At 33.8% G+C, this 72089-nt stretch overlaps 1 protein-coding gene across 1 annotated transcript; it reads left to right on the top strand.

Annotated features, from left to right (window-relative positions):
• Positions 1–43234: 43234 nt before the first annotated feature.
• On the top strand, positions 43235–60299 carry LOC129233142 (receptor-interacting serine/threonine-protein kinase 4-like). Its single transcript, XM_054867205.1, has 3 exons — positions 43235–43255; positions 49960–50039; positions 58670–60299. Exons 1-3 carry the CDS (start codon positions 43235–43237, stop codon positions 60297–60299), a joined length of 1731 nt encoding a protein of 576 aa, XP_054723180.1.
• Positions 60300–72089: the final 11790 nt, after the last annotated feature.

Raw genomic sequence — 72089 nt, 5'->3', positions numbered from 1 at the left:
ATAAAATGTGATAAATTAAATGAAACTCTTGAAAAGCATATAAAGTGATGAAATGTAACTTGAGTGCGAAATTTGCTTACTGGAAAAAAATTAAATAAGTTGATTTTTAAAATCCATGAAAATTTCTTAATGATAAGTGTTTATTAATGCTAAGAGTAAATTGATTCCAAGTTTTGAAATGAATTTCAGTAAAAGTTATTTTTCGGTAAGTCTATTTTTAAAATTTGCTGACATGAAGTTTTGATACTCGACTTATAATTTTAACATTTCTTGGGTACTTCATTGATGTTTAACATTTTTGTGTTATGTGTTTTATTTTACCGTAGGTAAAAATAATTAAATAAAAGTGAAATTTATAAATTGTAATGAAAATTCTGTTAATGAAATTGGTTGGTTGTAAAGTAATATTTTGGAAAAGCTGTAATGAATGATAAATAGTAAAACGCAGTAAGTAAAATAGTAAAGTATGGTAAAGTAAAAATAAAATATTCAGAGGGGATTTAATTCATGAAAGTTGAAAATTTTGTTTTATTCCATCAAGAGTGTTTGCATGAAAAAAAAAATAAAGAAAGGAAAATATGATTAACTTAAATATCGATGATAAAAAATAATTATTAGAGTTAATTAAATGAAATGCGATAAATTAAGTGAAACTCATGAAAAGCATATGTAGTGATAAAATATAACTTGAGTGGGAAATTTGGTTACAGTAAAAAATTATTTAAGAAGATAATTTTTTAAAATTCATGAAAATATTTGATAGTGATAAGTGTTAATTAATACGAAAAGTAAATTGATTGTAGATTTTCGAAAATTAAATGGATAAATGTATAAAAATAATAACGTATGTGATAATTTAAAATATTAACAATGAAAAAAGAATCAAAGACGATTAAATGAATCTAAATCGTAAATGAGTTGCTATTTTAGTAAACTCAAACTAGAGTGAAAAGCATTTTAGTAGGAACATGTTGAAATCTCTTGTGCTAAGAAAAATAAATAACTTTTAAGCATAATTTTGTAACTGGAATAAATGTATGATAAAATGATTAAGTTAAGTATTAATGAAAAAGTAATTATTAGAGTTAATTAAATGGAATGTGATAAATTCAATGAAACTCTTGAAACAAATATGCAGTGTTGGAATGTAACTTGAGTGCGCAATTTGCTTACTGGAAAAAATTAATTAAGTTGATTTTTTTAAAATCTGAGAAAATTTCTTAATGATAAGTGTTAATTACTACTACGAGTAAATTGATTGCAAGTTTGACATGATTGCAAAAATTGAAGACATGATAACGTTTTGAAAAATTTGAAGGTTCGATTCCTGTCACTACTTGTGAAAAATTTCTAAGTTTAAAAATATCGGGAAAAAAAAAAAAAAACGATAAAGTAAAAACAAGCGAGAAAATGATCAAACTCTAAAATATACTAAAAAAAAAAAAAAATCGAAATCACGAAAAAATAATCTAAGTCTGAAATGCTTGAAATTAGTTAAAGACTAAAAAGTTAAGAAAATAGTTAAAGACTGAAAATAATTGAAAAACGCTAAAATAGTGAAAAAAAAAAAAAAAATCAAAGTGCTAAATGACAGGAAAAAACGTTAAAGTTCAAAATGTGTGAAAGAATATTTAAGTTAATTATTTCTTTGAAAATTTAACAAGTAAGAAAAAATATTTTGTTGTATGAAAGTCAAAAAAATTAGTTAAGAAAATTATTTCTTCGAAATTTTTACAAGTTAGAAAAAATATTTGTAAATTTGACAAAGAAAAATGAAATTAGTTAAGAAAATTTAACAAGTTAGAAAAAATAAAAAATGATAAAGTTTGAAATGCATGAAAAAGAAAATCAAAGTTTAAAATATATTTCAAGTCCACAAAGCATTGAACCAAATCTAAAATCTCGAATGGGTTGTATTTAAATAAATCTTTACTTAAGTGAAAACTTTGTTATTATGAAAAATAATAATAATGATGATAGTTTCAATTATGAGCTGAAATTCAGTTAATGATATGCCATGATTAGTACTAAAGAGTAAATTAACTGATGGTTTTAAAATTAATTTAATTGTAATATTCGTTGTCATGGTACAGATTCACATTAAGACTGAAAGAGTAATGAAAAATATAGCATAGTGGTTAGCATACGTTTTTGCTAACTCAAAGTTTGGGTGTTCGATTCCCAACTTCAACACTCTGTAAAAATAAAAATAATTAAATTCGTAGAAATAAAAAAATAAAAATAAACCTCTCAATAGATGGCGCCATGAACGTTAAACATAGCATAAGTTAAAACATAGCAACAAGTGTTGCCAACCGAAAACTAAAAACTCTGGTTGTCATGACAACAAGTGTTGCCAACCGAAAACCGAAACTAAAAACGCGCGAAAACTATTCGTAACCTTTCACGAGCGAAAACGAGGAAGGGCGAAAACGCGGTGGTCATCTTCTTCAAGATTCAGGCGCAACCCAAGGTCGGAGGAAGTGGGAGGGGGATGAGGCGGTGTTGGGAGGGGGTGGAGGGGAGGTCAGAGGGGCAATGGACGGCGGCTATGAGCCGGAGAGCCGCCGGCTGGCGTTGAACTGTCCTTATTCCCCTACTAATAACCTTTATCATTATTACAATAAAACTACTTTCATATAGAATTTTAACATAGAAAATGTTTCACATATGAGCGTCTTGCAGACTAAAATGTTTGAGGGCTTTTTTTTTTTTTTTTTTTGAGCAATCACGATTGCTTATTGTCCTCACTTGACCGTTCTTGGCGTCTGGTTCCTTTTTCAGCTTGGACCAGGAGCCTCTGCAGCACCACCGCTCACCGTCCTCTGCAGGCGCGGCTGCTCCGGTCCTGAGCTATCTGCTTCTCTTGGTCAGAGGCGTCCATGTCCTACACACACTCACACAAACACACACGACTTCACACACATACACTCACACTCCCTACGTGCATACACACAAGTCTACACACACACACACACAATCTTACACACACACACACACACACACAACGATGCACACGTAACCGCCCTGGAGGAGGGGCAGGCTTGGGGGGGACAGGAGCCATTTCCAGAAACAATAACCCCAATGAGTAAGGTCCTGTCGCAGTTCGTGATTGCGAAAAACATAATTTGAATTAAAAATTTCAGAATTCAAATTAGTTTTTTTTATTTTTTTGTATTTGATATAAAACTGAAACTCATATTTTAAACTGATATGTTCATCATTAAATTTGTTGTAAACGATTGCTCACTTTTAATTAACTGACATTTTTTCAGCACCCTTTTCACTTTTTAAAGATATGATTATCAAAAAATTAGTTTAATAACTTTTATTCTATTGTACATATTTTCACCTGGCATTAATTAATAATGAATATTAAGTGCAAAAAGTAAATGAATAGGAAGAAAATAATTCAATCAATACTTTTTTTATTCATTTCTAAAATATTTTTTTACCGAAGTTTATTGAGTATACTTTCATCAGTTGAAATTACATATTTTTTTTTTTTTTTCAGAGACTTAATTTTACATCCTCCAAATGTAACAAATACCAATTCCCAAGAACGTCCAATGTTTGTCGTCCAATTTTAAATTACTCTTTTTATGAATCGTAGCTCTTCCATATCCTAAGGCTATTTCATGCAAATGCACAATGTATTTATTCAGAATAACCCAAATGAAAAACCGTTTGATAATACTACTTTATTCCTGTCCCTTTGAATAATTTTATTATTACTAACAATTATAGGCAATTTGAATTTTATCGTGCTTATATATTAATAAATTTGAAAATTTATTTATTCACCCATTTACACCAAGTGTAACCAAAAATAATACATTCTTCTTCTCTTTTCTTAATAAGATTGCACTAAAGTAAATAATTATGTATGTAAATGAAAAAGTCAATTTTTCATTTTTTTCCATCATAAATGCTAAATGTAATCTTTTTAATTCTCCAAATATTTATATTTTGGCTAATTATAAAGAATAAATGAATACGGGAAAAAAAGAAGAAGACAACCTTCATTAAGAGGGCTTTGCAACCTTATTTTATAATTAATATTGATTAATAGTCATACATCTGTTCGCTAGATGGCAGCATGAACGATAAGAAAATCAAGTAGAAAAGCGAAATATTGCACTATTTCACCCTGACGCTTTCAGAATCTTTCGGTCCCTAACCGAACGCCTTTTTAGCTGCCAAAGGTGAATCTACTGCGATTTTTAAAGGTACAATTTTATAATTATTCCCCCCCCCCCAAGTTGGAAATTTATTTCATGTTCTACATCTATTGTTTCTACGAAGGTAGACTTATAAGAACTCTTTACAAAAATGACCTGTTTCTGGTCACTTCGAACAAAAGAAGCGGCGCCATTTTAAACAAAAGACTGGCTCCGTCGGTATCTTATTCTGTCTCTGAATATTTCTCATTTCATTTTCATAAAACAATGGAATCACTCAGCTTTTTAGTTCGAAACTATAAGTTAAACAGCATTGATTGATATTCGTATTAGAGATGCACCAAACGCCATATTTTGCCAAAGATCGGATATTTAGTAATATACTACAGTTTATCATCGCTTAACTTTCATTACAATGATTAGTTTTTTGGATTGTTTTTAAACAATAATTGATGTTTCATACGGTGTAAAACTTTAAGCGAGTTTAATGTGTCATAATATTTGAGAAAAGGTGAAAAGCAACAGAATTTAAATTTAATGTTTGAGTGAATTGAATTTAATCTACATTGATCATAATTTTTGTACTTTGGTACTTTTCTATAACTTTCTTCTGTTGCACGGGAAAATATGTGTTTGTTTATTGTCGAATAGTTGTAACTGTTTGGTTTCGGAATTTGGTTTGTATTAAACCAAACCAAATATTCGGCGACACTGTTTTCGGTCATACTCATAATTTTTCATTATTTTATACCAGGATATAAAATGGACCAGTAAAAGTGTTTAGAGCTGTAAAATTTTGTAGTGGACCAGTGACCAGATGATGTTTGTACCGTGCTGCAAAATTCAGTCTTGTAATTTTAGTTGCAATATTGTGTTCCTCCCTCAGTTTGGGCTCCTGTAGTAGCCACAAAGGTGATTAGCTGTTCAAAATTTCTTCTTTTTTTTGTTTTGCAGCATTGTAAGCTCTGCTCAGGGTTTGTACGCGTCATGTAAATCCTGGATAGTCATAGGGGAAAAACAAATTTCAGATACGGAAAATCGATATTTTCGTTCAAAGTCCTGAAAACTTATTTAAAGTACCGATGCCCCGATAAGTAAATATGCCGATTAATCGGCGAGTCACAATTATTATTTTTGATTCTGCCGATTTCTCGATCATATGTTTTCTCTTATTTTGACTTTAGAAATAGTCGTAAGTTCATTGCTGAGAGTCTATTAATTTTTCTCCCAAGAGAAGTTATTTTCTCGAGTAATTTTAAAATTTCATTCCAGTTTTTGATCCGACTATCACACTATTGTTCATAAAATTACATTATGCAAACTAAACATGAAAATATTAAGGGTAGTTTATCTAAAAGCACTAATGGTTAAGGAGAAAAGTATCATTGCATAAAAGAAGTTGTTGTTGCAATGTTATATACATAGTTAATATATTCAAAATTATAGAAAATTAAAGAAAAACATAAAATAAAAAAAAGTAAATAACATTACTTCAGCCATCAGTCTTCTTTTTTATGTATGTTAATATTTTTTTATAATGAATTCAAAAATAATTAATTTTCTGTTGAATCAAAAATAAAAGTAGATTGTGAAATGTATAATGTAATCATATATATGCAGTTCTGTGCAGATTAATTGGGACCAGCTCAAAAGTTTTCACAAATCTCGTTCAATTGGTATCGGTCAATTTAACAGGGGTTGGTTTTTGGACTGTCCGAAACTGGTTTAGGACAGGATAGGTGGTTTTTAATATAATCAATTCGTATTTACTGCAATATTCACAATGCATAAATATAGATATTAATGAGGTTTAATTAATGAGAATTTTTCTCCAAAAAGCTTAATTTAAAAAATATTTTACTTAAAAAAATTGCCAATAACTATTACATAAAAACTTCCTTATGTAACAGTTGGTTACGTATGATAAAGGGAAATTCACAATGCTACTAAGACAACTAATTTTAGTTTCATTTGTAACAAAGGAATGTTGTTAAAATGTGCAATATTTAGGTGCAAAAAAAAAAAGCTTAATTTTTAAAAAAGTTTTTGCAAATAATATTTGCATGATGTTTTAACGAATTTTTTTTTTTCAAATCATGGATCAAAGAACAAGAAGTTGATGACTAAACACTTACATAATAAAACTTGTGCTATTCTGTTTTTAGTTCATATTGTTAATATAATACATTCTGTAACTAGAAAAAATTGTAATTTATTGCATTTAAGTCAATTTTGAAATATTTATTTTGAACACTTTATTTTGCACACATGCATAAATGTCGAAAAACTTGATTTATTGGGGGAAAACCCTCCTGCGTATAAATTGAAATTTTTAATGAAAAATTTAATTTTTACGCAACTAGATTAAAATTAGCTGCATAAATAAGTTACATTTTTATTTATACTTGAATTGGTCAGATTCTATAAATATGTTAAATAGTCAAAAAATAAAAATAAAAAATAATTTTGACACATTTTGTTCTGTTTTTGATATTTTCTCACAAAATATAGTTTCTCAAAAAATAGTTCTGTACACAAGTGTTTTGAATGGGTGTTAAAAACCTTGCCAACCCTGCTTTCATTTGCACATGTATAAATATAGGGAAATTTGGTTACTATTATCAAAAAATAAATAAATAGAAATAATCTAATTCATACAAATTGAAAGTTTGATCAAGAATTTAACTTCTATGTAACTAGATTAAAGTCAGCTGCACAAATAAGTTGAATGTTCACATTGAATAAATGTTCAATATAAAACATTACTTTGATAGATTTTATTTTGTCTTTGATGTTTTGTCACAAAATACAATTTCCCTATGAATCTAGTTTTGGACAGGACGGTAAAAACCAGGGTTTTTACTGTAGTGTCCCAAACTTTTGCCAACACTGCTTAAGACCCATTGTTATTCCAGTGAACTTTGCCATTCCATGTTAACTGTTTACATTGATAAGCACTTTTATTCTAGGGTAATTCCATATCAAATCAACCAATGGTCAAAACGTCATGTCTTTAGATTTTGCTCATTTTTTGTTCCAATGGAGAATTACCACAACAGAGAAAATATACAAAGTTTTGGATTTTTTCACTCATTTGTTTTCGAGTTATAATATTTTGAAGTTTTGACGAAGTTGAAAATTTTTCCTGACATGTTTTCTTTAAACGGCCGTAATTAAAAAACTATTTGACTCAAAGAGTTAAAATTGGTAGTGTTTTGTTCTGTATTTAATAAGGTTTTATAAAATATATGACATGACCTAGTTCTACCTTTTTCTTTTTTTTAACATTTTTTTGAAAAAAAAATTTTTAATTAAAAAAAACTCAAAATCGAAATTGAAAATTTTTTTGAAAAAAATTTATGTTATTAAGTTTTACTTTAGCAACATTTATGCAAAATTTCATGATGGCATTATTGTGGTATCATAAGAAAAAAAAAATTTCCTCTTTCAACATCTTTACTCATGTAACAATTCATACTGCTTGACCAGCTGGATCATCCAAAGGGGGTGGAGGGATGGCAAAGACTGTGCCATTAAGATTTTTAAGGGGATGTTTAAGGGGCATTTTTCTCTGTAAAGAGGTTTCATCCCTGTGGGGGGGAGGGGGCTGTACAGTATTTGAGGAGGTGTTATTGGCACCCTTGGCTTGATTCCTTTATATATATATATATATATATATATATATATATATATATATATATAGATGTTTATTTATACAGAAATATATATATATATATATATATATATATATATATATATATATATATATATATATATATATATATATATATGCAGGTTTTTTTAAATAGACAAGAATTAAAATTTACTAACTGAAAATATATTAGTCTACTTATTGATGGCAAATGGTCCGTAATCGAAAATGTTGAAATAATTCAGTAAAGCAAAGGTCTCCAATCAACATTTTTTCAATCCTATATTCATGGGTTGATACAGTAGAAGAGCTTGACCATCATGAGTCATGCTTCAGCACCTACATCCCTGCTACCCATCCCCTAAGTAGCCACTCCCACTCATCAGCTGCCTGCTGTAACGAACCCTTAGGCTTTCTCCCCCACTACAGAGGCAATGAAATCTTCAGTACTTTGTTTTTGGACAGTGGCATTCTAAATTTTACTGCTTGCTTTCTTTGAGAAATTTTTTTCCAAGTTTTATTGTTATTTTAATGTTAAATGTATGCATATTTTTGTTGTAAAGAGCCAACTTTCAGTTGAAAATGGATAAACAATGGAGCATATTTTGCTGCAATTCATTTAAAAAGGAAGGACATTGGATGAAAAAAGATCTAAGAACTGCAAGCTTGTGGATGACAATACTAACATATGGCATTGAAGAAGGAACGAAAATTTGTACTGCTTGTCGTATACAATTAAGCAAGCAAAAACATTCTTCAGTTCCTGAAACCGATGATGCTATGAGTGAGTTCAGCAAAGATCCAAAACCAGGCTCTAGTACAGAGGATCCCGAGTTCATGAGCCCTCATAATGGGGATGTAAAGTTTGAAGAAATTGTGGGCTATATTGCTTGTGCCTATGACAGCAAATGGTGGATAGGATATGTAATTTCAAAAGATTAGGCAGAAGAAGAAATCCAGGTTTCTTTCCTTCATCCTTGCGAACCATCATCATCATTCATTTATCCAAGAAAAGCAGACATTTTGACCTTTTCTAAAAATTTTGTTCTGTGCAAATTACATCCTGTCACTGCTACAAGCCAGGGTTGGCAAGGTTTTGGACACTATGGTAAAAACCACGGTAAAAAACCTGGTTTTTACCGTCCTGTCCAAAACCCTTGTGTCCAAAACTGTCCGAAAGTGTCCAAAACCATATTTTTAGAAAAATTGTATTCTGTGAGAAAACATCAAAAACAGAGTAAAATGTATCAAAGGAAATGTTTCATATTGAACATTTATTCAATGAGAACATTCAACTTATTTATGCACCTCCTGATTTTAATCTAGTTACATAGAAGTTGAATTCTTGATTAAAATTTCAATTTGTGTGCATGAGTTGATTTAGTTCTTCTTTTTTTTTTTTTTGATATTAGCAACCAATTTCCTTATGTTTATGAATGTGTACCAATGAAACCAGGGTTGGCAAGGTTTTTACCATCCTGTCCAAAACCCTTCTGTCCAAAACTACGTTTTGAGAAACTATATTTTGTGAGAAAATATCGAAAACAACAAAATGTGGCAACATTACTTTTTTGACTATTTAATATATTTATTCAATGTGAACATTCAAGTATAAATATATATGTAACTGATTTCTAGTTACGTAGAAATTAAATTCTTCATTAAAAATTTCAATTTGTATGCAGAAGTCTTTTCCCCTCCATAAACCAAATTTTTCGACATTTATGCAAAACTTATTTGTAAAAACCATTAAAAAAAATTAAGCTTTTTTTTTTCTTTTTTTTTCACTCAAATATTGCACATTTAATAACATTCCTTTTAGTTATAAATGGAACTGGAATTAGTTGTGTTGGTAGTGTTGTGAACTTCTTTTCATAACTCTACCAACTGTTACATAAGGAAGTTTTTATGTAATAGTTATTGGCAATTTTTTTAAAGTAAAATATTTTTTAAATGAACATTTTGGAGAAAAATATTATCAACTACTCATTAATTAAATCTCATTAATATCTACATTTATGCATTACAAATATTGGAGTAAATAACAAATTTATTAGATTACACCGCTTTTGCTTTGGCATAGTTTTGGACAGTTTCGGACAGTTTTGGACGGTAAAAACCACCTGTCCTGTCCTAAACCAGTTTTGAACAGTCCAAAACCCAACCCTGCTACAAGCAGAACATACCAAGTCTCGAAAGAGGAGATGGGAAAAGCAACTGAAATCTTACATAAGAAGAAAGTATATCTATACTAGGACTTACAAATTGAGTTCTATAGTAGCAAAGTGAGTTACACACATCTCAAACTGCTTCTTAATGGGCTTAAAAAAATATTAAATTTTATATTGTAGCAATTAAATTATATATATAAATAAAACTTAAATTTGCTTTTAAAATATGGCTAAAAAAGCTTCAGTAACTTTTAAATTGAAGTTTTCAAATTTAAATAAAATTTAGATTTTTTATTCAATAATAAATATTTTTTCACCGAAAAAATTGTTTGAACTTGTTAATATGCTTGCAATACTGCCAAGTACTTGTTTTTCTGCGCAATAGTCCCGATTTAAACTTTAACTACTTTCCATTAGAACAAATGTTTTTTACAAATAAAATTGAAGCAACTGTTTGAAAGAGAAATTTTTTTTTCTCCGTGATACCAAAAAATTCCATCATGAAATTTTGAATTTATGTTGCTTAAAGAAGCCTAAGTATCTTGTTTTTTTTTTTTTTTTTTTTTACAAAATTTTTTTTTTTTAATAATTTTTTTTTTTTTTTTTTTTTTTGTAGCTAGGCTTTGTTATATATTTTTTAAAACCTCTTAAAATACTGAACAAAACAGCACAAGTTTTAATCTTTTAAGTCAATTAGTTCTTTGATAATCGCCTTTTAAAGATTACTAAACGATGTAAAATGTATGATGCTTTCAGATTTAAAAAAATTTATAACTTTTTAGAGAATTGTTGAAAAAATTTGAAACTTCAGATTTGTCATCATGGAGGTGTGTATCATAGACAGATTAAAAATCATTACATTCTAAAACATTGACCTTAAAAATTTATTTTTTATTGGTTGATTTGACATGGAATGACCCATTAAAGCACTGTTGAAAGAGGAAAAAAAAAAATATTCTGCATGATACCAAAAGAATGCCATCTTGAAATTTTGAACAAATGTTGCTAACAAAAAGCTAAGTAACATATATTTTTTTCAAGAAAATTAAAAATTTCGATTTTGAATTTTTACAAATTAAAAAAAACTTTTTTATTAAAAAAATTATAAAAAACATTTTTTTTAGCAACTGGGCTTTGTTATATATTTTTGAAAACCTTATAAAAGACTGAACAAAACAGCACCAATGGTAGACTTCTAAGTCAAATAGTACTCTAATAATAGCCATCTTAAGATTTTAATCAATGCAAAATTTCAAATTCCTCCAAAATTAAAAAAAAATGCATAACTTTGCAAAGAATTGTTGAAAAAATTTGAAACTTCAGTTTTTTCATCCTGGAGGTAAGTATAATAAACAGACAAAAAATCATAACAATCCAAAACATCGACCTTCAAAATGTATTTTTTATTGGTTGATTTGATATGGAATGACCCTCAACTGTAATACAGGGAGATCTGGGAGTATCTGTTTGACTAAAACCTTTTACAACTGCTGTTTTCTTTTGTGAAGGTATGAGAAGTGGTGCTTTGAATGACTAACCAACACGGTTTTATTTTTAAGGGGGATAATGCAGCTGTTATTTGAAACGTGGCACTTCTCAATGCTCTATATTTTGTCTACTCTTATTCTGTTTTTCTCCTTTTAGCTTTATTCTGAACTAACTTTGGCAGGGTTGTAGTTCTGGCCGGACAAAACTGATTTTATCCTTCAAGCCACTGGCTAAAACTGGATTTAACCACCATAGAACTGGCCAGAACTAAATTACGTGAAAATACACTTCTAATTTGTGAGAGATGTGTGTTTTGTGCAACTAATAAATCTGTTAGTTGGAAGTTTTTTAATTGAGCACAGCACTTTTAGTTAATTAAATGTAATATTAGAGAAGTAATTTACATTAAGCAGTAGTAGTGAACAAATTTCAACTTTCTTCAAAATTTATAACTGAAATTAATCACAACTAAAGCAAAAGACATGAAGAATACAAAATAGCCTGTAACATAAATATAGTAACTTTTCTGTAGTGTTGCTTTTTAATTTTTAAAAGTGTTTCCCCCCCCCTGTACCTTTAGTTTTGTTTTTTAAAAAATGCCTATATATGTTTTTAAAATAAGCTTTTTTTTTTCTCTCATTTATTCTTCAAAATTACTTGAAATACTTCCAAATACTTTGTACATTTGTGTGGGAGAATTAAATTCTATCTATTCAACTTACAATGTTTCACTCTATTACTTTTTTAATGTTATTGCATATTTTTCATGTAAACCTTATCTTCTAAACATGCTGTAATTTCTACAAACTGTTAAACACACTATTTAGATAAATAATGAAAGGTGATTGATTATGTTGCATTTCTTTTTAATAAATTATTATTTGGTTTTCATTTAAAATTTGATAATTATCTAAATGGTCAAAACTGGATAAAACTGATTTTATCCCTGCTGGTTTAAACCTTTTTTATCCATGGTTAAAACCACTACTGGCCAAAACTCTTACAACCCTGAACTTTGGTCATTTGATTAGGTTTTTATGAATGAATTAATTTGTTTTTCAGCCTCTGCTGTTTTTAGCTTTTACTTTGTTTTAATTTCAGTAATCTTCATTCCTTTGTTTTTTATTTTATCTCGCCTCCTTTTTTGCCTTTCTGCAGCGGTCGGTGCCATTTGCGCAATTTGTTTCCGATTTAAATCTCGGACTCCCCGATATGAAACTTTTGTGTGCTGTTGAGTAAAAATGTTCGTTTTGCGAGGAATTTATTTTTGAAAAATTTGCGAATATGAAAATGTATATTGTTTAAAATCTGTTTGAATACATAACCTATGCTCTATCTTTTGATTCTAATTACAGGAACTGCAATTGCAGGCACTGGGAAGTAAAAACAAAAGAAGATATTTAATTAATTCTTGGAAAGAGTGAAGAAGTAAAATCCAGGAAAGATGAACTCCGTAAGTGAAACTACTTTTGTTTGAATTTTTTCGTTTAAAAACAGAACTGACGCCAAGGTAAACCAATGTTTTGGAATGTCTGCACCTCAGAAGGACATGAGTCACGTCATGGGCATTTTACGGGAGAGAGGAAAAACTTTTTCTGGCTCATACAAAGGATGGGGCGTGCCCTCTTTTAACCCTGGTAAAAAATTGAAAAGGATTTTTTTGAAAAGAATGACATTCACATGGCTCGATATCAAATAGGCTTCCACATACAATGCACTAATGAGCGGAAAGTCACAATTTTTCGACTCAGGTCAGCCTGGCTCTGGGGTGCAGATATTATCTTGAATGGAACGTGGGCTTCTTCAGAGCAGGAAAGAAAATGGCGTTAGAAAGTATTTTGAAATGAACCCTAAGTTTTATGTGTGGAGACTCGCTGAAGTGACACTTGCTGAAAATTAAATTCCAGTTAATCAACCTTTTTTTTCCTCCCTTACATTTTCAATTTGAACACAAACTCTTTGATTTCTTTTCTACGTCACATTCCACAGTTTTGTATTCGAACCAGGGATCACCAATATGTATCGGTTGATGACCATGATACAGTTGGTTCTCTGTTTAACGGCGCTCTATTTAACGACTTTCTCTATTTAACGACGGCTTTTCACGGTCCCGAATGGCCCACTGTAGTGTTAAAAGCATTCTATTTGAGGACGCTTTCTACTTAAGGACAATTTTTTGTGGTCCCTTGAAAGTCGTTAAACAGAGAGCCAACTGTATTTAATAGGATGATATGTATCCAATATTTATTTTGAAAGTATCACGACATCTAATGTTTACGATAGTTGTTTTAGAAATATTTCTAAAAATTATGCAAGTGAAAATTCGATTTTACGATTCTCGAGGGACTGGGTTAAAAAAACCTAAAATACGGGAAATAAATGGCAGCAAATCTGTCGATGGGATTCGTGATCCTGATAACATTAAGCGAATGATAACATAAACCGTGATCACATTAAATGGCGCCTACTGTATATGAACAAAATTAAATTTTATTGATCAGTAGCTGACCTAGCAAACGTTGTTCGGCCATATAAATATTTTACAGTGAAGAATTTGTTTATTAAAAAATAACGAATGCGCTGTAAGTTTGCGGGGATGAGATCTTTGACGCAAAGAGGAATAGAGCGCTGTAGACGATGATCACCGATTAAAAAAAAAACACCAACCACTCATTTTCTCAATACAGTAATACACACGCACACACAAATAGACAAAATTTTTGTATCGTGCAACATATGGAAAGCACTGCTTTGTGATACAAAACAAATGCAGGATAAAATGTCAAAGTGACGCGATGCTCCGGCAAAACATCGAAAACTATGAATGAATTTTAAAAAATTTGTTGCCATCTTCTGTTTGCGTACAAATAAAATGTTTGTAAGAAATTTAAACGAGGCCTTTACAATGAATTTTAACCATGGTTTTCAAAAAACAGTTCTGGAAAGGGACATTTCAAACCAAATTTTCCCATTAAGAAAAATATGCAACACTCAAATTTATGATTGAAAGCTAGTTAGTTATAAGAGAGAAATTCTCGATTTGACTTGAGCGCACTTTTCTTCGTTTGTGAAATCTTTTTCTTCGAATAATTGAAAACTGCAGGTATACTTAAATTGTTCTTTCCGACCCAGAAAAGTTATTTTGTCCTTTTGAGTGCATCATGAAAAGTGCTTTTATTTTTATAAAAATTCCGTTATTCTGACATGATACTTGAAAGCAAACTTTTTCCTGTAATATTATTCACAGTATGTCTGCCTGACTGTTTAATAGTCTTATCAGGCTGGAAATATTTAAACGGAGAAAGCGAAGAGAAATGAATTCACCGAAAGTTTTTCACGATAATTATGATCATACGAGCTACTTTACTTTACAAAAAGTGAAATGTGAGGTGTTGCTTAGGGGAGGCAAATAGTTAAAAACAACCCAAAACTTGAGACTTTAATTCAATCGTTTTTTTTTCTTGCCGTGTCGAGACATTTGTATAGAGTATTAGATAAAGTTTGTATATTGTGTCTTGCAGATGTGTGATTTAAAAAGTAAGAAAATTTATTTAAAATATAAAAAAGAAAATGAATAAATAGAATAAAGTGCAACAATCAAATAATGGTTTCGCTTTAAAAAAAAGCCGAATATCTGCTATTGAATTTTTCACCCTCAGTTGAGTGTGGTCGAAATTAGCCGAAAAAAGCCTGATAACAACCAAGCCTGGCAACCCTGAGCAAGTTTAAAATTTTATAGGGACACTCATTTTCATCTCAAGGGTTGCAAATTGTCTGTGCTATGCTAGTTTCTTTCAGGGCTTAACCTAAGCAAAGTCTGCATTATGAAATGATTTTTTTAATTTGCATTTTTACAGAAAAAACACGGATGTAGATGAATGAGAATAACTACAATTAAATCCGAAATTGCTGTATATATATATATATTAAGAGTTCGTGCAGCTTCAAACTTTCTTGAAATGACGACACAGTTCTTGAGAAAACGCAGCAGATTTATTTACAACTATATACAAGAAATATCGTTAACAACTGCTAAATTAACCATAGCAATTAGGCAAATATCAATTGCCACCACTCAATGGTCGAACACGTATTTACATCAAAATACGCAAAAATACAGCTGAAGGGCTTCACAAGCAAAAACTAAAACGAGACTGACTTCGAACTTGCCGCTTGAGTATTTATAAAACCCCAAAGAGAGCTCTCGAATGTTCCGGAAAATCACAGACCGATCTACGACCATCTCATATTTTCTTTTTATTCCATTCACAAATTTTATCATTCCGAAGTGAGGGGGCCGTATACTTCGGCCGAATGTTATGGGGTGGTATGTACATCACAAAAAGCTATTTACGGGTTACGTTACTAAGATAATTTTAGATAAAAATAATGAAATAAAAGCCAAATTTAGCTAGATTACAACACATTAATCACAAAAATAATTACTATTTACAGAATTGGTTACAATATGTATATACAGAACCACCCACAAGAACTGCTTGTTTAAATAAAAGCTATTATGAGATTTAAAATAAAAATGAATCGCTAAATTATTTAAAGGTATTTTAAAAAAAAATTCTGTAATCAATTTATCCTTTAATGTTCGTTATTAATACTTTATTCTTGTTATTCAATGCACCATAACTTATTACAGATCCTCTTGCCCTATTAGAAGCCCCTGGTCCTCTAACATAATCCATTCCATTCTAAAAAAAAGTTTTACTGTCAAAGATAATGACTAAAAACCCGTACATTTTTAAATGCCGAAGCATTTCAGTTTCTTTGGAGTGAAAACCTACTAAAAATATTTGATTCTGAGTAAATGCTGTAGCAACGATATCAATAATGTATAAAATCAGTTCATTGTATTGGCAATTTGTTTTGGAAGAAAAGAAAGTTTTGATATTTTTCCGAGTTTTGATATTTTTTTTTGTTTTTATCCGAGTGCAATGTACAACATTTTCTTCTTATTTTCTGACAATTTTTAAATGTTCCACTGGATTTTTTTTTTTTTTTTTTTGCTTTTTTTGTTTTTTTCGTTTGACAGAAGGATTATGAGAGCGTGGTTGCTGGGCGAGTTTGGCGATAAACAATAGAGTTGCGGAACTATTTTTACATTTGAAAGATATTATTTGATGTCTTTTTTGTTTGTTTGGCGAAATATTTTAAATTGAAATAAAAACCACTTCACTGGCTAAATAGAGTTTTAAAACAACTGTAAATCTAATTTAATGATTTGACGAAAAGTTTTAAATTCCAAACAAACTTTAATAGGTTTTTTTTTTCTTTGAAAAGGTGTGTACGCATTTTATACAAAGAAAAATGATCGTTTTACATCAGAGGGGGAGGGAGCGTCAATTTTTTTTTTATTCAACGGACTTCCATTACATTTTCAGCACGGGCATCGCTGTGCAGGTACTGCTAGTAATGTATAAAGTCAGTAATTTCCCATTCTAAGACTGACAGTGAAGTATTTTGTGAACCAGCACATGATTCGCTACCCACCATCAAGATACACATTTGGTTTAATTCTTTTTTAGCGACAATTTTCCTCGTTTATTACTCACAGCTTCATTTTTACGGTACAAGGATCGACAGATACCCAGGGGCGCAACCAGAAAATATTTTTAGGGGAGGGGGGGGGCACAATTTTTTTTTCACAGCACTCTATCAGCACTCTCTCTCTCTTTACATCAATACATATTTATTATTATTATGTATGTGTACAAGTTATTATTCTTTGCAAGGTTCAGTCATTAGTCAGGCAGACAAAGTTACTGATCTGGGGGTCTTAATAAGTCAGGATTTAAAGTTTAGCCAACAGTGCAGCTTTGCTAGTAACAAAGCCAATAATAAGATGCTTGGGTTTATCAATAGATCTATTTCGAATGAATCTAAAGAAGTTCTTCTGCCGTTATATAGAAGTTTGGTGAGACCCCATTTGGAGTAGGCTGTTCAGTTTTGGTCTCCTTATCTTAACAAAGATATGAATGTATTGGAAAGGGCTCAAAGGGGGGCTACAAGGCTAATAAATGGACTTTCTCATTTGGACTACGATTCCAGGCTGAGAAGGCTTAAAATGTACAGTCTGGAGCAAAGAAGAGATCGCGGGGACGTGATTCAGTTGTTTAAATTTACTAAAATGAAAGATGTTACGGGGCCGAAGTTCAGCACTGAAAACAGGACGAGGGGTCACTGTTTTAAGCTATTTAAATCTCAGGTTAACATCTACGTTAGGAAAAATTATCATTTTAGCAGGGTAGTGGAACCTCGGAACAGCTTACTGGAAGAGGTGGTCATGAGCAAGGGAGTAGATAGTTTTAAGAGGGCCATTGATCTTCACTGGGGATTGTAAACTGACTAGGACCAGTATAGCTGGGCTGAGAGCCTGTTGCTGGTCGTCACTTTTGTATTTGTATTAATATTTATTTAGTAAAATTCCTTAAAATTGTGTAAGTTTTGCAATTTATTCAAAAACTGTTGCAAAAACATGAATTGTTCTTATGCCAGAATTGAAATCACGTTAAGAATAAACTTTAAAGTACTTGAAACAACAGTACGGCGGTAAGATGTTCAAATTAATAAATGGAAATCAATACTTGTTATTACTTCATTTATTATATTAATGAAATAAATCAAAATGCACACGAATTTTTATCACCAAAAGCTCTAAACTATTCACATTTTTAAGATCATTCTAGGAAAGAAAAAAAAGGAACACATTTAAATGGCATGAAATCACTTAAAAATACAACAAAATAGTCAATAAAATCACTTGCACTTGATGAGTCCTATATACCCACATTGCATATGTGCACTTATAAAATTGTCTTATTGTCTACAATCCCTGCTTACTTCAGAACCATTTCATTTTCTCAAAGCGCGTCCATCTTCGTTCAAATAAAAAAAAAAGATTATTTTTGATAAATGTTCAAATTTGCGTTCTGGGGGGGGGAGGGCACAGGCCCTGTGCTCCCCCCCTGGTTGTGCCCCTGCAGATACCTACTATAATTGGCTATACAAGAAGACAGATTTCGTGCAGAACACGTAGAAGTTTTTGTGGGCTCCATTTGCGACTGCTTCTGTATGTACATTTAAACTATGATTTTTGTATATATTTATCCAAGAATCACACTTATTTTTGCCGTATCAACTAGTTACTCACGCAGAACATTAATGCGATTTCCGTAGCATAATATTCCACATAATGCGAATTCCATAAAGTTGACCAGAGCAAAACCAACGCTGTTTGATACAAACAATGTAACTACTTCTTGACGGGAATTTAAACATGAAAAACAAATCTTTTTTCCCCAGGATTCCCCAAGAGAAAAAAAATTTCCCCAAAGAATTCCCCTCAAAAAACACATTTCCCCAGAATTTCCCCAGAGAGCACCAGATTTCCCCAAAATGGGGAAAATTCCCCCAATCTGGCAACACTGACACATCCTCCGCCCAAGGAAGGGCAACTCTCTATTACCGCGAAAGGAACCGTCCTTTCCCGACTACCTCTTCGACTGGGGCTTGATTTGTGAGCCACGTTGTCTGTCCTAAGAGCTCTCTTTTTTCCAGGGAGATGGCTGTGGAGCGAATCGCGAGCTGCCGTCAACGTCGAAACGGCGATCCGAAGATTCGGAGGAAGAACCTCCCAGGTAAATATCTGCCGATGAATCCTCAGAAAGTATCGGGTGAGTGCAAAAGTTCGTGCGGAGTTTGTGAACGAAAGTCATACAGTGATTAGGCAAGTAAAACTCTTTATTCAATCGATGATATATTCTCCATCGTTGTCTATAATCTTCTTCCACCGTTCTGGCAGCATACGGATGCCTCGATCCTAAAAACTGCGTGGTTTAGATTGGAAGAACGAAGACACGACGTTTTGTAAGGCATTCAAAGAGTCAAGTTTTTTTCCATTTAAATGATTTTGCAATGACCGGAATAAGTGATAATCCGATGGTGCGATATCAGGAGAATACGGTGGATGAGTTAGGACATCCCATTTCAGGCTGTTCAGTTTGCGTAGCGTCTGTCTTGAAACGTGTGGTCTAGCGTTATCTTGTTGAAAGACTACGCCTTTGCGATTTGACAAACTTGGACGTTTCTGTTTGATTTCTCGGTTCAGATTAGTTAATTGACCACAGTACTTGTCCGAATCGATCGTTTGGCCGGCGGGGAGAAACTCAAAATAAATTATACCCTTGCAATCCCACCAAACACAGAGCATCACCTTCATCGGGTGCAAACTGGCCTTTGCCATTGTTTGCCAAAGTAATCTTTCTCGAAGCAGTTTGTACCTGCACAAATTATTTCGATTGGAATGAAAGCTGCACATGTCACCTTTCCAACGATCTGACTTACGTAGGTAGTGGTATTAATGACAACACGTTACGCCCGTTCTAACGCCATCTATTGCAACTCCGCACGAACTTTTGCACTCACCCAATAGTTTTTAATATTTCGATATTTAACAGCGTTTCTGAACTGTTTTCTTCTTATTTTAATCGGCATTACTATATATTACAGTAATTTAAGTTTCATAAACAATCGGCCAATAGCGCTTTTAAACGATCCAGAAAACCTGGAAATTCAGATATCTCGAGGATAGCGATGGTCCCAAACTTCCCGGATAATTGGTTCTCTACTGTATATCCGATATTTATTTTGAAAATATAATGATATTTTGACATTTTCTATATTTTTCCAAATACAACTTTTTCAATAAAAAAAAAGTACGTAAATCATATTAATATTGTTCATTTTTCTTAAAAATAACCAAAAAGTTATGTCCTATATTTTATGATGTATTTATACATCATTAATATAGCAAAGTAATATAATATTCCTTTTTTACTTGTATTTTATATTCAAAAAATTATTAGTAATGTAATAATTTTAATTCATAGTAAAATTGCCTAATTAAATATTAAACATTGCTCAGAAAAAAAGAAAATGTCTAAACACTGTGCACCGACTAATGCATATTATTATTTCTGAATCATATACAACTGTAAAAGTAGCTAATAGAAGATGTTAAATGAACTCCATTAAAATGGATGGAAATGTAAAACGAAATATTAGACATAAATAATGAAAGAAACCTTAATTTTAAGTCTACATATTGTAATAGTAATATGAGAAACTAACAAGTGATTTGACCATGCATTTACTATTTTGAAGACTTTAGTTTGTTTTGGTTGAAAATATCGGATATAATATCAAAATATCCGATACATACCAAACTCTCGGATATTTTCGATATTTTCAAAAAATATCATATTTTCAAACCCTGATCTTAGTCAAGTCCCACACATTGGGATTTTAGTTTTATTTTTATTGATTGATTTTATTAAATTTATTTATTGATTGATTTTTAAGTTCTTTATTTTATTTTTTTTATCTGTTTATATTTTATTTCATTGATCTATTTAGGCTGTGTGTGTATGTTATTGACATAGCTCATAACTTTTCTAATAAAATAATGATAATAATAAAGTAATTAAAAATAAATAAATACTCAAAAAAACAATCTGTTTTAAAAAAAATAATTAAATTAAAACGATAGCTAAAAATGAAAAAAGGAAAGAGCGTTGAGATTTTCTTTGGGGGGGGGGGGGATTTCTGCCGTTAAACTTCGGGGAGATCGGCACCCTTGTGAAAGTAACTAGTTCAATGTTGTTCTTTTTTTCTGCTTGAATTTTAAGGGATTATTAGCACTATTGTTTGTAGAAACGCATCAGTATTTCTGTGTTCTAATTGAGCACACACATTTTATTTGTATTACTATGAAGCATAAATTTTGAGGTTGTTTGTCCCTTTAAAAAATACCCATGTATCGGTATTTTATGATCACTAATCACAGTTCTCAAAAATCAGCATAATCTTCAATGAAGTCGACTTTATTTGCGATTTAATAAAAACTGACAAATGTGACAGTCTTTTTAGTGTAAGGACTCTAAATTTTGGGAAAAAGGGTTTTGAGGGGAATTTTTTGGGGAAATTTTTTTTTCTTGACGAAAACATGGGGGGGGGGGGGGGTAAACCTCGGGAAAAAAATAATTGATTAAATTTGCGTCTTGACATCTGGTAGTTACATTGTTTGTATCAAACGGTGTTGGTTTAGCTTTGCTCAACTTTATGGAGTTAGCATTTCGTATTAAGTGGAATAGTATGCTACGGAATTTGCATTAATAGTTTTGCGTGAGTTATTAGTTGATAAGTGAAACAGATAAAAATATGTGTGATGAAGAATGTTCTTGGATAAATATATTCAAAAATCATAGTTTATGTGCACATACAGAAGCAGAGTAGTAAATGCAAGTAGAAAATAATACAGTAAAACCTGTAAAGTTGACCACCTTTATAAGCTGACCACCTGTCTATGTTGACCACTAATGAACACCAAGTTTGGTTTGGAGTATTGTAAAAATCCCTTTGTAAGTTGACCACTTGGATTGTTTTTTAAAACTTAATTTAGCAAATTATTTTATTATTTTTTTATAGCTTTCCAAGAATATTTTTGATGCCAGACCAGCATTTTACCAACTAAATAAAACAGCAGCATAACTAAAGCTCCTTGTAAGTTTAACCCACATTGGAAAAATACTAAGAACCCTTTTATTCTCCAAACTTGTTTTTCTTTTGTTGTTCTATTTGAGATTACCTTTTGTACTCTCTGTTTAATGAAAACATGTGTCAGTAGAAAAGTACAAAGTATTTTTTTTTCCAGTCGCAATATTATGTGGCAGCACTGGAATTGTGCTAGAGTAAAAGTTACTTGCATTGCAGTATTTCTGGTGCAAGGGATTAAGAACTAGGACATTTATTTTCAACTGCCTTTTAGAACTATTAAGAGTCCAGCTTGTTGCTCTTTGTGTTATAGTTTTACATAAAAGATAGTTAGTTGAACTTGAGATTGATAAAAAAATATGAAGTATGAAAATTAATTGAAAAGGGAGAAATCCAGAGAAAATTAGCTGACACATATGGAATTTCCAAAACTACAAACTTCAATAGGGAGTTATTTTGTTGAAAAGTAGGTCATCATGGTTATAAATGTATATGAGAAAAAAAATAATAAGCAAAAAATTTGTTATTTTTGATTAGCAATAATTTTTTAGGAACTATTAATACCAAATAACTTTTTATAATAATATTATCATAAACAATTATCATAAACAATGATTTATTTTTATTTATTTATTTTTTGATCAATTTACTGAAATTTTAAATTTACATGACACATTATACGTCATTCTGAGAAAATAATCTCTAAAAATATTTGAATAGCATTTTAAATTATTGTTTCAAAGTAATGTTAAACAATGAAAGTGAGTTGAGCGGAAAGAGTAAGTGTCAATTAGTCAAAAAAAGAATACTTGGTGCAAGAAATGACAAAAAAAAAATCATTACCCCTCTTCATAAGTTGACCACCTGTATAAGTTGACCACCAAAGTACTGCACTGCAAGTGGTCAACTTACACAGGTTTCAGTGTATTAGATTATTTCTTATCTCTCGGTCAGGCGCTCGTATTTATGACTAGTGACACCCGCACGGCTTTGCCCGTAGTAGAAAATTTAAAGGTTGTTTTGGTTCCCCTGTATGTTTACAAATAACGCACGATGAACTTCTCGCCAATCGGCTTGCCCACGTTACGGTTCCACATTATGATAACTTGGTCATTTAGTGGTCCATCTTAGGATAATTTTGCTCGGGAAAATGTTCTTAAAATTGGAATAGAAAAAGAACAAAATCGAATTTGTGAAAAATCACTTAGAAGTGCACACCTCCATGCTACAAACCGATTCTTTGCCAAATTTCATGAAAATCAGTCGATCGGTCTAGGTGCTATGCGCGTCACAGAGATAATGACAGAGAGGGAGACTTTCAGCTTTATTATTAGTAAAGATAAAAAAAAGATAAAGACAAAAAAAAAAAAAAAAGAGCAGAAATGGGAAGGAAAAAAAGTTGGGGAATTTTATAAGAAAATTTGGCTATTTGGGGAGAAAATTTTTTTTCAAGAGACAAAAATATCAGAGGAAGTCGATTCATTTTATGAAAATATTAGTGAACAAATAATTTTTGAATTTCGAGAATTTTGATTGAAAGCGTCACTGTTTGGGGAAAATTTGGAAGGGAACTGGGGAAATCTGGATTTGACCATCTGGCAACACTGCTAGAAAGATTGAAAATGACGGTACACCTGAAAAGAATGAAGGGGCCAGTGTGCCCTCGTCCTGATTTCCCAGTAAATTCTTGGTGAATTTCTTCCTGAATGAGTCCATTCAGAGGCTCCGCAGAACTCCTCTGATGAATAAATAAGAACCGAATGCATAAAAATCTCTGTGATGTTAGGGCCCAACACAGGCTGATTTTACTACCGTTTTTCGGTACCTTCACAAAAATCTTACTTTAAAATGGGTACTTTTGCAAAAATCAAGTTATAAAATCGGCAGCGTCACAAAACTAACTTTGAAAATTGGCACATTCTAGAAACAGTATTAAAAAGTTGGAAATTTTACAAAAAATCTGTATTTTAAAATATAAAATTTGTTTTTCTGTTTAAAACAGTTTACTCATAAAATGAAATGCTAAGGTGATTTATATGAACAATCGCTTAGGTAACAACTTTTTCATAGTATTACACTCATTTTTAGCTGTTTTTCGCCAAATTGCATTTACGCACTTTTTGGGGGATGATAATTTCCTGAATTGTACACAGTACAAAGCCTATTGAACTGAGATACAATGGTATTTTCCCTACCTCTTAGCCCTCCCCCCCCCCCCCCAAAAAAAAAAAGTTTGAAATAATAGTAAACGACTGTTGAACCTTTCTAACAACCATTTAAATTGCTCTAATTTTCTTAACAAAAAGTAGAATGTGCCTTTGAAAGATCCGAAACACAATGCTAATAAAAAAAATTTTTCACAAGAATAGATGATTGATACAGTACTTTCACAAGAATAGGTAGTGAGAAAAAAATCCTGGATTTGCCCCTGGATGTTGTCTCTACAGTGGCCGCCGCGTACATGAATCCCATTTGCTCCAAACAGTTTTGATTTCATAAAGCGGCCGATTCGATAAAGCTGGATTTGTTCTGTTTTTGACCATTTGATTCCTTAAACAGGGTGTCTATCCACTTGGAAAACATGGTAATGTTAAGGAATTTTTTTGTACTGGAAATGTCAGGGAAATTCACTTCTGTATGTAGAAAACCTGGAATTTTTTAAAAAATTATAACCAGTTTCGAAGGATTTGTTTTCCTTTTTTAAGTTTAGTAAAATTAATTTATTCAGAAATTCATGCAACTTGAAATAACTAAAAAATATACATACAATGAGATGTATTTGATGCTTAACAATTTAATGGAGCAATTTCTTACAAAAATCTAAAAGTTTCTCCGAAAACGAAAGCTTAAAAGTTTCCCGAGAAACAAAGTCTGTTTTAAGGATGGATGGATGTAATTGAAATTTACATTAAACAGTGATATAAACGTAAGGTGTATAAAATGTGACATAAGCGCAGTCAACCCTTAAAAAAATAGCGAAAATACGTAAACTAACCTCTAAAAAATGACATGGAAGAATTTTGTTTGGGGCATGGAAAACCTGGAAAAGTGAGGGAAGTTTTAAAAAATTTTTTAGGGTTTACACCCTGATTAAAGCGGTTGATTCAATTAACTGGTTATTCAACTAACCGGCGTCCACTGTACATGCCAAAATGTAAAATGCAAGTACAGTCGGACCTCCATATATCGAAGTAGCAAATTGCCGAAAAAAAATCGATATATAGAAATTTCGACTTATAGAAACAATCTTATTTTATCGTACAAATCTCCTAAAACACTAAGATTAAAGCTAATTTTCATGTTATGAGACCCAATTTTCTCATTTATAAGAGCATCGGATTAAACAAAAGTTAATAATTAAAACATTAACAAAAATTACATTTTTGCGCTTTCATACATCGTCATTCTTCGGCAATTAACTTGATTCCCAACATTAGCGTTGTTTCGTTTTGACAATGTAATCGAGAGAAAAGTTTTAAAAAAAATCTTAACTTGAATGATTTTTACTGAAGCTAAAAAGACTGGGAATGATAATCAACAGACAAAAGGAATATTTTGAAACTGGTTTTACAGTGTTACTGGTCACAACTTAGATTTGAAATATACTTGAGGGAATTTAAGAACTCCAGAACAGAACAACGACCTATTTACACAGCCCTCAACCCCAGATTCCTTAGGAATTTTGCAGCAACCTTTAGTGAACATAATTTTCTCCCCTAATTTTCGTTTTCACGAGACAAGCAGCCTGAAATTGAATCAAAATCTAGGAATGTCTCGAAATGTTTCCGATATATAGAGACTTTTCCGATATATAGAAACAGTTTTTCTATGTAATGAACATAGAAATTTGCTGCGATATCGATATATAGAACATTTCGATGTGTGGAAGTTCGTTATATGGAGGTTCGACTGTATCTCTTTGGAAAAGAGATTCCCACCCTTTGGCGTGCGGGCAGTCGCCATGATTTCGCATTTTGGATTCCATGCAACCACAGTAATAGGAAGATGTAGATGAAACTAAAAGGAACAAAACAATTTTTCATGCTACAGGTAAGCAGGAGTGAGGAAACTTTTCTCTCTTCGTAATGCAAAATACGTCAGGGGCCAATACGTCCCATTTTGTCCTTCTAGGTACAAGGTTCAATATTTACACTTCTATGAGGCTAGTGAGTGGCGCAGCAAAGCGAGGGGAGGGCGGAGGTTTGGGGTGAAAACACCCCCACCTATTGCTTTTAACATAAATGCAAATTCTTGTGCCGTATTTTATGCATATGAAAGGGTTGTTTTGATCAAAGAAAATCCTTTCTAAAGGTATTTTTGATCAAAAAACGCCTTTCAGAAACAATTTTTGATTAAAAAAAAAAACCCTCCAGAAGGTATTTTTGATCAAAATATCTTCTCCAAAAATATTTCTGGCTGCGCCAATGGGCTAAGACTAAATGATTAAATAAGCAATCAAATACGGTCATATTATAGAAAGTTCCTTTCCTTTCAGTTAATTATTGTTCGATTCATTGAATAACAATCTGTGCACAAGGTCAACGGGCCCCCGTCGTCTTTCTAGTGTCAAAGGTTTGAACGAAACCTTTCTGTTCTACCTCGGGGCCTCTTTTTTTTTTTCGAATTTTCTAATTTTCTCAACCATACAACTTGAAAAATTGCTTTTGTATCAAAAAAGAAAGTGAGAGAGCTGAATTCAATCCTTTCTAAAAACAACCATTTTGTCTTTAGGAGAAGAGTGGAAGCTTGTCACGACGCATCTGGGGAAATGAAACTCCATCGCGCCGTCCGATGCAGTGACCGGTGCGCAACTCTGGCAATCTCAACGGCCGAACCGAAAGACCTTGGCATGCGAGATGAGGCAGGGTGGACCGCCTTGCATGCGGCCGTCAGGTGGGGATCTGCAGAAGTTGTGAAAATGTTGCTGGCAGCTGGGTCCAGCAGCCACCTCGGAGCCACACACCCTCTTCTCGAGATACAGGACAATGAAGGGTACACCGCCTTACATGTGGCTGTTAATTGTGGGCGCCTCGAAGTGGTCGAAATGTTGCTCGCAGCTCGCACTGACATTAATCCCAGAGACGCCAACGGACGAAAGCCCCTCGTAGACATACAGAACGAACGCGGGAGGTCGGCCTTACACGAGGCGGCAGGTGGGGATTCCCCAGAGATGGTGGCAATGCTGCTGGCTGCAGGGGCTAATACGCATCTTCAGGACAAGTGGGGCCAGACTGCGCTTCACTTCGCCCTCAGCTGTCGCAAGGAGCAGATTGCAGAAGTCATCTGCGATGCCGATGATAGAAACGTTCTTCGGGATCACTATGGACGGACCGTGTTGCATTTTGCTGCAACATCTGGAATGCAAACTATTGTGAGAAAACTTCTGTCTTCGGGGCCTCTTCGGAAAACTCTTCCTTCGGGAAAGGAATCGACTTCGAATGCGGCGGAAGGGGAAGGAATTGCTCTCTCGGCGAGCAAGCAGGACCTGGTCGACGTACGGGACAAATACGGAATGACTGCCCTACACCTGGCTGCACAAGGTGGCTTCACAGAGATTGTTGAACTGCTGCTCGCAGCAGGGACAGATCCCCTTCTTCAGACTAAACGAGGCCAAACGGCGCTCCACATAGCTATCGATGAGCACCGGGAGCACATTGCAGAAATCTTATGTGGTGCCGAGGATGGAAACCACGGGCAGGATCAATATGGAAGGACCACCTTGCATTACGCTGCGAGGGCAAAATTCAAACGTACTGTGAGAAACCTGTTGTTTAACGGCGAGCATCCTCACACGATGGATAACGAAGGAAGTTCTCCTCTGCAGTTGGCCTTCGTAGCCAACGGGGACAATAGCGTGGCTGAGATGATCATTTCTTTTATTGCCTGGAAGGACATTTCGGTGGATTGGAAGAGTTGGAATGCCCGTAGAGTCGAGATCTGCAAGAAGCGAATGGAAGAATGTTTTTCGGAGATCCGGCGAATGAAAGAGACGAAAGTGCTCGGTCGCAATATCACCTATTACGATGTTGCGGCGAGGCATGTGGGGAAGGTGGCCGACTATCTGGAGAGCCCGGAGTTCCGGGATGCGTTGCTGGGGGGTGGTTTTGCGCGGGACTTCCCCAATTATGCAGACTTCATCGACTTCAAAGTGAAGAAGGCTGAAAGGAGGAGAATCTTGAGGGCTCCCTGCCTGAAATGCTTCGAGACGTTGTTCGGGAGTCTCCCTCCTTTGCCGGGAACGATCCTGTACGACATATTAGCCTATTTGAGTGAACGAGATATGCAGAACGTCCTCGCAGCTTTTAACTGTGATGTGCTTGACCGGAGGGCTTTTGAAGCTAGTGGAGCTGTCCTCTCATAGCTTTGAATATGGTTTGGTCGCTTTAAATACGAAACGGAGTTATTTTCATTCTGAAACAAAATAATTGTTTTTCCTTAATCCTTAAGACTAATCATTTGTTTAATTGTTGATGTCTTTAATTTGAAACAGTATGAACCTGTTATTATTTACTCTACCCTTTCTAATGTTCTGTAATCATAGTACTAACTAAAAAAAGAGATTTAATCAAACAGTATAAATTTGACTTATAGATGAGCGTTTCAAGCACGCCTTAGATATTCTCAGCTAAATTTTATCATCGGAAGATTAGAGTTAAATTTTGTAAAAACAAAACCGTTGCATGCGAAATAAATATTTTTTCCATATTTGCAAAAAGTGGCAGGGACAGTTTTTAGTGTACTCCCTTCTCCTACCCTCTGGCAGAAACAACCATCCCTGTTAAGTCCATAAAAGGGCTGTCCAAAGGTGGTGCTGCATTTTTTTCCTACAAATTTGGCCCCCTGCCCCCTTTTGTCTCAAAGTGTCACAATTCTTGCTCTTCTCACAAAGCTCATGTTTTATTAGCTGAATGCCATAACTACTGCAGGCCACAAACAAAACAAATATTTGTTTTTGTATCTGTTTCTATCTGTCAAACCGAATTTCTCAAGAAATTGACACTCAAAACAAAAAAAAAAGTCTAACGAATATGCGGGAGTTTGAATGTTAATATCAACATCTAAGTCTTGATTCTCAATAGCATAGTTTTGGAAAAATAGATTGAGCACAAGTGTATTGTGTGTTCCATTGATTTTACACACATTGTTTTTCGATGGCAGAATCTGGTTCCTCTTTCTTTTTTGTAAAATTTTGGTTTGCATTTAATCCTCTATTCCTAATACTCATAAGTGTCAATAAGTTTTCTTAAGTTCGTTAGTGTTTGTACTTTTTCTTTTTTTTTTTTCTAAAGAATAATTTTATTTTTGTAAATATTTATTTCCTGTTTTTGGTGTCATTTTTGTCATCTAGCTAGGGGTAGAGAAGATGATATTTCTGCAAATGCCTTTTAATAATTATAGTCCGGGCCCGACTAAGGCTTTTGAGGATACTGGGCATGAGCTTCATTCGATGAACCCCCCTACCCTTATTTATACAAACTTTCAATAAAATATTTTGATACTTCACGCTAAATGGGGAAATGTTTGCTTCAACGAAAGTATTATAATATACGTATGTTGTTGTCAAACTTTTGCCTGGTAACAATAAGACATAAATATCAAAAATATCTCTGAAAAACATTTAAAATGCAATAAAATATGGCATAATGTATGGGGAGCCTTACCGCCCCCCCCCCCGAAAAAAGAGAAAAATACCCTCCTAGCAATTTCAATGCCGCAGTCTACCCCATGACCCCTCCCTCCCTTTATGTGGGCACCTGGTTAAGCCTGGAGTGGCTACAGGATTTGTGAATTTTAAGTAGAATTTTTTTTTGTGTGTGCTGGACTTAATATTTGACTTCGCTATGGTGCAATTTGAATTCATTCCATTTTAAAAACTTTGGCTTCAGATTTGGTGTCCCCCCCCCTTAATATTGGTACCCTGGGCCAATGGCCCATGCCTTAATCTGGCCTTGATTATAGTATACTAAATTAATGCATTATGCAACCAACTCTCTTCCCCACGAGTTTTCTGCTCAAACAGTTTCCGTATCATCTCATGGTTGCGGAAAGAGATAGAAAGGATAAATTGTTTCTGTCATCCTGTTAAAAATAAAGTCGGTTGAGAATGGTGGAAATTGTATGTCTAAGAATAAAGCCTTCTAAAATTACAGTATAACTCTCTAAAAAAGAAATTGTAATGGTGAGTTGCGATTTTTCTATTTTATTTTTTCGTTTCAGATGGTAAAAAAGTTTATAACAAGTGCAGCAAGGAGTGCACTGTGTTTGAAAGTTACGGACTGTCCAAATAAATAACGTCAGAAAACTGTGATGTCACATTTTTTGTTATCCTCAACCTCAAAGGGTGACATTATTTGTGAGGGAACCCTCCTAACTGAGCATTTCAATTTACTTTTTAATTTTATCCGTATTATAGCTCATGTATTTAGAATCGGCATGTCAAGGCCAAATATCTTTTCCACAATAAAAGTTAGGGGCAAAAATGCAAAAGTACATCAACTATGGGCAAGTGCACCTGTTTTTACGTGTGTTTGACAGTAATCCTAAACTCAACAGATTTTATGTGTAACTTCGGATTGTTTGGTTCATAACTGGTTGTAAAAGTTTTTCCACTCAAAATAATGAAAACGTGATTCAAAACACTTAGAAGGGGAAAAAAAGCATTCCATAAACCCTATTTTTGTGGAAATAAAACTTTAAACATCAAGAACTCACAAATGTTTGGGCTGAAGAGTAATTATAATCAATATTAAAAAAGCATAATTTTGCAGATAATGGTATACATGGGTTTCAGGGTTACAAGGAAAAATCAGTTGAGGACCCTCTTGATATCTCTCAAATTTTCTTCACATCAATTAATTTATATTTTGGCGCTAAAAACGGAGCTCCTTAACATATTTATAATATTTCACGAAATTGTTGTGCTTTTTATATGTCGTTGTTTACCTTTAACTTGTACTAATAAAATAACTTTTGCATTGAGTTTGAAGTTAGTTTTTATGTCATTTTAAGCATTACACTTTCAATAACAATAAACAGAATTCTGCAGAGCCTGACTATGGTTTTTGAAGATACTGGACACGAAATTTATTAGATGTCCCCCCCCCCCTTCATACTCATAATCTCCTCCTATACTTTATAATAAAGCAATAAAATATTTGGATACTTGCGTATTAATAAACAATGCTAAATCTGGGCAGATCCTTATCTATACTAATATTATAAAGAGAGAGGGCGGATTTTTGTGTGTTTGTATGTTCGAGGTAATCTCCGGAACCACTGCACCTAATGGAAAAATTCCTTCACTATGTGAAAGGTGCTTTCGTATTGAGTGACATAGGCTATAATTCGAAAAAATCCGATAAATAGTTCTTTTTTTATTCCAATTAAGGCCCAAATTTCACATAAATTCCCGAACAAGGAGTGAAAAATTACTTGTTGCGGAACTATTTTTGCATTTGAAAGATATTTTTTGATGTCTTTTTTTTTGTTTGTTTATTTGGTTAAATTCCAAAGAAATTTTAATAGTTTTTTTTTTTTTTTTGAAATGGTGTGTATGCATTTTATGCAAAGAAAAATGATTATTTCAGATCAGAGGGTGAGGGGGCGTCAATTTTTTTTAATTCATCGGACTTCCATTAAATTTTTAGCAAGGGCATCCCTGTGCGGATACTTCTAGTGTTACAATAAACGTACAATATAAAAAGTAGAAGTGATATAGTATGTACGATAATCAAATATTGCAATATAAGATTTCGTCAAAATTTCCCATCAACCTGATTTAAATCAGTTGAATTTTTTAAATCATTAATTTAAATTATGATGTTTAAAATTTAAAATTTTTTAAGTTCAGAAGAATTAATTTGAAAATCAGAGTATTTTTATCATTAGAAATCATAAACAAACAAATATTTTTTTAACAATTTCACGAAAAGAAGAAAGAATGATTCACACACACATATTGTTGTTAAATGAAGTGAATTGAAACTGAACAGAAATAAAAAAAAAAAAAAAAACATTGTAGCAATGAGATAAAAAAGAAAAGAACTAGCAAAGGATATATGAAACAAGATGCTAAATGAAACTAAGCATAATAAATAGGATTGGATATTTCTCTGTTTGGAGTTAAGCTATTTAATTACTCATTTAAAAATAAACGTAACATAATGTCTGCTTTTCAGTCTTTGATGAAATTCATCTTAGACGTAAATTCATCAAAGAACGTTCACTATTTTCTATTCATTTTGTCCTACTTTAAATTATTTTTTTTCCCTCAAATAATAGCTCTTACATATGCAAAGTTTATTTCATGTGAATGCTCAATGTAGTTATTCAATATATACCAAATGAAAAATAATGTATAATGCCTTATTTTTTTCTCATTGAGTAACTTTATTCTTTCTAACAACTTGTGGCGATTAGAATTTTATCACTTTTATGCATTATCCAATTTAAGAATCGTAGCAATCATCAACGCAATTTATTGTCCTTAAAAAATAATAATAATAAATAAATTCATCCATTTATACTAAATGTTTAAAAAAATAATCAATTTCTTCTTCTCTTTCCTTCATTAAGTAGCGCTGTCTAATGTAAATAATCATGTATGCAAGAGACAAATTATTTTTTTCCTTTTTTCTTCAACGTAAACAATTGTTTTAACCTATTTAGTATTTAGAAAAAAAAAATAATAATAAAAACAAAAAAAAACATTTATTTTGTTTAAGTAATAAAGCATTACAAAAAGAAATCTCCAAATTGTGTCAGAAATTTTTTTTTTTTGTTGACTACTTGTATAGTTGTTCGCTAGATGGCAGCACGAACGATAAATTTCAAAAATCGAGCGCTGATGCATAGAAGTAGAAAGAACGTAGTCTCTTGAAAGCGAAGAAGTACGAATTCGGAGTTCCGGAGGTACGATTTTTTAATACTCTAATTACTCTATTTTTTGTTTCGTTTGTATTCCATGAAGCTGGAATTGTTGGAACAAAGTTCATTCATTATTCCCGTCCCTTTCTTGAAGGGCCGACGAGAGGCTATGTCAACCTAATCGGAAACTAGGGACCAGGCTGTTGAGGGGGCCCGATCTAGGCTCGGAATAGTATAAATTTTATAAATTTAAATGGTAGAAGGGGGGACCAATCTGACATATGGCTCATCGTAGCACTCGACGACCCTGCTTTCGTGTCCCGTTAGAAGTGTGTGGCGCTTTTTTTTTTTATGGACCTCAACTTTCCCTAATCTAATGCTGCTAAATTTTAGAAGGCCATAAATTTCTCACAGATTATTCCTAATCCCCCCTCCCCTCAAATAACGAATGTTTAAACGAGTGATTGTTTTTAACTGCTGTAATGTAACCTGTTTAAACGGTTTTAATTTTTTTATTGTTATAAAATTAAAATTATTATTTTTTATCATTATTTTGAGGTTTTTTACTTATCTGTTTCAGCGCTTCCAGGTAGTAATGTGGTTTTTTTCATCTTGAGTTTTGAAACTTCATTTTTGGAAGGAAAGAATCCTCCAACAACTTTACATTGTTCGAGATTCAACTAATCATTTAATATCAATCCAAATAAAATAAAAAATTCTCCCCTCTAGATCTTCGTTTTGAAAGAGATTTCTCATGATACGGAATCCGCTCATTTGGTTTACGAAAAGTTTAGCTTATGTTTTTGTTACATAAGCTAAATCTTTTCTTTTAGCTTATGTAACAAAAGGGGTTTTCTTTTTGATATTTTCTGCTTTCAAATGAAAATTCAAAAGCGGATTTTAAATTCTTGGAAATATTATTTACTTGCGTAGAATTTCAGTTCTCCCCCTCTTTTTGCCCCCCGAGTGAGTATCATTGTTTAATGAACAGTTGTTCCTCCGTAGCTCTGGTGGAAGCTTCGTCTTCTAAGCCAAAGATGGTGGGTTCGATTCCCCGCAGGTGCCTTGGGTGTTATTTCCTTCTCTTGTGAGTAAATCTTTTCTGTCTGTGTGCGGAGGCAAGGCTCTTGGCAAGCGGTCCTATGTATGTAATGCTGTAGCTTCTAAATAAATAAATTTATAGCGTGCGTTATTTCCACTTTTTTTTTTATTTTTTGTGCGTATGTGCGTGTGATTTTTTACATGATGATACCATTCCATTTTTTTTAAACCCAAACTAAAATCAAACTAAATTACCCAATGCTTACATTCGACGAACCTCCCCGGTTGACCGGTTGCTAACCGCAACGTTCTTGAGAGCTACCGGTTAATAAGTGGTTGCTTCCGAGTAGAGTCCCTATATGAAAACGTAGTTTTCAGAGTTGCGACAACAGCTACGCTCGGAAAGCGCGACCGGTTATAGGGGGAAGATAGGGTTGCCGCCGAGCGAAATGGGAAGATTGGGCGCCGAGCATTTTAGGGGCCGGGAACTTTGGCCGCCGGCCAGCGAATTTTGAAATCCTCTCAATTAAAGGCCAATTCACATGGCGACCGAACCGTCCGTCCGTTCCGATATTTTTTGCTGCCAAACTGGTTTTCGGAATCCGTTGCCATGACAGCACGCCGAATTTCTCGGCTCCCGTCACGTTCTGGCGATGCTGGATTTTGACGGCCGTCCGATTCGGGGAGCGAATGTGATAGCCAAACAAAGGAGAGACGCCGTTTTTACTTTTGCGGGAATATTTCTCGTTTTGTTTACTGCTAGTTTCGTACAAAATTTGTGGTTATTTTTCAAAAGACAGTTGATGTTTTTCAAAATGAGAATGCCTTAGAAGTTATATGAGGGTTATTACTCAATTATCTTTATTTTGAGTGGAATGCTTAATTAGATATAATTACGTGAAAATTTAGTTTTGCAATTTGTTTTTTCGTTAAAAAATAATTCCACAGCTCATAGTAACTTGCAAAACCAGCTTCTAACGCTAAACATTGGCAGTGGGACCATTAACGAAACCCATTATTATTATTATTATTATTTTTCAATTAATCAGTAGAAGTTTTTGAATCTTTGTTTGAATAGTCATTGTTTCGAAATGTCATGAAGTAAATCATATTTTAACCAAGAAAAAAAATCATACAAGTTAAATCTTTTATGGTTACGCGTTAAAATGTCGTCAGATCCTAATGATATTAAACTGTCTTAAACATTTGCTGGACTTTTCAAACTTTTGAATAAATAGGCTTTGCCACGAACTTATTCATGAATATAATATGTGCTATTTTGTCAGAAATATCCTGACATTTTCAAAAATTGTCACTTTTTTGAATTTCTGGATAAACATAATAATCGAATTCTTTTGTAGCTTTTGTCATTTTAAGCGTATGCTTTAGCTCACTTCCCAGTAAAAATTTAGTTACGCAACATATTTAAGAATCCAACAACAAATTGAAGAAGTCAAAGTTTTTTTATCGATTATCCTGAATCGTAAAAAGAGGAAATTTGTACCCAAATTTATCTTAATATAAATATTTTAAGAACACTGTTTGTAAATTTAAGAAATAAATAGTAATTCAAGTGAAAATCCATGTTAAAATATAGAGAAAACTCCTTTATTTAAAGAACAATGTTTATATATTTTAGGGTTTTTTTTTTTTTTTTTGCTATTTTTAACAACATTTTTTCAGTTCTTAAGAGCATTTTTATAGATTTTTTAGGCCATCAAAGTCCGGGACCTAATCATATAACGCTCAGTTATTACTAAACGATTGAAATATTAGACCAAAATTTTTTTTAAATGTTTTAAGAGACGAAGAGTGCTCTAGCTTGAACTTATATGAAATATCAACACCTATTGTAGTAGCATCGAATCGAAGTTTCATCTGTTGCATGCCTAGATTAATTTCAAACTAAATAGATTTTTTTATGTATAGTTGTCATTAAATTTTTACTTTTTTGCGAAAACTTCAACCAGCAAGTTTTTTCAAAATATTTGAACATTTAATCTTTCTCTCATATATTCTATTGAAGATCAGGGGGGGGGGGAGGAGTGGAATGTAGTACAGATGCTTTTTTTTATGTTCAATTCTCATTCAATTTTTACTTTTTTGCTAAAACTTCAACCAACAAGTTTTTCAGAAAAAAAAGTATAATAATAATAATAATATTTCTCTCTTAAATTCTATTAAATATAAGAGGATGGGGGAGGTGTGTAAACACGTTTTTGACAGAGATGTTGCAGACAGAAATTTGATAAATTTTCTGTTACACTACTTGCTTACCCTTATCATTCGGCCATTTTAATTTCTACTACCCCAAATTCTTTTAAACGTTCAGAGTGATCCTACTAGCCGCTTGCTTGACGTTCGTGACAAACAATAATGTATTTTTAAAAGGCTTATTGCAATCACAGCAACATCGCTTATAACTTCTTGTTAATTTTATTTTGATTAGGAGAGCGACAAAAGAACGGCATTAGATCCGCACTCTTCACCCCTAGCGGGTGAACACCTGCACGTGGCTATCGGACGGAGCTAGTATGAATGTTGCAATATTTTCACACCCATCCGTCACGTCCGATAAATCGAAACGGGCGGACGGATCGGTCGCCATGTGAATCGGCCTTAACAGTGTATTGGCGAAATTCGGAAGCAGCCAAAATGGTTGGCGAGAATTTCGCAGTGCTGCTCTTTGCGGAGCGCAATGCTGCTTATGCTCTGCTCAAGCGCCTCTGCTTGCAACCTGTGTTTGAAAACAAAGTTCATTGTAATAGTCGCGATTGTCATAAAGTTCTGTATTTTTAAAACTCTGAACGATATTCTTGGTCTAATTAAACAATTATTTGAACACAATATGTATCAAGTTTTTAAATGTTGCAAGTCGTGTATGGATATTACACTAGTTCAATTTTGTATTGAGACTTATAAATTTTGTTTACAAATGCTACTTGTGCAGTCGTGAAAGCTTGGCTTCATCTTCATACGTTATGGCTTTCATATTTTAACTCGCATTATATTTAAAATCCTTGAAACTTATGTTTTGTCACATACAATCTTATTTTGTGAAACAACCATGAATTTTGTTAGCGTTACTAAAAAGTTGTTATATTGTTGACTAATATAATGTAAAAAATATATGAATTTTTTAGGATATATTTGAAATTTCTTTTAATTCAGTATTGATTCAATGTATTTTAATTCGTAAATATACTTCAGTTTGATTCTTCTGTGTGTTGAAGTTATGCATAATTCAAATTGCAGACGATATTCCTTTTATATTTTCCGAAAAATATTAAAATGCATTTTACTTATGAGTTAAAAACTAGTTGGGTTGTGGAACAGTCAAAAAATATTAAGAATTTTTCCTACCTTTCCTGCAATTCTACTGGTGATTAAAAAGTTAAAGTTGAAAATAAAGAATGATAACGGAATATCATATCAATTTATTCTAAATACTAATAAAATCTCGGTTGTTTTTCTTTAAAAAAAAAACCTATATTGTCTCCTCAAAGCAACAGCAAGATATCTTAGTGTTATATCTGTGATTAGGTATGTTACTGTTGTTCTGAAGCTATGATGTATTTTGGTTTTGTATTAAAAAAATCCGAGTTTAGACCAAAATATCTAGGACAGCATCAAGACAAGTAAAAAAAAAAATTCTAAAGATGGAATGGCAGATCCACCATGTTGCAATTGTAAGGGGCTCCCAGGACCATAAGGCTATAAAGATGATTCAAAATTGCAGCCTTTTTTTTTCTTTTTAGTTCTATGATAGACAAAGACTTAATAAACTTTTTAGAAATATCAATATTTTGAAATTTACCAAACTAAACAATGAGGGCTGGTCATTTCTCAAGAATGGAAAATGACAGAGCTGTGTTGACGGTCTTTAGTGCGGTCCCATTTGGACAGCGACCAAAGGGTAGACCAAAAACAAGATAGGGGCTGTAAGGCCTTCCCAAAGCCTAAGATCAATTTAGGCCACCGGCGCTACTTCAACCGTTCTAACTACCCTGAACAAAATGTCACCGATTTATTCTCAATTATACAGGAAATCAATAAAGTTTTCAACATCAATAAACTCATCTCCACTCTCAAGTCAATCCTCCCTATTCTAAAAAGCCAAGGCAACTTGTTAGAGAAATTATATTCCATAGTTCAAGTTTTAAGCAACTTCCACTAATTTGTCTGTTTTTCCTTTCGCATTTTCAAGTACCTTTTTTCACCCCTCTTTCCCATGCATCTGTGTCCCCCTTAATTGTTCTCCCTTGGAGTCCCCAGGATCTCTCGATCGGCTTTCACTTCGGCCAATCACAGTTATGCCTCCCTTCGGGGAAATTGGAACAAAATATAGCACACAAGTGGATGCGGGGCTCCGTCCCAGGTGCCACAAGCATGAACTTTATACTTCCGTGGCAAAAACAAGATAGGTCGACTGTGTGGACTCTGATTTTGATTTCATTAAAAACTGGAGGTCAACGACAAAGAGGAGGACAGCCTGGCGGGATCTCCTGAAAAAGGCCAAGGCTCGCAATGGGCTATGCAGCCAATTATAGGTTTTGTCAAAATGTCTTCTGTTGAAAGGTTCTTCATTCATAAGGACATAAGGATTGGAAAGGGCACCATGGGCTCTCACAACCCTTTGCACTGAATCTTATTCAGCTCCCTATACATACATATGTATTACACAGTTTATAATATTTTTTATCGAAAGACTTAATGAAATTATGAAAGAAACATATCACGAACCAAAGAATCTTTCTTTTCAATGCCATAATTGAAGAAGATGTTTGCTTTTTTTTTGTAACCAGTTAAGCTTTTTACTTTTTGAAGAATTGCTTTTTATATGTGAAATCTGGCTATCAACATTGATTAGGCATATCCGACACATTTAATGTGAATATCATATTAGATTGCTGAAGTTGTTTCACACAATAATTCTTTACATATGTGATCAAAATACAATTTTTGGGCAAAAATTTATTGTTTTGTATATGGTTGGTTATATATATATACCCGGTAGCAGAAACTTTCTAGCCAGTCTGCGACACTATTTTGAGCAGTTGAAAATAATCTGCAGCATTATTATCAGTTTTAATCATTTTAAAATTTCATAAAATACACAAGTAAAGGTCAAGACTCAGAAATTTTCCAACTGGCCAATGGCCCTTAGACATGAAAACTTAGTGGCTACCACTGTCGCCGCGTTTTAAAGCATAAAAAAAAGGGGGGGGGGGGCTCACTACTTTCACCAAAGCAGTTGTGCAGGTAATAATTCAATTTTTATGAAAATCATTTAAAAAAAACATGATTTATTGTACATTATATGTAATTTTCAATAGTTTGTATTGAGGTAAACATCAAATTCTGTATCTTGCAAATGACCAAACATGTCGTCAACGCGAAAAATGCATGATTCTAAATAGATCTTTGAATTTGTAACATAAATCTAGAAAACAATTCAAAATCCTTAAAAAACTACAACTTAAATGAAATAGTCAGTTTTTAGCACATTAGCCTCTAAAGCAATGAAAATAAGATAACATTCTGAAGATAAAATTTTGCATTTTTTAAGACAATAATTAAGAATTATCCGAAAAAATGGCACATTTTGCATAATTTTCAGCAGTTTGCATTGCAATAAACACCCACCTATGTTTATGAAAACGTAGGCACTTACCAAATCTTGCGTACCAACATCTTGGGAATAATCAAACATGGCGACTACGCCAAAAATTAAGCTATAAATTTTTGAATTTGTTGCAAAAATAATTATCTTCATGAGATTACACTTGAGTTGAAAAGTTTTTAGCGCTTTTGCGTCCAAAGCAATGAGGATAAGGTGAAATTTTAAATCTAAAACTTTTCATTTCTCAAGAGAATTACTTTAAAAAATAAAAATTAAAAAAAAAATTGACTTTCTGCACATTTTAAGTTATTTTCATTAGGTTGCTGTTAAATAAATATCCAATTCTGCTTCGTTTTTGAAAACTTAGGCACTTAAGCATCTTATCTACTTCGATCTTGATGAATGGCCAAATATGGCGACTATGTTTCTAGCTGATATACTGAAAGCATCCATCGACTTTCCAGTCAAAAAATGATGTATACACGTTCTTTGTCAAGTTTTTTTTTTTTATTTTATTTATTTATTCTTTCTTTTTTTCTTTTGTAAAATTGTCTGCAGGCCGCTGAAAAATCTGCGACTTGCGTCTCGCAGTTTCTGCTACCGGGTATATATACATAGTGGAATACATACAGAAAAGTATTTTAGTTGAATATAAATTTTTGAAATAAATACCCATTTTGGGTATTTACCCTAAAAATAAATACCCGGGTACTTTACATCACTATGAACCAGTGACCAGATGATGTTTGTACCGTGTTGCAAAATTCAGTCTTGTAATTTTAGTTGCAATATTGTGTTCCTCCCTCAGTTTGGTCTCCTGTAGTAGCCACAAAGGTGATTAGCTGCTCAAAATTTCTTTTTTTTTTATTTTGCAGCATTGTAAGCTCTGCTCAGGGTTCGTATGCGTCATGTAAATCCTGGAAAGTCAAAGGGGGAAAACAAATGTCAGATATGGAAAATCGATATTTTCGATCAAAGTCGTGAAAGTTTATTTAAGGTACGGATGCCCCGATAAGTAAATGTGCCGATTAATCGGCGAGTCACAATTATTATTTTTGATTCTGCCGATTTCTCGATCATATGTTTTCTCTTATTTTGACTTTAGAAATAGTCGTAAGTTCATTGCTGAGAGGCTATTTATTTTTCTCCCAAGAGAAGTTATTTTGTCGAGTAATTTTAAAATTTCATTCCAGTGTTTGATCCGACTATCACTATTGTTCATAAAATTACATTATGCAAACTGAACATGAAAATATTGAGGGTAGTCTGTGGTCAGCAGGCTAATTTAAGAGCACTTATAATTTATTTTTTAATTATACGTAGCCATTTAATGCAATGAAAATTAAAAAGTTATCTAAAAGCACTAATGGTTAAGGAGAAAAGTATCTACACATAAAAGAAGTTGTTGTTGCAACGTTGTATACATAGTTAAAATATTCAAAATTATAGAAAATTAAAGAAAACATAAAATTAAAAAAAAAAAATTTATAACATTACTTCAGCCATCAGTCTTCTTTTCTATGTATGTTAATATTTTTTATAATGAATTCAAAAATAATCAATTTTCTGTTGAATCAAAAATAAAAGTAGATTGTAAGATGTATAATGTAATCATATGTATGCAGTTCTGTGCAGATTAATTGGGACAAGCTCAAAAGTTTTCACAAATCTCGTTCAATTGGTATCGGTCAATTTAACCGGGGTTGGTTTTTGGACTGTCCGAAACTGGTTTAGGACTGGATCGGTGGTTTTTAATATAATCAATTCGTATTTACTGCAATATTCACAATGCATAAATATAGATATTAATGAGGTTTAATTAATGAGTATTTGATAATATTTTTCTCCAAAATCTTAATTTAAAAAATATTTTACCTAAAAAAATTGCCAATAATTATTACATAAAAACTTCCTTATGTAACAGTTGGTTACGTATGATAAAGGGAAATTCACGACACTACCAAGACAACTAATTTTAGTTCCATTCGTAAAGAAGGAATGTTATTAAATGTGCAATATTTAGGTGCAAAAAAAAAAAGCTTAATTTTTTAAAAAGTTTTTGCAAATAATATTTACATGATGTTTTAAGGAATTCTTTTTTTTTCAAATCATGGATCAAAGAACGAGAAGTTGATGACTATACACTTACATAATAAAACTTGTGCTATTCTGTTTTTAGTTCATATTGTTAATATAATATGTTCTGTAACTAGAAAAAATTGTAATTCATTGTATTTAAGTCATTTTTTTTAAATTTTTATTTTGAACACTTTATTTTGCACACATGCACAAATGTCAAAAAATTTGATTTATGGGGAAAAAACCCTCCTGTATACAAATTGAAATTTTTAATGCAGAATTTAATTTTTACGTAACTAGATTAAAATCAGCTGCATAAATAAGTTACATATATATTTATACTTGAATTGGTCACGCTGAATAAATATTAAATACATGAAATACATCGACAGCTCAGTCAATTCCAGCCGAGGACTGCAGTTTCGTGCTTACTAGCACTCATCAGCCCGGCATAGGACAAACTGAGCTGGAGGTGGAAAACCTCTTATGGAAGCCAAGAGTGCCAAACAAACTGGTAGCTAATATAGAATTAGCACTGACCAGACGACTGACCGAAACAATGGTTCGGTTACGAAACTGTTGTCCTCGGCTGGTATCGACTGAGCTGGCACTGTATTTAATGTATTTCTGCCTTAGCCCTGGCTATAGGGCGGTAACTTACTTAATATTAAATTGTCAAAAAAATAATTTTGACACATTTTGTTCTGTTTTTGATATTTTCTCACAAAACGTAGTTTCTCAAAAAATAGTTTTAGGCACAAGGGTTTTGATTCGACATTACGTTCCAGAATTGATGCTATCTATTTCCCCCTATGTATTTGAATTTTTCAACTGTGCAATGACATATTTTTAAATGTGGGGGTAATGTCGCGACCCCCTTGGAGGTGGCCGCCCACAGGTTGCGAACCCCTGGACTAACAGAAATTAACAAGGTTTTATTTTTAAGGGGGATAATGCAACTGTTACTTGAAATCCAGAACTTCTCAATGCTCTCTATTTTTTTCTACTCTTATTCTATTTTTCTCTTTCTAGCTTTATTCTGAACTAACTTTGGTAATTTAGCTAGGTTTTTATGAATGAATTAATTTTTTTTTTCAGCCTCTGCTCTTTTTAGCTTTACTTTGTTTTAATTTCTGTAATCTTCATATTTTCCTTTGTTTTTTATTTTATCTCGCCTCCTTTTTTGCCCTTCTGCAGCGGTCGGTGCCATTTGCGCAATTTGTTTACGATTTAAATCTCGGACTCCCCGATATGAAACTTTTGTGTGCTGTTGAGTAAAAATGTTCGTTTTGCGAGGAATTTATTTTTGAAATGTTTGCGAATAGGATAATGTATATTGTTTAAAATCTGTTTGAATACATAACCTATGTTCTATCTTTTGATTCTAATTACAGGAACTGCAATTGCAGGCACTGGGAAGTTAAAACAAAGGAAGATATTTAATTAAGTCTTGGAAAGAGTGAAGAAGTAAAATCCAGGAAAGATGAACTCCGTAAGTGAAACTACTTTTGTTTGAATTTTTTCGTTTAAAAACAGAACTGACGCCAAGGTAAACCAATGTTTTGGAATGTCTGCACCTCAGAAGGACGTGAGTCACGTCATGGGCATTTTACGGGAGAGAGGAAAAACTTTTTCTGGCTCAAACAAAGGATGGGACGTGCGCTCTTTTAAACCTGGTAAAAAATTGAAAAGGATTTTTTTGAAAAGAATGACATTCACGTGGCTCGATACCGAATAGGTTTCCACGTACAATGCACTAATGAGCGGAAAATCGCAATTTTTCGACTCAGGTCAGCCTGGCTCTGGGGTACAGATATTATCTTGAATGGAACGTGGGCTTCTTCAGAGCAGGGAAGAAAATGGCGTTAGAAAGTATTTTGAAATGAACCCTAAGTTTTATGTGTGGAGACTCGCTGAAGTGACACTTGCTGAAAATTAAATTCCAGTTTATCAACCTTTTTCTTCCTCCCTTACATTTTCAATCTTTGATTTCTTTTCTACGTCACATTCCACAGTTTTGTATGCAAACCAGGGATCACCAATATGTATCGATTGATATGTACCATGATACAGTTGGCTCTCTGTTTCACGGCGCTCTATTTAACGACTTTCTCTATTTGACGACGGCTTTTCACGGTCCCGAATGGCCCACTGTAGTGTTAAAAGCATTCTATTTGAGGACACTTTCTACTTAAGGACAATTTTTTGTGGTCCCTTGAAAGTCGTTCAACAGAGAGCCAACTGTATTTAATAGGATGATATGTATCCAATATTTATTTTGAAAATATCACGACATCTAATGTTTAAGATAGTTGTTTTAGAAACTATCTAAAAATTATGTAAGTAAAAATCCGATTTTACGATTCTCGAGGATCTTGGTTAAAAAAACGTAAATAACGGGAAATAAATAGCAGCAAATCTGTCGATGGGATTTGATGAAAAATCTTTAAATGCAGAAAAAACGTAAATTCGGAGGACGTAAAATCGGGCTTTCGATTGTATCGAAGTGATTCATTCTTTATTAAAAATAGGGAGAAATGTAGAATGTATTTAGAATATGGTTTATTATATCATGTAATATTATGTAATACTTTCAAGGCCGCATTAAGGGGCGGGTTTCTAGGGTTTGAACCTCCTCTGAATTTTTTCTAAATTGTTTTTAAAATTTCTTTTCACCACATTTTTTGTTGAATGTTTAAATTATAACCTTTTGGAGAATCGTACAGCTCTCAAATCCTGCTTTATCTGCAGTATTTATTTTTACTGTAGCTACTAAGAATATCATTTCTTTCAAAGCAATACAGTGTTTTCCTCCAGATTTTGAATGCATAAAACACACAAGAACATCCAAATTTTTTGAATTTGAAAGTCTCAAACTCTTATATAACATATTTTAAAGGTGTCAAAAAATATTAAGTTAAGGGGTGCGTATATTCGAATGTGTAGCATCTGTTCTTTTGAGTTCGAAAAAGACATAAAATATGTAGCAGGGGTAATGTTGTGTACCCATCACATTTTTATCTTCTAAATTTGAACTGAAAACTGAACGCAGTTTCAAATTACAAATTATTAAATTAACAGAATGAAAACATCTGAATTATGAAAAGTTTAAGCTAAATTATGCAATTTTTAATCACATAGTAAATAGAGAAGTAAAACATGACCGTTTTCCCCGACATTCGTAAACCAGTTTCAAAGCACGTTCAGCTCTTCTATCTTTTCCAGCGTGGTTTTGTTTGTTGTTTAAATTTTAATTTAACTTTGCTTTGTTTTCAATCTCGACACAATTCTTTAATAGTTTACGAAGTAATGGCAACAATAGAGGTCCCTCCACCCACCAACCACTCATTTTCTCGTTACAGTAATACACACGCACACACAAGTAGACAAAATTTTTGTATCGTTCAACATTTGGCACGCACTGCTTTGTGATACAAAACAAATGCAGGATAAAATGTCAAAATGACGCGATGCTCGGCAAAACATCGAAAACTATCGATGATTTAAAAAAAATTTGTTGCCATCTTCTGTTTGCGTACAAATAAAATGTTTGTAAGAAATTTAAACGAGGCCTTTACAATGAATTTTAACCATGGTTTTCAAAAAACAGTTCTGGAAAGGGACATTTCAAACCAATCTTTCCCATTAAGAAAAATATGCAACACTCAAAATTATGATTGAAAGCTAGTTAGTTATAAGAGAGAAATTCTCAATTTGACTTGAGCGCACTTTTCTTCGTTTGTGAAATCTTTTTCTTCGAATAATTGAAAACTGCAGGTATACTTAAATTGTTCTTTCCGACCCAGAAAAGTTATTTTGTTCTTTTGAGTGCATCACGAAAAGTGCTTTTATTTTTATAAAAATTCCATTATTCTGACATGATACTTGAAAGCAAACTTTTTCCTGTAATATTATTCACAGTATGTCTGCCTGACTGTTTAATAGTCTTATCAGGCTGGAAATATTTAAACGGAGAAAGCGAGGAGAAATGAATTCACCGAAAGTTTTTCACGATAATTATGATCATACGAGCTACTTTACTTTACAAAAAGCGAAATGTGAGGTGTTGCTTAGGGGAGGCAAATAGTTAAAAACAACCCAAAACTTGAGACTTTAATTCAATCTTTTTTTTTTCTTGCCGTGTCAAGACATTTGTATAGAGTATTAGATATAGTTTGTATATTGTGTCTTGCAGATGTGGGATTTAAAAAGTAAGAAAATCTATTTAAAATATAAAAAAGAAAATAAGTAAATATAATAAAGTGCAACAGTCAAATAATGGTTTCGCTTTAAAAAAAAAAGCCAAATATCTGCTTTTGAATTTTTCACCCTCAGTTGAGTGTGGTTGAAATTAGCCGAAAAAAGGCAAATAACAACCAAGCCTGGCAACCCTGAGCAAGTTTAAAATTTGATAGGGACACTCATTTTCATCACAAGGGTTGCAAATCGTCTGTGCTATGCTAGTTTCTTTCAGGCTTAACCTAAGCAAAGTCTGCATTATGAAATGATTTTTTTAATTTGCATTTTTACAGAAAAAACACTGATGTAGATGAATGAGAATAACTACAATTAAATCCGAAATTGCTGTATATATATATTGTTAAGAGTTGATGCAGCTTCGAACTTTCTTGAAATGACGACACAGTTCTTGAGAAAACGCAGGAGATTTATTTACAACTATATACAAGAAATATCGTTAACAACTGCTAAATTAACCATAGCAATTAGGAAAATATTGATTGACACCACTCAACGGTCGACCACATATTTACATCAAAATACACAAAAATACAGCTGAAGGGCTTCACAAAACAGAGCTAATACTTGCTCTCCAGCGCGCCTCTGACACGATTCACAAGCAAAAACTAAAACGAGACTGACTTCGAACTTGCCGCTTGAGTATTTATAAAACCCCGAAGAGAGCTCTCGAATATTCCAGAAAATCACAGACCGATCTACGACCATCTCATATTTTCTTTTTATTCCATTCACAAATTTTATCATTCCGAAGTGAGGGGGCCGTATACTTCGGCCGAATGTTATGGGGTGGTATGTACATCACAAAAAGCTATTTACGGGTTACGTTACTAAGATAATTTTAGATAAAAATAATGAAATAAAAGCCAAATTTAGCTAGATTACAACACACTAATCACAAAAATAATTACTATTTACAGAATTTGTTACAATATGTATATATACAACCACCCACAAGAACTGCTTGTTTAAATAAAAACTATTATGAGATTTAAAATAAAAATGAGTCGCTAAATTATTTAAAGGTATTAAAAAAAAAAACTGTAATCAATTTATCCTTTAATGTTCATTATTAATACTTTATTCTTGTTATTCGATGCACCATAACTTATTACAGATCCTCTTGCCCTATTAGAAGCCCCTGGTCCTCTGACATAATCCATTCCATTCTAAAAAAAAGTTTTACTGTCAAAGATAATGACTAAAAACCCGTACATTTTTAAATGCCAAAGCATTTCAGTTTCTTTGAAGTGGAAGCCTACTAAAAATATTTGATTCTGAGCAACGATAATACTGTAGCAGCGATATCAATAATGTATAAAATCAGTTCATTGTATTGGCAATTTGTTTTGGAAGAAAAGAAAGTTTTGATATTTTTCCGAGTTTTGATATTTTTTTTTGTTTTTATCCGAGTGCAATGTACAACATTTTCTTCTTATTTTCTGACAATTTTTAAATGTTCCACTGGATTTTTTTTTGCTTTTTTTGTTTTTTTCGTTAGACAGATGGATTATGAGAGCGTGGTTGCTGGGCGAGTTTGGCGATAAACAATAGGAGTTGCGGAACTATTTTTACATTTGAAAGATATTATTTGATGTCTTTTTTGTTTATTTGGCGAAATATTTTAAATTGAAATAAAAACCACTTCACTGGCTAAATAGAGTTTTAAAACGACTGTAAATCTAACTTAATGATTTGATGAAAAGTTTTAAATTCCAAACAAACTTTAATAGGTTTTTTTTTTTTTGAAAAGGTGTGTACGCATTTTATACAAAGAAAAATGATCGTTTTACATCAGAGGGGGAGGGAGCGTCAATTTTTTTTTTACTCAACCATTACATTTTCAGCACGGGCATCGCTGTGCAGGTACTGCTAGTAATGTATAAAGTCAGTAATTTCCCATTCTAAGACTGACAGTGAAGTATTTTGTGAACCAGCACGTGATTCGCTACCCACCATCAAGATACACATTTGATTGAATTCTTTTTTAGCGACAATTTTCCTGGTTTATTACTCACAGCTTCATTTTTACGGTACAAGGATCGACAGATACCCAGGGGCGCAACCAGAAAATATTTTTAGGGGAGGGGGGGGGGGGGACAATTTTTTTTTCACAGCACTCTATCAGCACTCTCTCTCTCTTTACATCAATACATATTTATTATTATTATTATATATGTGTACAAGTTATTATTATTTGCAAGGTTCAGTCATTAGTCAGGCAGACAAAGTTACTGATCTGGGGGTCTTAATAAGTCAAGATTTAAAGTTTAGCCAACAGTGCAGCTTTGCTAGTAACAAAGCCAATAATAAGATGCTTGGGTTTATCAATAGATCTATTTCAAATGAATCTAAAGAAGTTCTTCTGCCTTTATATAGAAGTTTGGTGAGACCCCATTTGGAGTAGGCTGTTCAGTTTCGGTCTCCTTATCTTAACAAAGATATGAATGTATTGGAAAGGGCTCAGAGGGGGATGCTACAAGGCTAATAAATGGACTTTCTCATTTGGACTACGATTCCAGGCTTAGAAGGCTTAAAATGTACAGTCTTGAGCAAAGAAGAGATCGCGGGGACGTGATTCAGTTGTTTAAATTTACTAAAATGGAAGATGTTACGGGGCCGAAGTTCAGCACTGAAAACAGGACGAGGGGTCTCTGTTTTAAGCTATTTAAATCTCAGGTTAACATCTACGTTAGGAAAAATGATCATTTTAGCAGGGTAGTGGAACCTCGGAACAGCTTACTGGAAGAGCTGGTCATGAGCGAGGGAGTAGATAGTTTTAAGAGGGCCATTGATCTTCACTGGGGATTGTAAACTGACTAGGACCAGTCTAGCTGGGCCGAGAGCCTGTTGCTGGTCCTCACTTTTGTATTTGTATCAATATTTATTTAGTAAAATTCCTTAAAATTGTGTAAGTTTTGCAATTTATTCAAAAACTGTTGCAAAAACATGAATTGTTCTTATGCCAGAATTGAAATCACGTTAAGAATAAACTTTAAAGTACTTGAAACAACAGTACGGCGGTAAGATGTTCAAATTAATAAATGGAAATCAATACTTGTTATTACTTCATTTATTATATTCATGAAATAAATCAAAATGCACACGAATTTTTATCACCAAAAGCTCTAAACTATTCCCATTTTTAAGATCATTCTAGGAAAGAAAAAAAAGGAACACATTTAAATGGCATGAAATCACTTAAAAATACAACAAAATAGTCAATAAAATCACTTGCACTTGATGAGTCCTATATACCCACATTGCATATGTGCACTTATAAAATTGTCTTATTGTCTACAATCCCTGCTTACTTCAGAACCATTTCATTTTCTCAAAGCGCGTCCATCTTCGTTCAAATAAAAAAAAAAGATTATTTTTGATAAATGTTCAAATTTGCGTTCTGGGGGGGGGGGGAGGGCACAGGCCCTGTGCTCCCCCCCTGGTTGTGCCCCTGCAGATACCTACTATAATTGGCTATACAAGAAGACAGATTTCGTGCAGAACACGTAGAAGTTTTTGTGGGCTCCATTTGCGACTGCTTCTGTATGTACATTTAAACTATGATTTTTGTATATATTTATCCAAGAATCACACTTATTTTTACCGTATCAACTAGTTACTCACGCAGAACATTAATGCGATTTCCGTAGCATAATATTCCACATAATGCGAATTCCATAAAGTTGAACAGAGCAAAACCAACGCTGTTTGATACAAACAATGTAACTACTTCTTGACGGGAATTTAAACATGAAAAACAAATCTTTTTTCCCCAGGATTCCCCAAGAGAAAAAAAAATTTCCCCAAAGAATTCCCCTCAAAAAACCCATTTCCCCAGAATTTCCCCAGAGAGCACCAGATTTCCCCAAAACGGGGAAAATTCCCCCAATCTGGCAACACTGACACATCCCCCGCCCAAGAAAGGGCAACTCTCTATTACCGCGAACGGAACTGTCCTTTTCCGACTACCTCTTCGACTGGGGTTTGATTTGTGAGCCACGTTGTCTGTCCTAAGAGCTCTCTTTTTTCCAGGGAGATGGCCGTGGAGCGAATCGCGAGCTGCCGTCAACGTCGAAACGAAGATCCGAAGATTCGGAGAAAGAACCTCCCAGGTAAATATCTGCCGATGAATCCTCAGAAAGTATCGGGTGAGTGCAAAAGTTCGTGCGGAGTTTGTGAACGAAAGTCATACAGTGATTAGGCAAGTAAAACTCTTTATTCAATCGATGATATATTCTCCATCGTTGTCTATAATCTTCTTCCAACGTTCTGGCAGCATACGGATGCCTCGATCCTAAAAACTGCGTGGTTTAGATTGGAAGAACGAAGACACGACGTTTTGTAAGGCATTCAAAGAGTCAAGAGTTTTTTCCATTTAAATGATTTTGCAATGACCGGAATAAGTGATAATCCGATGGTGCGATATCAGGAGAATACGGTGGATGAGTTAGGACATCCCATTTCAGGCTGTTCAGTTTGCGTAGCGTCTGTCTCGAAACGTGTGGTCTAGCGTTATCTTGTTGAAAGAGTACGCCTTTGCGATTTGACAAACTCGGACGTTTCTGTTTGATTTCTCGGTTCAGATTAGTTAATTGGCGACAGTACTTGTCCGAATCGATCGTTTGGTCGGCGGGGAGAAACTCAAAATAAATTATACCCTTGCAATCCCACCAAACACAGAGCATCACCTTCATCGGGTGCAAACTGGCCTTTGCGTCACCATTTTCACCTGCCTGTTTCCATGTTCGTTTTCGCTGAACGTTGTTGTAGAGGTCCCATTTCTCATCGCCCGTCACTAATCGATCCAAAAACGACTCGTTTTCGAGCCGCCCGAGTAAAGATACGGCAGCAGAAATTCGGTGGATTTTGTTGCTCTGGGTCAACAAATACGGCACCCATCTATCGAGCTTTAAATCAAATCCGATTTTTTTTAAACGCCGAAAAGCGGTTGATCGGTCAACGTTAAGTGCTGTAGCAACTTCCTCTGTTGAAATTCGCGGAGTATTCTCAACTAAAGAACGCAAAACGTCGTCATCGATGTCGGAAGGTCGAGCTGAGCGTGGCTCGTCTTCCAGCTTAAAATCTCCGCAACGAAATTTTGCGAACCATTTTTCCACAGTTCGTTTAGCTGGTGCTTGATCTTGATAAACGTCTTGAATGTTTTTTACGGCTGCTGCAACGTTCATTCCCTTCCGAAACTCGTAAAGCATGACATGCCGTAAATGCACTTTATCAACACTCATTTTAAAAGTAATCTTTCTCGAAGCAGTTTGTACCTGCACAAATTATTTCGATTGGAATGAAAGCTGCACATGTCACCTTTCCAACGATCTGACTTACGTAGGTAGTGGTATTAATGACAACACGTTACGCCCGTTCTAACGCCATCTATTGCAACTCCGCACGAACTTTTGCACTCACCCAATAGTTTTTAATATTTCGATATTTAACAGCATTTCTGAACTGTTTTCTTCTTATTTTAATCTGCATTACTATTTATTACAGTAATTTAAGTTTCATAAACAATCGGCCAATAGCGCTTTTTAGCGATCCAGAAAACCTGGAAATTCAGATATCTCCAGGATAGCGATGGTCCCAAACTTCCCGGATAATTGGTTCTCTACTGCATATCCGATATTTATTTTGAAAATATCATGATATTTTGATATTTTCTATATTTATTTTTTCAGCTACAACATTTTCAATAAAAAAAGTACGTAAATCATATTAATATTGTTCATTTTTCTTAAAAATAACCAAAAAGTTATGTCCTATATTTTATGATGTATTTATACATCATTAATATAGCAAAGTAATATAATAATTCCTTTTTTACTTGTATTTTATATTCAAAAAATTATTAGTAATGTAATAATTTTAATTCATAGTAAAATTGCCTAATTAAATATTAAACATTGCTCAGAAAAAAAAGAAAATGTCTAATCCATGTGCACCGACTAATGCATATTATTATTTCTGAATCATATACAATTGTAAAAGTAGCTAATAGAAGATGTTAAATGAACTCCATTAAAATGGATGGATATGTAAAATGAAATATTAGACATAAATAATGAAAGAAACCTTAATTTTAAGTCTACATATTGCAATAATAATGTAAGAAACTAACGAGCGATTTGACGATGCATTTACTATTTTGAAGACTTGAGTTTGTTTTGGTTGAAAATATCGGATATATATCAAAATATCCGATAGATATCAAACTGTCGGATATTTTCAAAAAGTATATTTTCGAACCCTGATCTTAGTTAAGTCCCACGCATTGGGATTTTAAATTTTATTTTAATTCATTGATTTTATTAAATTTATTTATTGATTGATTTTTAAATTGTTTATTTTATTTTCTTATCTGTTTATATTCTATTTCATTAATTTATTTAGGTTTTGTGTGTGTATGTCATTGACATAGCTCATAACTTTTCTAATAAAATAATGATAATAATAAAGTAATTAAAAATAGATACTCAAGAAAACAATCTGTTTTTAAAAAATAAATAAAATCAAAACAATAGCTAAAAATGAAAAAAGGAAAGAGCGTTGAGATTTTTTTGGGGGGGGGGGATTTCTGCCATTAAACTTCGGGGAGAGGGGCACCCTTGTGAAAGTAACTAGTTCAATGTTGTTCTTTTTTTCTGCTTGAATTTTAAGGGATTATTAGCGCTATTGTTTGTAGAAACGCATCAGTATTTCTGTGTTCTAATTGAGCACACACATTTTATTTGTATTAGTCCTACTATGAAGCATAAATTTTGAGGTTGTTTGTCCCTTTAAAAAATACCCATGTATCGGTATTATATGATCACTAATCACAGTTCTCAAAAATCAGCATAATCTTCAATGAAGTCGAATTTATTTGCGGTTTAATGAAAACCAACAAATGTGACAGTCTTTTTAGTGTAAGGACCCCCCCCCCCCTCCTCCTCTGAAACAGAATCCTGGCTCTGATCTCACATTACTCGTTTGCGATAGCCCCCTGTGAGGGGCTGGAAATCAACCCTTCAGCTGAGCGTTTTCTTTCTTTTTTTTTCTTCAGAAATTCACATTTAACCTAGAAAGCAGAGTTGCCAGATTGGGGGTAATTTCCCCATTTTGGGGAAATCTGGTGCTCTCTGGAGAAATTTTGGGAAAATGGGTTTTGAGGGGAATTTTTTTGGGGAAAATTTTTTTTCTTGACGAAAACCTGGGGGGGGGGGGGGGTAAACCTCGGGGGAAAAAAATTGTGATTAAATTTGCGTCTTGACATCTGGTAGTTACATTGTTTGTATCAAACAGTGTTGGTTTAGCTTTGCTCAACTTTATGGAGTTAGCATTTCGTATTAAGTGGAATATTATGCTACGGAATTTGCGTTAATAGTTTTGCGTGAGTTATTAGTTGATAAGTAAAACAGGCAAAAATAAGTGTGATGAAGAAGGTTCTTGGATAAATATATATGTTACGGCCAAAGCCCGAAGTCCGGCCAGTTCGCGAACTGGCTGGCCAATTCGCGAATTGGCCAAGAGGTTTGGCCAAAGCCCGAAATACTTGCAATTAATATTGCATTTTCTACTTTGGCTAGCCATTTCGCGAAGTGGCCAGAAATTCTTGGCCAAAGTCCGAAATGATTACGAAATATTTTAGATTAACAGGTAAACGACGCATGTGTCGCTTCCAGTGTGACGGCGCGGCGTGCAAGTGGTAGAAACTAGAAAATAAGGGTTGGTTCAGGGCCGTCGAGAGCCAAATCGAGTCCCTTGTCAGTTTCGCCACCAGGCTCGCCTCCCTCTATAAAACCAGTCAAATTTATAGTACTTTAATACAGAGTCGGATCCCTAGTTTCCCACTAGGCTGATATGATGTCATCTCGTTGGGCTTGGAGGGTGCAACCATGTCCCTGTGAAGGTCGTGACAATAGATATTCTAAACTTCGACCTCGTTTTTCTTGGCGTTAGTTCTTCGACTGAGCTATGAGTATGTATTTCTGATATTTTCACTTCTATATGTGAATACTCTCAGTTGAAATTACATGCGATCGCTAATAAAGTGTCATTGAAGTATCGTGTAGGCATTTTTTTATTCATTTTGTACCTCCCCCCCCCCCCACCTTGTGAGAAAAATAAGCATGCGCTATACCCCTTCCCTTTTTGCTCATTTATGCCATATTGTGCGTCACAGGATGATCTTTTCCCACGTTTTTTGTTGTTCATTATTTAATGCTTACCCAAGAATTTTTGTGACCCCACTTCCCTTTTTAGAGAAAATAAGCAGCCCTTAGTCTCCCCTTTCTGCCTACATAATACTTGACCGGTCCCAGCTAAGGTTAAGCCTAAGGCTGTGTTTCTCAACCTTTCAGTGTGTGTGACACAAATTTTAAATATAATTTTCATTCTGAAACCAAACCTAATCACAAGTAAGGAATTTAGCGTGTGCTCCCCTCCCCAGAGTTCCATTTAAAATCGGTTCTATTTAAAATCCCTCTGAATCCCGAATTTCTAAAAACCACATCTCAGAGAAAATCTCCAATGCAAAATCAGTCATGACTAAAAAATTAGCTATAAAGTAGTGATGAAAATCCAAATATAGCAGCTTAATCTTCGGCAACACACGTTTTGGAAAGGACTTATTGCACGAATAATAGGAACTTGTTTCCATTTAGAAATTAATTAAATAATCATGTCCGATTTTTTTCTTGAAATATGCTTTATTAGAAGCAGAAAGTTAAAAATTTGAGAATCTGCAAATGTTTTTTTTTCCTTTCTGCTTTCATTTGTGTAGAATTGACAATTAAAAAACGAGATAGCAAAGATGGGAGATTTAGCATGTTTTGCGCTGAGTCCATGCGATTAGTCTGTACTCACAGTCTATTCACACCGTTGCGTTGGTGCGACAAGCCATTTCGAAAAGTATGAGAGAGTACTTTTATTAATTACAAGCTATACCCGCATGACGATTCCCGTGCTAAGAATTTAAAGGAAGGTTCTTCAATAAATCAAAATCCCCCCACCCTCCCATCTCTGATGCAAAATAATCATTTTCTTATACTGAAATGCGTATACTCTTTAAGAAAATCTATTTAAAAAAAAATCTGCAGTTGTAAAATATTTTGCTACATTAAAAAGACATTAAAGTACATAAAAAGTTGCTTTAAAATGTAAAATAATTAATAGAACTCTGTAGTTTTTTCTCCAAACACGCCAAGTTACCACGCTTCGTTATCCAATCGATTTGCGAGCGAAGCGAACGCCGGTCGATTAGCGATATAACCTTTCTTACGAAAGCGTTTAAAGGATAATCCCGCTCTCTCGCCTTCCTCGCAGAGAAGGTAAATAAAAACACATTGTATATAGAACCAAAGGAGAATCTCGCTTATCCATCCCCCGTAGAAGAAAAGAGAATTTAACTCAAATATACGCAACGTAAATTATATAAATGAATTCTGCATCCTCAAGAAGAAAAAGTTTTGAATTAAGACTTCGCATTGCAAATACAGCAAGACGAAGAGAAAACCAACTAAAATACACGCAATCAATTCAGCCTTAAAATAAATGCAGTAAAACATGCGTGAAAACGTGCGAAAAAAAATAATTAAAATAAATACTATGACAGTAAGAACAACCTTTGCTAAATGTAAGGAAAATATGCTTAATTTTCTAGATTGCTTTCTCTTCCGAAATATTGATTCAACAAAATTTGGACTGTTTTACAAAGGAAAAAACAATGCTAAGAGAAAATTAAAATAAGTATAATGACATTTATGTATAAAGTATTAATAAGGACATGTTGTAGGGGAAGTTTGACAAAAAGCGGCATTAAAGAAATGTCTTTAAATAATATTAACAACACAACTGTTTTCGCTTTTTATTTGTTTTAATGAGCCCTTATTATGAAGGCTTTCCAAAATAATTTAAAATTTTTTGAAGCGATATTTTTTGGTACAATGTGATCCAGGATCTTTAAAATTAAGTCTACGGAGCAGAAAAAGACTGTCGATCGTCCTTAATTTCATTTACCTTTGCATTCGCACACTTTACACAATGCATTTATGCATTTATTTAAGATATAATTCGCTTACTTGAAGGGCGCAAATGTACTTCTTTACGCTATCACGTTGTTGCATCATGTACTTTCACTGAATAATATCTATTATGACTTAAATACGAAAATAATAACACGAGATATTTTTATGCATTTCAAGCTTTTCAACAAAGAGGTATCACATATATTTGAACTCGTTTTTGAAGCAAGGGTACTTTAGAAAAAAATAGTACATCGAAGTACTCATTTCAAAATGCTTCATTTTTTAAATTGTGTAAAACAGTCTGCTCCTCATTTCTTTTTTCGTACTTTGGCCGATCGTCCATAGCCACTTCGCGAATTGGCCGGCCAAAGCCCGAAATGAAGAAAATTTCGGGCTTTGGCCGGTTTCGGGCTTTGGCCGTAACATATACAAAAATGATAGTTTAAATGTTCATACAGAAGCAGAGTAGTAAATGCAAGTAGAAAAAAAAACATTTGGCTATTTCTTATACTTTGGTCAGGCGCTTGTATTTATGACTAGTGGCACCCACATGGCTTTGCCCGTAGTAGAAAATTCAAAGGTGTTTTGGTTCCCCTGTATATTTACAAATAATGCATGATGAATTTCTCGCCAATTGGCTTGCCCGCATTACGGTTCCACGTTATGATAACTTGGTCATTTAGTGGTCCATTTTTAGATCACAACTTTTTCATAGTATTAAACTCATTTTTAGCTGTTTTTCGCCAAATAGCATTTACGCAGTGTAGCATCAGCTTTGGGGGATGATAATTTCCTGAATTGTACACAGTACAAAGCCTATTGAGCTGAGATACAATGCTATTTTCCCTACCTCTTAGCCCTGCCCCCCCCCCCAAAAAAAAAGTTTCAAATAATAGTAAACGACTGTTGAACCTTTCTAACAACCATTTAAATTGCTCTAATTTTCTTAACAAAAAGAAGAATGTGCCTTTGAAAGATCCGAAACACAATGCTAATAAAAATTTTTTTTCACAAGAATAGATTATTGATACAGTACTTTCACAAGAATAGGTAGTGAGAAAAAAATCCTGGATTTGCCCCTGGATGTTGTCTCTACAGTGGCCGCCGCGTACATGAATCCCATTTCTCCAAACAGTTTTGATTTCATAAAGCGGCCGATTCGATCAAGCTGGATTTGTTCTGTTTTTGACCATTTGATTCCTTAAACAGGGTGTCTATCCACTTGGAAAACATGGTAATGTTAAGGAATTTTTTTGTACTGGAAATGTCAGGGAAATTCACTTCTGTATGTAGAAAACCTGGAATTTTTTAAAAAATTATAACCAGTTTCGAAGGATTTGTTTTCCTTTTTTGCAGTTTAGTAAAATTAATTTATTCAGAAATTCATGCAACTTGAAATAACTAAAAAATATACATACAATGAGATGTATTTGATGCTTAACAATTTAATGGAGCAATTTCTTACAAAAATCTCAAAGTTTCTCCGAAAACGAAAGCTTAAAAGTTTCCCGAGAAACAAAGTCTGTTTTAAGGATGGATGGATGTAATTGAAATTTACATTAAACAGTGATATAAACGTAAGGTGTATAAAATGTGACGTAAGCGCAGTCAACCCTTAAAAAAATAGCGAAAATAGGTTAACTAACCTTTAAAATATCACATGGAAGAAGTTTGTTTGGGGCATGGAAAACCTGGAAAAGTGAGGGAAGTTTAAAAAACAATTTTTGGGTTTCCACCCTGATTAAAGCGGTTGATTCAATTAACTGGTTATTCAACTGACCGGCGTGCACCGTACATGCCAAAATGTAAAATGTAAGTACAGTCGGACCTCCATATATCGAAGTAGCAAATTGCCGAAAAAAAATCGATATATAGAAATTTCGACTTATAGAAACAACCTTATTTTATCGTACAAATCTCCTAAAACACTAAGATTAAAGCTAATTTTCATGTTATGGACCCAATTTTCTAATTTATAAGAGCATCGGATTAAACGAAAGTTAATAATTAAAACATTAACAAAAATTACATTCGGGATACATCGGGAGCCAATATGGCCCCTTTCGTCCTTCTAGGTACAAGGTTCAATAATTACACTTCTAGTCAGTGGCGCAGCAAAGCGAGAGGAGAGGAGGTTTGGGGTGAAAACACCCTCACCTATTGCTTTTAACATAAATGCAAATTCTTGTGCCGTAGTTTATGCATATGAAAGGGTTGTTTTGATCAAAGAAAATCCTTTCTAAAGGTGTTTTTGATCAAAAAACGCCTTTCAGAAACAATTTTTGATTAAAAAAAAATAAACCTCCAGAATGTATTTTTTAATCAAAAAACCCTTCCAGAAGGTATTTTTGTTTAAAAAAAAAAACCCTCCGGAAGGTATTTTTGATCAAAAAATCTCCTCCAAAACTTTCTGGCTGCGCCAATGGGCTAAGACTGAATGATTAAATAAGCAATCAAATACGGTCATATTATAGAAAGTTCCTTTCCTTTCAGTTAATGATTATTCGATTTATTGAATAACAATCTGTGCACGAGGTCAACGGGCGCTCGTCCTCCCTCTAGTGTCAAAGGTTTGAACGAAACCTTTCTGTTCTACCTCGGGGCCTCTTTTTTCGGAATTTTCTAATTTTCTCAACAATGCAACTTCAAAAATTTGCTTTTGTATCAAAAAAGAAAGTGAGAGAGCTGAATTCAATCCTTTCTAAAAACAACCATTTTGTCTTTAGGAGAAGAGTGGAAGCTTGTCACGACGCATCTGGGGAAATGAAACTCCATCGCGCCGTCCTATGCAGTGACCGGTGCGCAACTCTCGCAATCTCAACGGCCGAACCGAAAGACCTTGGCATGCAAGATGAGCTAGGGCGGACCGCCTTGCATGCGGCCGTCTGGCGGAGATCTACAGAAGTTGTGAAAATGATGCTCGCAGCTTGGTCCAGCAGCCACCTCGGAGCCACACACCCTCTTCTCGAGATACAGGACAATAAAGGGTGGACCACCTTACATGTGGCTGTTAATGGTGGGCGCCTCGAAGTGGTCGAAATGTTGCTCGCAGCTCGCACTGACATTAATCCCAGAGCCGCCAACAAACGAAAGCCCCTCGTAGACATACAGAACGAATACGGGAGGTCGGCCTTGCACGAGGCGGCAGGTGGGGATTCCCCAGAGATGGTGGCAATGCTGCTGGCTGCAGGGGCTAATACGCATCTTCAGGACGAGTTTGGCCAGACTCCGCTTCACGTCGCCATCATCCGTCGCAACGAGCAGATTGCAGAAGTCATCTGGGATGCCGAGGATAGAAACGTTCTTCGGGATCACCGTGGTCGGACCGTGTTGCATTTTGCTGCGGAACGTGGAATGCAAACTATTGTGAGAAAACTTCTGTCTTCGGGGCCTCTTCGGAAAACTCTTCGTTCGGGAAAGGAATCGACTTCGAATGCGGCGGAAGGGGAAGGAATTGCTCTCTCGGCGAGCAAGGAGGACCTGGTCGACGTACGGGACAAATACGGAAAGACTGCCCTACACCTGGCTGCACAAGCTGGCTTCACAGAGATAGTTGAACTGCTGCTCGCAGCAGGGACAGATCCCCTTCTTCAGACTAAAGAAGGCAGAACGGCGCTCCACTTGGCTATCAATGGTCCCCGGGAGGACACTGCGGAACTCTTATGTGGCGCCGAGGATGGAAACCACCTGCAAGATAAATACGGATGGACAGCCTTGCATTACGCTGCGAGTAGAAAATACAAAGGTACTGTGAGAAAACTGTTGTTTAACGGCGTGCATCCTCACACGATGGATAACGAAGGAAGGTCTCCTCTGCTGTGGGCCTTCGTAGACAGCGGGGACAATAGCGTGGCTGAGATGATCATTTCTTTTATTGCCTGGAAGGACATTTCGGTGGAATGGAAGGGTTGGAAGCCCCGTAGAGTCGAGATCTGCAAGAAGCGAATGGAAGAATGTGTTTCTGAGATCCGGCGAATGAAAGAGACGAAAGTGCTCCGTCGCAATATCACCTATTACGATGTTGCGGCGAGGCACGTGGGGAAGGTGGCCGACTATCTGGAGAGCCCGGAGTTCCGGGATGCGTTGCTCGGGGGTGGTTTTGCGCGGGACTTCCCCAATTATGCAGACTTCATCGACTTCAAAGTGAAGAAGGCTGAAAGGAGGAGAATCTTGAGGGCTCCCTGCCTGAAGTGCTTCGAGACGTTGTTCGGGAGTCTCCCTCCTTTGCCGGGAACGATCCTGTACGACATATTAGCCTATTTGAATGAACGAGATATGCAGAACGTCCTCGCAGCTTTTAACCGTGATGTGCCTGACCGGAGGGCTTTTGAAGCTAGTGGAGCTGTCCTCTCATAGCTTTGATTATGGTTTGGTCGCTGTAAATACGAAACGGAGTTATTTTCATTCTGAAACAAAATAATTGTTTTCCTTAATCCTTAAGACTATCATTTGTTTTATTGTTGAAGTCTTTAATTTGAAACAGTATGAACCTGTTATTATTTACTCTACCCTTTCTAATGTTCTGTAATTATAGTACTAACTAAAAAAAGAGATTTAATCAAACAGTATAAATTTGACTTATAGATGAGCGTTTCAAGGACGCCTTAGATATTCTCAGCTAAATTTTATCGTCGGAAGATTAGAGTTAAATTTTGTAAAAACAAAACCGTTGCATGCCAAATAAATATTTTTTCCATATTTGCAAAAAGTGGCAGGGACAGTTTTTAGTGTACTCCCTTCTCCTACCCTCTGGCAGAAACAACCATCCCTGTTAAGTCCATAAAAGGGCTGTCCAAAGGTGGTGCTGCATTTTTTTCCTACAAATTTGGCCCCCTGCCCCCTTTTGTCTCAAAGTGTCACAATTCTTGCTCTTGTCACAAAGCTCATGTTTTATTAGCTGAATGCCATAACTACTGCAGGCCACTTTAAAAACAAATATTTGTTTTTGTATCTGTTTCTATCTGTCAAACCGAATTTCTCAAGAAATTGACACTCAAAACAAAAAGTCTAACGAATATGCGGGAGTTTGAATGTTAATATCAACATCTAAGTCTTGATTCTCAATAGCATAGTTTTGGAAAAATAGATTGTGCACAAGTGTATTGTGTGTTCCATTGATTTTACACACATTGTTTTTCGATGGCAGAATCTGGTTCCTCTTTCTTTTTTGTAAAATTTTGGTTTGCATTTAATCCTCTATTCCTAATACTCATAAGTGTCAATAAGTTTTCTTTATTTCGTTAGTGTTTGTACTTTTTCTTTTTTTTGTAAAGAATAATTTTATTTTTGTAAATATTTATTTCCTGTTTTTGGTGTCATTTTCGTCATCTAGCTAGGGGTAGAGAAGATGATATTTCTGCAAATGCCTTTTAATAATTATAGTCGGGGCCCGACTAAGGCTTTTGAGGATACTGGGCATGAGCTTCATTCGATGAACCCCCTACCCTTATTTATACAAACTTTCAATAAAATATTTTGATACTTCACGCTAAATGGGGGAATGTTTGCTTCAACGAAAGTATTATAATATACGTATGTTGTTGTCAAACTTTTGCCTGGTAACAATAAGACATAAATATCAAAAATATCTCGGAAAAAGATTTAAAATGCAATAAAATATGGCATAATGTTAGGGGAACCCTACCCCCCCCCCCCGAAAAAAGGAAAATACCCCTCAAAATACCCTCCTAGCAATTTAAATGCCGCAGTCTACCCCATGACCCCTCCCTCCCTTTATGTGGACACCCTGGTTAAGCCTGGGGTGGTTTCGGGATTTGTGAATTTCAAGTTTTTTTTTTTTTTTTTTGCTGGACTTAATATTTGGCTTTGCTATGGCCAGGGTTGGCTTTCTGCCAGCAGAAACTACTTTTTGCCGTGCCAGTGGCAGGAACTGGTTATAACCGGTAAAAACCGGCAGAAACTGGCAAAAACTTAAAAACATCTTTAATAACTCAAGTAATTACTGAAAGATATTTGTTTAAGTAAACTAAAGAATTGAACATATTTTCATAATTTAAAAAAATAAATACTGTGCAAGTACCCACGATTTAGTTTCGAAAGGGAACTTTTCAATTGCAGATGCTCGTAATATTTGAATTAGTCTAACAAAGGACGGAAAATCATAAGGAAAGAGGAGTGCGATACAGAATTAAACAGGCATTACTGACTGTAATTTGCTCGCTTATATGTTTCATCTGAATTGCTTTGTGATTGAAATTATCATGTGCTTCAAGAAGAAAGTGCCAGAATTTTACTTGCCCATATTAGCGTAGATTTTGCACATAGTGTCAAAACTTTGCAGAACTAATTGGCCCTATTTCTCCAAACTTATTTTTCCAGTACAATTAGATGAAAGTTTCACGAACATTGCTTGTTCCTTGATGCATTGCCTGCTAGCTCTTCTGTTGAAGAATATGCTAAAGTTTCTCATTTGCGCATATTAAATCGAGAAAGTGTTTAGATTTTAGAAACCATCTTTTCTAAGAGGCAAATGCAGGGGCCAAGCAATGTAACATTTGATTTTGAATTGTGTTAATATTGTAATTAAATTGTGCTTTGGTAACAAATTCATTATCTTTTCCATGCATTTTCTATTGAATGTCAACAACTATTTTTTTTTTGGCATTTTGTGAGTTTTTGCCAGTTAATGCCACAAATGTGGCAGACAGTAGTTTTTGCCATGCCAGTTTTAACCGGTTTCTACCAGTGGTTTTAACCGCCTTGGCAGAAATTTGCCAACCCTGGCTATGGTGCAATTTGAATTCGTTCCATTTTTTAAAACTTTGGCTTCAGATTTGGTGCCTCCCCCCCGCCCCCCCCCAATATTGGTGCCCTGGGCCCATGGCCCATGCCTTAGTCTGGCCTTGATTATAGTATACTAAATTGAGGCATTATGCAACCAACTCTCATCCCCACGAGTTTTCTGGTCAAACAGTTTCTGTATCATCTCATGGTTGCGGAAAGATATAGAAAGGATAAATTGTTTCTGTCATCCTGTTAAAAATAAAGTCGGTTGAGAATGGTGAAACTCCAAGAATAAAGCCTTCTAAAAATAGACTATAGAGTTCTCTGCAAAAGAAATTGTAATGGTGAGTTGCGATTTTTCTATTTTATTTTTTCGTTTCAGATGCTAAAAAATATCTGAAACAAGTGCAGCAAGGTGTGCACTGTTTTTGAAAGTTACGGACTGTCCAAATAAATAACGTCAGAAAACGGTGATGTCGCATTTTTTGTTACCCTCACCTTCTAAGTTTGACATTATTTGTGAGGGAACCCTCCTAACTGAGCATTTCAGTTTACTTTTTTTATTTTTTATCCGTGTTATAGCTCATGTATTTAGAATCGGCATGTCAAGACAAAATATCTTTTCCACAATAAAAGTTAGGGGCAAAAAAGCAAAATAAAATCAACTATGGGCAAGTGCCCCTGTCTTCAGGCGTGTTTGACAGTATTCCTAAACTCAAGAGATTTTATGTGTAACTTCGGATTATTTGGTTCATAACTGGTTGTAAAAGTTTTTCCACTCAAAATATAGGAAATGTGATTCAAAATAAAACATTTAGAGGGGGAAAAAAACATTCCATAAACCCTTTTTTTGTGGAAATAAAACTTTAAACATCAAGAACTCACAAATGTTTGTGCTGAAGAGTAATTATAATCAATATTAAAAAAAGCATAATTTTGCAGATAATGGTATACATGGGTTTCAGGGTTACAAGGAAAAATCAGTTGAAGACCCTCTTGGTATCTCTCAAATCTTCTTCACATCAATTAATTTATGTTTTTGCCTTAAAAACGAAGCTTCTTAACATATTTACAATATTTCACGAAAATGTTGTGCTTTTTATATGTCGTTGTTTACCTTTAACTTGTACTAATAAAATAACTTTTGCATTGAGTTTGAAGTTCGTTTTTATGTCATTTTAAGCATTACACTTTCAATAACAATAAACAGAATTCTGCAGAGCCCGACTATGGTTTTTGAAGATACTGGACACGAAATTTATTAGATGCCCCCCTTCCCCCCCCCCCCCTTCATACACATAATCTCCTCTTATACTGTATAATAAAGCAATAAAATATTTGGATACTTGCATATTAATAAACAATGCTAAATCTGCTTATAAAGAGAGAGGGCGGATTTTTGTGTGTTAATATGTTCGAGGTAATCTCCGGAACCACTGCACCTAATTGAAAAATTCCTTCACTATGTGAAAGGTGCTTTCTTACTGAGTGACATAGGCTATAATTCGAAAAAATCCGATAAATAGTTCTTTTTTTATTCCAATTAAGGCCCAAATTTCACATAAATTCCCGAACAAGGAGTTAAAAATTACTTGTTGCGGAACTATTTTTGCATTTGAAAGATATTATTTGATGTCTTTTTTTTTTGTTTATTTGGTGAAATTTCAAAGAAATTTTAATAGGTTTTTTTTTTTTTTTTGAAATGGTGTGTATGCATTTTATGCAAAGAAAAATGATTATTTCAGATCAGAGGGTAAGGGGGCATCAATTTTTTTAATTCATCGGACTTCCATTAAATTTTTAGCAAGGGCATCCCTGTGCGGATACTTCTAGTGTTACAATAAACGTACATTATAAAAAGTAGAAGTGATATAGTATGTACGATAATCAAATATTACAATATAAGATTTCGTCAAAATTTCCCATCAACCTGATTTAAATCAGTTTAATTTTTTAAATCATTAATTTAAATCGTGATGTTTAAAATTTTTTAAGTTCATAAGAATTAATTTGAAAGTCAGAGTATTTTTATCAGAAGAAATCATAAACAAACAAATATTATTTTTTTAACAATTTCACGAAAAGAAGAAAGAATGATTCACACACACATATTGTTGTTAAATGAAGTGAATTGAAACTGAACAGAAATAAAAAAAAAACATCATTATAGCAATGAGATAAAAAAGAAAAGAACTAGCAAAGGATATATGCAACAAGATGCTAAATGAAATTAAGCATAATAAATAGGATTGGATATTTCTCTGTTTGGAGTTAAGCTATTTAATTACTCATTTAAAAATAAACGTAACATAATGTCTGCTTTTCAGTCTTTGATGAAATTCATCTTAGACGTAAATTCATCAAAGAACGTTTCCAAGAACGTTCACTTTTTTCTATTCATTTTGTCCTATTTAAAATTATTTTTTTTCCTCAAATAATAGCTCTTACATATGCAAAGTTTATTTCATGTGAATGCTCAATGTAGTTATTCAATATATACCAAATGAAAAATAATGTATAACGCCTTATTTTTTTTTCTCTTTGAATAACTTTATTATTTCTAACAACTTGTGGCGATTAGAATTTTATCAAATTTATGCATTATCCAATTTAAGAATCGTAGCAACCATCAACGCAATTTATTGTCCTTAAAAAATAATATTAATAAATATAGCGCTATCTAATGTAAATAATCATGTATATAAGACAAAATTATATTTTTCCTTTTTTTTTCCAGCGTAAACAATAGTTTTAACCTATTTAGTATTTTTTAAAAAGCACTGATATTGTTTTAAGGAATAAAGCGTTAAAAAAAAGAAATCTCCAAATTGTGTCAGAAGAATTTTTTTGTTGACTACTTGTATAGTTGTTCGCTAGATGGCAGCACGAACGATAAATTTCGAAGTCTGGACTAAAATCGAGCGTTGCATCGAAGTAGAAAGAACATAGTCTCTTGAAAGCGAAGAAGTACGAATTCGGAGTTCCAAAGGTACGATTTTTTAATACTCTCTAATTACTCTATTTTTTGTTTCGTTTGTATTCCATGAAGCTGGAATTGTTGGAACAAAGTTCATTCATTATTCCCGTGTCTTTCTTGAAGGGCCGACGAGAGGCTATGTCAGCCTAATCAGAAACTAGGGACCCGGCTGATGATCTGGGATCGGAATAGTATAAATTTTATAAATTTAAATGGCAGAAGGGGGACCAAAACTGACATGGGGCCCATCGTAGCACTCGACGACCCTGCTTTCGTGTCCTGTTCAGTAGAAGTGTGTGGCGCTATTTTTTTGACCTCAACATTCCCTAATCTAATGCTGCTAAATTTGAGGCCATAAATTTCTCACAGATTATTCCAAATTCCCCTCCCCTCAAATAACAAATGTTTAAACGAGTGATTGTTTTTAACTGCTGTAATGTAAGTTATCGTTTACAGAGGGTTTGGTCCTTAGTCAGGCAGAAAATGTTATTGATCCTGGTATCTTAATAAATCAGGATTTCAAGTTTAGTCAACAGTGCAGCATTGCAAGTAACAAAACCAACAGCATGCTTGAGTTTATCAATAGATCTATTTCAAATAAATCTCACAAGGTTCTTCTTCCGTTATATAGGAGTTTAGTAAGACCTCATTTGGAGTATGCTGTTCAGTTTTGGTCTCCTAATCTCAGGAAAGATATTTCTGTGTTGGAAAGGGTTCAAAGAAGGGTTACTAGACTAGTAAGAGGACTTCCAGATTTAGACTATAATAACAGACTTAATAGCCTGGAGCAAAGGAGAGCCAGAGGGGACATGATTCAGTTGTTTAAGTTTATCAAAATGAAAGATGTTAACGGGTTAAATTTTCTCACGGAAAGCAAGACCTGGGGCCTTACAATGATTATATCTAGAAGGGAGTCGTTAACGAGAAACCGATCAGAAAACCAGTTTTTCGCCGTGCGTGACGTCACTTTCCGTGACGCACCATTTCTCCCTACCATGAAGCTATCCTAAACGTCTTGCTGCCGACTTTAGCTGCCGAGAAGGACCATTCTCGTTTTCACCCGGTTGGCAGGTGGTGAGATGGCTTTCTCGGGAGGTGAGAAGTGCTTCCTCGTCAAGATGGCGGTGGCCAGAGAAGCGGTGTGACTGTTTACACTTGCGTAGTGATGGAAATTTTGCAATTGTGGGATTTAATGCTCGTAATTTTGCAAGAGGAGAAGTCTAGGAATTATTACAGCCAAGTTACTTTTAATAATAGTAATATTATTATAGGAACATGGTTTTCATTAAACACTGACGCATTGTTTAAATCGGTTAGTAATTTAAATTAAATATCTTCGGTTTCTTATAAATATTATGAACATATTTTCGTTATAGAGTGGTACGAACATATTTTTCTTAGGCTCATTCCCCGAATATGGATGTTTTTAAATAAACATTAATTATGATGAGGGCAAATAGATACACTTTTTAACAATTTCGATCGCGAGAAATGACTCATTTCTTGGTTTACATATTGGTGTTTCGGCCTTTAAATTACATGTTTTGATAGTTTTGACATGCATGTTGCTGGATTCAATTTTGCGACGTTAAGCAACGTTGCTCTACAGGTAGGCGTTTTCAAATAACTGAGAATATTTTTACAGTCCCCCCCCCCTTTATTTTTGTACACATAATTTTGCCTTAATAAATAGAAGGGTATGACATTTGGTCAGTAGACTTTGGTTAATAGAACCTCAAGATCCTTAGAAATTTTTCACCAACCAAATGTCTTTTAATTTTACATTTCATAAAATATCAATCTTTATTTTTCGAATCAAATTGCATTCAGTTTTTTTCCCGCAGTATGTTTACACATTGTTTTGTTGTAACCTCTGTACAAAATCAACGCGAAACACTTTCCATGTAATTAATTTAAAGAAATAAACTTTAAAACCCACAGCACTTTTCATGTTAAGTTATACACTATTCTAGCAAAATTGATTTGCTGGACCACTGTTTTTTCATTAGAAGTAATGAAAAAGGGCATTGTAGTCAATTCAAAACGATCGTTTTTGAATTCCCCAGCTTTATTTTTTTATCTATTATTCTTCAAATTTGCATTAAATAATTCTTTTTTCTTTTAAATATATTTCACTCTGTCTATTTGAAAATCCCTGATTGAGTAGATGGGAGTAAAGGCTATGACAGTAGCCTGAATAGCTCCCAGCCAGTAGCTCCCACCACTCAGAAAAGAACTTAATTTAGAGCCTGTTTATAACATAAGATAGAATTAAAAGAAAATAAATGCATAATCATACAAAGAACACATAAACACAAAGCAATGCAATAAAGTACGTCTAATTTTATAACAGAACCCAGGTATACTATATTACAAATATGCTACTATATCCTAAATTGACTGCAGTAGAATTGAGTATAAAAATTTTTAGCCTTTTCTTAAACAAATTTCGATTATTAATGGCTTTTAAAAAATTGGGTAAGGTGTCCACAATCTTGGTCCGTAAGAGATAATGCCATTAAACAATAGATTTGTTTTTGCGTTAATAGGTACAATGTTTTCACGGTTTCTAGTGGGGTAATTATGGACCAAAAAATTCTGTCAAATGGTTCTTAAAAGCCCTTTGTTTTGCTTTTCAAAGATAATCAAGAGCGAGTCCATCGTTTATTTTTTTGAAAAATATAACAATTGCTTAGGGGTTTTTTCTTTTTTTAAAAAAATTATTAACCAGATTCCACCTAAATATGTGGCGCATGAAAGTTCATGCCAAAAGAGAATTCTTTGGTGTAAACGAAGATTAAAATCACTAGTTTCAAACTAAAGCAACCGTGATTCGCAAATCTGCATTTCTAATTTTACGAAACATAACCGTAAGGGTGAGTCATTATCAACGATTTAGGGGGGGGGGGGGGATAATCTTAAAACTAGACCATTGTCAAATTTTATTCGCTTACTTACCGTGAAAAGATTTTAAAAGCTGATGTATCATAAACAAAAGGCAAACAAAAAGGCACTTTGCATTTTAAAGTATTCTTTCGAAAGAATATTTTTAAAAGAAAAAAAAAAGCCAAAAATAAAATGAATAAAATGCGTAAACACAAATGAAAAAAAAAGTTGGTTATAACATATCAAGAAATGTATTTGCCAATTTGTTTGACCATGAGATAACTCCTCGGATCCCGAAACGCCGTGGAATTAAAAGTTGCGGATCCCCGTTGCTGTGGTTGAAAAAACTCAATAAGTACGGGAAACCGCAAATGCCGTGGGAAACGGAGTTGCAAGCCTCTTTTGCCGTAGGAAAAAAGAACTCCAGTCCGACTGAAGAGATTCCTTTCCCGCGTCACGAGTAGTTCTCGGAACGCTGGAAACAGAGACAAAATACTCACTCGATACAATGGTGGTAAGAGCAAACGGGAGGAACCGACTATTTTCTCGGTTGTTCTCGGTTTTCGTGAGGGAGAAAACGTCGTCACCAGAATGGAACGTTACTTACGTTGTAGGGCCCAAGGAGACTCCGTATTAAGCTATCCAAAACTCAGGCTAACCTGGAAATGAGGAAAAATTACTTCTTTAGTAGGGTCGTGGGCACTCGGAACAGCTCACCGGAAGAGGCGGTAATGAGCAAGGGGGTGGATAGCTTTAAGAAGACCATTGATCTTCATTTGGGACTTATAAACTGACTAGGATCAGCTTAGCTTTGCCCAGAGCCTGGCGCTGGTAGTCACATTTTGTATTGTATTGTATTTGTACAGCTTAACGAAAAAGACGAATGACGGAATGGTTCCTTCAATAGCAAAACATATCGGCGCAAGTTTACATTTCTTTCCATGATAGAAAGAAATTTATTAAAATGAAATCAAGTGGTAAAAAAATAAAGCTACAGGAAAACGCATATCTTTAACGCTACAAACACTCAATATGGAAGCCGAAGTAACCGGTTACTTACCTCAGCGTTCTATGATCAACCGGTTACCATTCTAAGCTGTTGAGTGGTTGAATGGAGCACGTGATCATTAGCTGTCATGTGATTAACTAACCGGACGCTACCGGTCGTGCTCGTCGAATGTAAGCAAAGGTACACTTCTTCTGCTCCATATGTGTCGCGAAGAGGAGAAGCCTTTTACAAAGATCTCTTCTTTTTTACTACTCCAATTACTTAATGTAGTGTAATGTGTTTTGTTTGGCTCATGCATGTTTGGTCATGTTTTTGCCCACTTGATTTCATTTTAATAAATTTCTTTCTATCATGTAAAGAAATGTAAACATTGGTTCAAAAACCAGTTCGAGTGTTTAAGAACATTATTTGTGCTTTTTTAGCTGCCAAAGGTGAATCTACTGCGATTTTTAAAGGTACAATTTTATAATTATTCCCCCCCCCCCCCCAATTTGGAAATTTATTTCATGTTCTACATCTATTGTATCTGCGAAGGTAGAATTATAAGAACTCTTTACAAAAATGACTTGTTTCTCGTCACTTCAAACAAAAGAAGCGGCGCCATTTTAAACAAAAGACTGTCTCCGTCGGTATCTTATTCTGTCTTTGAATATTTCTCATTTCATTTTCATAAAACAATGAAATCACTCAGCTTTTTAGTTCGAAACTATAAGTGAAACAGCATTGATTGATATTCGTATTAGAGATGCACCAAACGCCGTATTTTGCCAAATATCGAATATTTAGTAATATACTACAGTTTATCATCGCTTAACTTTCATTACAATGATTAGTTTTTTGGATTGTTTTTAAACAATAATTGATGTTTCATACGGTGTAAAACTTTAAGTGAGTTTAATGTGTCATAATATTTGAGAAAATGTTAAAAGCAACATAATTTTAAATTAAATGTTTGAGTGGATGGAATTTAATCTACATTGATCATAATTTTTGTACTTTGGTACTTTTCTATAACTTTCTTCTGTTGCACGGGAAAGTATGTGTTTGTTTATTGTCGAATAGTTGTAACTGTTTGGTTTCGGAATTTGGTTTGTATTAAACCAAACCAAATATTCGGTGACACTGTTTTCGGTCATACTCTTAATTTTTCATTATTTTATACCAGGATATAAAATGGACCAGTAAAAGTGTTTAGAGCTGTAAAATTTTGTAGTGGACCAGTGACCAGATGATGTTTGTACCGTGCTGCAAAATTCAGTCATGTAATTTTAGTTGCAATATTGTGTTCCTCCCTCAGTTTGGGCTCCTGTAGTAGCCACAAAGGTGATTAGCTGTTCAAAATTTCTTCTTTTTTTTGTTTTGCAGCATTGTAAGCTCTGCTCAGGGTTCGTATGCGTCATGTAAATCCTGGAAAGTCAAAGGGGGAAAAACAAATTTCAGATATGGAAAATCGATATTTTCGTTCAAAGTCCTGAAAACTTATTTAAAGTACCGATGCCCCGATAAGTAAATGTGCTGATTAATCGGCGAGTCACAATTATTATTTTTAATTCTGTCGATTTCTCGATCATATGTTTTCTCTTATTTTGACTTTAGAAATAGTCGTAAGTTCATTGCTGAGAGTCTATTAATTTTTCTCCCAAGAGAAGTTATTTTCTCGAGTAATTTTAAAATTTCATTCCAGTTTTTGATCCGACTATCACACTATTGTTCATAAAATTACATTATGCAAACTAAACATGAAAATATTAAGGGTAGTTTATCTAAAAGCACTAATGGTTAAGGAGAAAAGTATCATTACATAAAAGAAGTTGTTGTTGCAATGTTATATACATAGTTAATATATTCAAAATTATAGAAAATTAAAGAAAAACATAAAATAAAAAAAAGTAAATAACATTACTTCAGCCATCAGTCTTCTTTTTTATGTATGTTAATATTTTTTTATAATGAATTCAAAAATAATTAATTTTCTGTTGAATCAAAAATAAAAGTAGATTGTGAAATGTATAATGTAATCATATATATGCAGTTCTGTGCAGATTAATTGGGACCAGCTCAAAAGTTTTCACAAATCTCGTTCAATTGGTATCGGTCAATTTAACAGGGGTTGGGTTTTGGACTGTCCGAAACTGGTTTAGGACGGGATGGGTGGTTTTTAATGTAATCAATTCGTATTTACTGCAATATTCACAACGCATAAATATAGATATTCATGAGGTTCAATTATTGAGTATTGGATAATATTTTTCTCCAAAATCTTAATTTTAAAAAGATTTTACTTAAAAAAAATTGCCAATAACTATTACATAAAAACTTCCTTATGTAACAGTTGGTTACGTACGATGAAGGGAAATTCACAACGCTACCAATACAACTAATTTTAGTTCAATTTATAACAAAGGAATGTTATTAACTGTGCAATATTTAGGTGCAAAAAAAAAAGCTTAATTTTTTAAAAAGTTTTCACAAATAATATTTACATGATGTTTTAACGAAATTTTTTTTTCAAATCATGGATTAAAGAACG

The sequence above is a fragment of the Uloborus diversus genome, unplaced genomic scaffold, assembly GCF_026930045.1.
Source record: "Uloborus diversus isolate 005 unplaced genomic scaffold, Udiv.v.3.1 scaffold_184, whole genome shotgun sequence".
Classification (NCBI taxonomy): Eukaryota; Metazoa; Arthropoda; class Arachnida; order Araneae; family Uloboridae; genus Uloborus; species Uloborus diversus.
The sequence above is the reverse complement of the archived record's forward strand: the minus strand, read 5'-3'. Positions and strand labels throughout refer to the sequence as shown.

Coding starts and splice junctions, on each gene's coding strand:
- LOC129233142 (XM_054867205.1), top strand. CDS start 43,235: ATGTCTGCACCTCAGAAGGAC. Junction 43,256..49,959: donor TGTCTGCACCTCAGAAGGAC/GTGAGTCACGTC, acceptor TCTTTTTTCCAG/GGAGATGGCCGTGGAGCGAA. Junction 50,040..58,669: donor TCGGAGAAAGAACCTCCCAG/GTAAATATCTGC, acceptor TTTTGTCTTTAG/GAGAAGAGTGGAAGCTTGTC.